The sequence below is a fragment of the Eriocheir sinensis genome, chromosome 46 (assembly GCF_024679095.1).
Source record: "Eriocheir sinensis breed Jianghai 21 chromosome 46, ASM2467909v1, whole genome shotgun sequence".
NCBI lineage: Eukaryota > Metazoa > Arthropoda > Malacostraca > Decapoda > Varunidae > Eriocheir > Eriocheir sinensis.
The window spans coordinates 12,560,960-12,633,048 of NC_066554.1; the positions used below are offsets into that span (position 1 = coordinate 12,560,960).

General features: G+C 42.2%; 1 protein-coding gene and 1 long non-coding RNA gene across 2 annotated transcripts; one reads left to right on the top strand and one right to left on the bottom strand.

Annotated features, from left to right (window-relative positions):
- The first annotated feature begins 11,646 nt into the window (after window positions 1-11,646).
- On the top strand, window positions 11,647-54,300 carry LOC126980940 (zinc finger MYM-type protein 1-like). The gene is made up of 5 exons (XM_050831398.1): window positions 11,647-12,146; window positions 26,206-26,299; window positions 36,284-36,419; window positions 51,094-51,292; window positions 53,611-54,300. The coding sequence occupies exons 2-5, from the start codon at window positions 26,212-26,214 to the stop codon at window positions 54,298-54,300; spliced, it is 1,113 nt and encodes a 370-aa protein (XP_050687355.1). The 5' UTR covers window positions 11,647-12,146; window positions 26,206-26,211.
- LOC126981140 (uncharacterized) lies at window positions 41,051-41,427 on the bottom strand. Its single transcript, XR_007733785.1, has 2 exons — window positions 41,268-41,427; window positions 41,051-41,225 (listed from the first exon to the last, which is right to left on the bottom strand). It is a non-coding gene; the product is annotated as an uncharacterized LOC126981140 (long non-coding RNA).
- Window positions 54,301-72,089: the final 17,789 nt, after the last annotated feature.

Consider the following 72,089-nt stretch of genomic DNA (forward strand, 5'->3'; position numbering starts at 1 on the left):
CAGCTTTTAACCTAGAGGCCTGCAATTCCTGTCTTCCCTTTTTCAGTACTGTCAACTTGTATGTGGAACATCAGTTTGAAAAAAATGCAGTCTGTGTGCTCTTCGGCTGTCTTGTCTAGAACACCTATATCATTGAACATAAAAGCTAAAGTTCTGAGGACAATGTTTGTGTGCATACTTGCAGTTATATACTCTTACCAGAACAACTTTCATGAACAGTTTATAAATGAGTATTGCTGAAATAGTCAATGAATTATTATAATATGGCTGAATAAAACATTCCTTTTGTCAGGATCAAAAACATAATTGTTTCTCCTTTGATCTTGTAGAATTCTGAACTGTGGCAATAATAGAATCCTGTGGATATGAGGAATATAATTCTTAAGAGGCTTTACATAATGAGTTTTTGTATTGTATTAAGGGAATCTGTTTAATGGGCGAAAACAGTGCATGGTTTACTAATCTCGATTGTCAAAGTATTTCATTGTGAAATTTTAAGTCTCACCAAGGTAAATGCTTTTAGGTAGCAAAGGAACTTTTTGTATTTAGTGTATGCTCGCCATGCAAGAAGCTGATACTACGTGTCACCGGACTACATGCTCTATTATGCTTCAATAAAGAATAATGTTTCCAGTGAATTCATTATTTAGATTTCGGAAACTGTCTTCCACATGCTAGCATATCCAATTTGTACCCCTTGTCGTTGGAAAAAGTCTGCAATCATCATTTTACAACTTCCCTCCCCACCCTAACTCCTCTACTTGCTAATGAATTTGGTAAGTGCACATTTTAGGTAGTTCTTTGAATAAACAGAATTTATCTTCATGGTTTCTGGACCTTGATTTTCTTACTCTTGAGTAGTTTGAATGTGGAGGTCAATTACTTATTCAACTCCAGCATATCTTACTCAAACATTTCAGCAAAACAAGAACCACCACAATTCTAAATACAATGGGTAAGTTGTCTAATATAGTGTTGATAGCAGGCATCCTTGCCAGATCAATCAGTTATAGAGTGAAGAAAAAGGTGTGGGTGGATGCCACCCTGAACTTTGACTTTCAAGGTCAAACAGCATGAACAGAGTTTTTTATCCAATTAAATCAAAGCATGCTTGGTAATTCTAGGCTTTAGGATTATATGTTGTTTGAAGTGCAATACACAAGCCATGCAATTATTCTACTTAAACAGTTAAATATATACATATAAAAAAAAAGTTTTGTCACAAATACGATAGTCACAAGCACGGTACTCTTTCCTTTTCAGTAATTACAATTAATACAAATATGTTATGCCTTTATGGACTGAATAAACTATACAAGTTCATATGAACCATTTACAACTTCTGGGGTTCAAAGCTAGCTGCATGATTGCCTCAGACAGGAACCTGGCAAGATCTGCCTTGTTCTCTTCCAAGACAATGAAACTACTCCAGACCTGAAGAAGTGGAACATCTGGGCCATCAGTGGTCTGGCGAATCAAGTTTCCTCTTACCCACTTGCTTTGATCGAGTAGCAGTTTTGATTGATTCCTCTCCAATACAGCGGTCAAACACTACGTCAACTCTCGTTATGTGTTCTCCAATTTGGTGTCACATTGTGTATAAAGACCTCGGCATAGTCACCAAATGTTTGGCACCCATGAGGCTTTCCTAGTGTCTGGATAAGTGCATGTTCATCAATCAGCACACAGGTCTTCATGTCAACAACTGAAACCTCTGTGGGTACACTTATTCGAGACATCAAAGGATACTGACAAGGTCTGCCTTTGGTGATGAGTTCATCTAACCTCCAGGCTTGGCCAAGGACAGGGGACAGCTCATGCTTGAGAATATAGATTCCATTTCCACTGATCGACCTGCAGTGACAACATTCAGTAATCGCTGCAACAGTTTTTTGTCAGCAATTGATAAATTTCTGCACACACTGCTGTGTGGAAATGGCTACTTTTTACATATCTGCAAAAAAAAAAAAAAAAAAAAAATGAGTGGTGCCTTCTGAGAGCAACATGGAACTGTAGCTACATATCCATCAATAAGTCGTTGTTTAGCATTAGCTATGATATATTGTTTGCCTCGATCCTCAGCAGTGAGGAAACCAGTGACCACATCAAATGGTGCAATGTCTTTGGTTGCTAATGAAACATGAGGGACACTTCTCACAATTTCCCCAGAATTATACAACACTGCTTTAAGTGTGCCAGCTCTTTTTACTTGTTATTCCTGCTACTATGTATCCTAAAATGAATAAAGTGTTTATATTTTTATAATGTAACTACCTAGAAACAATGAAATAAATATGTTTGCACAAAAATATAAATTTCTATTTCAACATATCAGTGACATATCTTTTAGCAAAACTATATACCAGATTAACCAGAATACTTTGAAAATATAGCAAATATTATGCCTATTTGGACACTATAGAGAAAGGACAGTACTATGATATATAGCAACAGCTTACAGATTATTCCTAAATTTTAAAAAGTGAGAAATATATAAAAACATTGTAATTAAACATTACCTAGGCATGAAATTATATAGTGTTTGATAATTTGGCATTATTCTTTGGCAAGAAAAAACTAAAACCCTGGCCTTATTTCCAATGACTATCATCTGCATCCATGACAGAATGGGTGTAACACATAGATTAACTATATGCTTTGGTAAGAAAAAAAATCCTGGCCTTATTTCCACTATCATCTTCATCCATTACTGAATGGGTGTAATACATAGATTAACTATACTTTGGTAGGAAAAAATAAAATATACCGGCCTTATTTCCACTGACTATCATCTGCATCCATGACAGAATGGGTGTAACACAGATTAACTATATGCTTTGGTAAGAAAAAATAAATAAAATCCTGGCCTTATTTCCACTATCATCTTCATCCATTACTGAATGGGTGTAATACATAGATTAACTATATATATGCTTTGGTAAGAAAAATAAGTAAAATACAGGCCTTATTTCCACTGACTATCATCATCATCATAGAATGGGTGTAGCCTACAGGTAGGTACATCAACCCTTAATTTATTGACTTGTAATGACAGTATGACACATTTTATATGTGTAACCCTGGATAATTTCATTGAGGAATGATTGGCCTAACTTGAAAGGCACTGACTGCTGTACTCCAAATCATATATTATCAACTATATTAAGACGAGGGGAATCCAAAGCAGTCAAAGGTAGGCCTACAGGAATAATATGGTGTGTATAGATCATAAAATATTTCGATTTTTTCTAATACGGATCCAAGATTTCCCCAAAGTACCACTTTCCCTAGATTTGTTACTAAAATAATTTTGGGGGGAAATTTCATCAATTATTGGTGAAATTTCCCAATCTAGTGTAATTTCCCCCCAAAATGGGAGCCCTAGCTGCTTCTCTGATACATCTTCCCCAACTTCTTCATTCAGTAAAAATATGTACATTTTTTGTTTAACTGTGGATTTCAACACTTTAAAACACTAAACCTTTAATTCACTTGCAATAGATAAAACAATGTCATTTTATAAGCTGCTTCAGTTACAGAATATGGGTCCTATCATAAAAAAAGTCAAAAAAACAAATTTTGAACCACAGTGACCTTGATGACCTTCAAAGTTAGTTTTAAATTCAATTTTTTAAATGGTATCCACCCACATCATTTTTACCTCCCCACACTGGATCCAAGTATTCCACATATAGATGCCTGCTATTAACATGCGATGCCCTAATATATATATATATATATATATATATATATATATATATATATATATATATATATATATATATATATATATATATATACACACACACACACACACAGAGAGAGAGAGAGAGAGAGAGAGAGAGAGTTTTCCAGGTTTGGTTGGTCGACAAATATATATATTGGTTACTGCTGGTATGCTCCAGTTCAGCTATCTCTGGTTAAGGTTACTTAATTATAGATGAGGTATATGCTATAATTAATGAAAAGTTCATACATATTTAAGCAAGTCAGTATGTACGTGTCATGCTAAAACATGGTTCAACTCGAAGAGAAGAGAAAGATCACAAGAACCTAAACAAATTATTCTCTCTCTCTCTCTCTCTCTCTCTCTCTCTCTCTCTCTCTCTCTCATAAGAACCTTAGAACGTAAAGAGTCTGCAAGAGGCCAGCTGGCCTACACAGTTAAGGTCCTGTAATCCTAACCCCACCTTAATTACCTCGGCACTATCTATGACTTTATCCAGTCCCTTCTTGAATATGTATGTATGGTATTGGCACCCACATAAGAATTAATTAACATGACTGCCAAGTCTATTCCATTAATCCACCACCCTATATTGGTAAACCAATTCTTGCCAATGTCTTTGTTGAATCTTAATATATCAAACTTAAATCCATTGCTACGTACATCCTTCCTGGTTCTTTAACACCCAAAACCCTATTGACATCCCCTTTAATTATTAAAGCCCTTCATCCATTTATAAACTTCGATCAAGTCTCCTCGTAACCTTTCTATAAAGAGTGTAGATTTCAAAACTTCAGTCTATCCATCTATCTATCTATATCTATCTATCTACATCTATCTATCTATACATCTATATCTATCTATCTATATCTATCCATCTACGTCTATCTATCCATCTATATCTATCTATATCTGTCTATCTACATATACCTATTTACATCTATCTATCTATCTATCTAACTCTCTCTCTATCTATCTATCTAACTCTCTCTCTCTCTCTCTCTCTCTCTCTCTCTCTCTCTCTCTCTCTCTCTCTCTCTGCATGTGCATATATATATATATATATATATATATATATATATATATATATATATATATCTATCTATATATGTATATAACACATGCCATGGAATTATTCCTTAATGAAGGCTGTTACGCTGCTGCTCTGCGGTAAATGTATCGGTGAGCTCGGTTATAACCCACCGCTCACAGCAGGGCAGGGACGGACGTCCGTCACGGTCGACGACTACTTTATAAATGACTTCTTTCACTCCGAAGGACTCCCCATGCATAGTTGTTGATGATTTTCGACTGCAAGTGACATATAGTTCCTCAAAATAGATATACTGAATGATATACTAGGCGATATAAGTTTTTAGGAAAGTAACGAGTGTCGGAGCATGTCCCCATTGGATAATGTATGGGGGGGAGAGATCCTCTCGCCGCGGACTCACTTGTCGTTCTGCCGGGGTGCGGTACGATATGCTGGGTCGGTCACTTGATTCAGACGTGATACAGATCTAGGCTCACAGTGACTGACCGATCGGCGAGGCTCGTTTCTTGTAGGTGCCTCTCTGCAGGCGCACGATTCATTCTTTCACAGACGATGCTGAGTAATTAAATTCTTTGACTGTTCAGGTGTTTATTAGACTGCTTAGAGTGCACGTGTAACTGACTTGTTCTCCGACTTTTCAGTTGCTCGCTATTGATTGCTTTGAGCGCAGCTTAAACTCCTCTACTTGGTAATGATTTGGTAAGTGCACATTGTAGGTAGTTCTTTGAATAAATCAAATTTGTCTTCATGGTTTTTGGGCCTTGACTTTCTTACTTTTCAATAGTTTGAATGTGGAGGTCAATTACTGATTCAAACGTTTCAACAAGACCTGAACCACCACTATTCCTAAAGGAGGGGCAGAACACTGATCAAAATTTGGAGCTAAAATGCAATGGACCACAATGGGTAAGTTGTCTAATAGTGGTTACTGCTGGTATATGCTCCAGTTCGATCAGCTATATATCTATTAAAAGTACCTACAAGATGAGGTATGCTGTAATGGAAAGTTCCTTAATTGTACTTCGCGTTATTGAGGGATTAGTCGATCTTGATTCTTGAATGAAAGGTGGGGCAATGGAGCAAGTTTTCCTCGTTTTGTTACTTTTCGTCAGCCACTTACCAGCTTAATTATTTCATACATATTCAAGCAAGTCAGATCGAAAGATCATAAGAATCTATACAAACTATTCTCTCTCTCTCTCTCTCTCTCTCTCTCTCTCTCTCTCTCTCTCTCTCTCTCTCTCTCTCTCTCTCTTAAGAAAGAACGTAAAGAGTCTGCAAGAGGCCCGTTGGCCCACACAATTAAGGCAGGTCCTGTAATCCTAACCCCACCTTAATTACCTCACTATACACGACTTTATCCAGCCCCTTCTTGAATATGTATCAATGGTAAAATTGGCACCCACAGCGTCATGACTGCCAAGTCTTTTCCATTAATCCACCACTCTATATTGGTAAACCAATTCTTGCCTATGTCTTTGTTGAATCTTAATGTATCAAACTTAAATCCATTGCTACGTACATCCTTCCTGGTTCTTTAACAACCAAAACCCTATTGACATCCCCTTTAATTATTAAAGCCCTTCATCCATTTATAAAGCTCGAGCAGGTCTCCCCTCATCCTTTCTATAGAGAATATATATTTCAATTAATACTTCAGTCTATCTATCTATCTATCTCTATATATCCATCTCTCTCTCTCTCTCTCTCTCTCTCTCTCTACATCAATCTTTCTACATATCTACATCTATCTATCTATCTATCTATCTATCTATCTATCTATCTATACATCTATATCTATCCATCTACATCTGTCTATCTCTATCTATCCATCTACATCTATCTATCTATCTATATATCTATATCTATCTATCTACAGCTATCTATCTATATCAGTCTATTTACATATATTGATCTACATCTATTTATCTATCAATCTGTCTATATCTATCTATCGAACTATATCAATATCTATCTATCTATCTATCTATCTATCTATCTATCTATCTATCTATCTATCTATCTATCTATATATATATATATATATATATATATATATATATATATATATATATATATATATATATATATATATATATATATTTATATCTATCTATCTATCTATCTATATCTCTCCTTGTATATATATATATATATATATATATATATATATATATATATATATATATATATATATATATATATACATACATAAATCACCCAAAGTTAAGAAGTCACATGTATATAACACATGCCTTGGAATTATTCCTTAATGAAGGCTGTTACGCTGCTGCTCTGCGGTAAATGTATCGGTGAGCTCGGTTATAACCCGCCGCTCACAGCAGGGCAGGGACGGACGTCCGTCACGGTCGACGACTACTTTATAAATGACTTCTTTCACTCCGAAGGACGCCCCATGCATAGTTGTTGGTGATTTTCGACTGCAAGTGACATATAGTTCCTCAAAATAGATATACTGAATGATATACTAGGCGATATAAGTTTTTAGGAAAGTAACGAGTGTCGGAGCATGTCCCCATTGGATAATGTATGGGGGGGAGAGATCCTCTCGCCGCGGACTCACTTGTCGTTCTGCCGGGGTGCGGTACGATATGTTGGATCGGTCACTTTTTCAGATCGGTCAAAATATCTCGCCACACCGGCTGCCTGGGATTGAACCCACGATCAGCGTGACGGGAGAGCCACTCCTTACCGAGTCGGCCGAAGAGTTACCCCACTGGCTAAGTGGGTTATGGGAGGCTCGTTCATCAGGCATAGTCGCCGCGCTACAGTAGTCCAACTCGTCCCATCGCAAAGTCGGCCCATTGTGACTACTAACTCGGTCCATTGCCAACTCGGCCCACTACCAGCTCGGCCCACTGTATACCAACTCGGCCCATGCCATACCCATCACATCCAAATTTAATTTGTTAAAGCTATTTAGAAGTTTGTGCATTGGGCTTTTTATTGTTGAAAGTGTTACATTGGGCTTCTTATTGTTGGAAGTTCAAGGCATAAGTTAAGGGCAAAATGCATGAAACTATTAAAGCATGCCATAATTCATAAAAAATAAAAACCTAATTCATAAAACTATAAAGTCATATCGTAAAATTCGTAGAACTATAAAAAAAAGTCATAATTCATAAAAATATAAAAGCATACGTCAAAATTCATAAAATCATTAAAACTTTAAAATTCCTAAAACAATAAGACATAATGATAAAAAGCAAAACACATTACTAAAAGCTTCTAAAAATAATAATGTACATATTAAGAAACATAGATGGCAATATGATGAGAAACTGCCTTCAGTAATTCTTTGGCCGATTCATCATTATTATATTCGTCCCATAGATTTACAAGTTGGCCGTGATGTTTATTATACTTATGTTGCTGCTTTCTCAAAACCTTCCCTTCTGACAGCAGCCGCACCTGTAAATTAACTATCTTTGCCTCATCATGTAGGAGCTTTAAAAGTAAATAAAAATTTAAGTTTCCTTTCCTTGCCCTTAAGTTTATTTTGTTTTGCCATCCCTCAACATCATTATTTGTTCTGATGCTCCGACCGAAGACGCACCACGTGTGAGGAGGCCATATTGCAGAATTGATCCACGTGTCTTTCACATAATTTAAAAGGCTTATGAGTTCTTTCACCCCTGCAGCTTTCCTATAAAACCTGATAAAAAGCTCTTCTATATGTTCCTGTGGCATGTATGGGAGCGACAACAACTGCCTTAAAAACTTGTGACTGCCGACATCGTTTGTGTAAGAACTTTGAAGGCCTAATTCTTGCACTTTCCTCCACACAGCCTGGCCCCAGTGGAAAGCACAACCACGGATCGTAACATTTGGTAAAATGTCGGGAATAGCACGCCATACACTGCCTTCAAAGTCAATCAAAACTTCTTCAACTTTAAGGGCATGCTCACCTATCGGCTCTCTTATTTCACAAAGAACTTGTTTGTGGTCTCTGCGCCTTTTTCCTGACATAAGCGCAAACAAAAGGGGAACTTGCTTCAATTGCCCGTCATATTTTACAAATGCATGGATGCTGAACAGTTGTGTAAATGGTTTGCGTACTATTTTGAAAGTAGCATCGGCATACCACTGCTTCGCTTTAGATAGTAACTTAAGTTGATCATCTGTGGCAAATATCAAATGTCGTCTCTCTCCGACAGTAATGTCCCGTTGTAAAAAGTGTTCAGGAATGTGGGCATCGCTAATTTCGAAATCGAGGTCTTGCGGTTCTCGTGGTCGATTTGCCTTCCGTTTACGATTTCCCTGCCTTGCAAGATTTAATGGAGCCGGTAGACATGAAACAGGAATGGTAGGATTTACTTGCTCCCGAAGTACCTCGTCAACAATATCAGAAGCAGGGCGAAAGACGTCTTCCATTGCCTTTTCCTTTACGAGTGTACACACCTTACTTTTTACAGCACAGCTGGTCTCGGGTGGATGGCAGTGTTCAGCATGCCCTCTAATAAAAGTGTCCCTCTAATAAAAGTGTTACCCACTTCTTTTACTGTCGCCATGCAGGCATGAGATTTTTTTGTTTCTTACCACACACCGCCAATGAATACTCACGTTAGTTTTTCTTTTTAGTGTGTAAGAGTAGCCGGTGCTGTCAATAAGTTTCGGATTTCCTCTTTGTGAAGATTCAATCTTTTCATATGTCAGTCTCCCTTGAGGGAGACATTTCCATTGGCGGCGTAGGATCCTCAATTGAAGAACCACTTTAATGACGAGATTTTCTATTCTCTTTTCTCTATTACTCTCTCGGTCCCACACGTCCTCCGCGTGTATCGAAACACGCGAGAAATTAATCACGAGGGTATTCCCCGGCTGCCTGGGATTGAACCCGCGACCAGCGCGACGGAAGAGCCACTCCTTACCGAGTCTGCCAAAGAGGTACCCCCCTGGCTAAGTGGGTTATGGGAGGCTCGTTCATCAGGCCGTCGCCGCACTACACGGCTTTCCCCCCTATGTAGATTAATTTCTGTGTGTTGACAATGTCCCTTTGAGACATAACTCCACAATGTCCCTTTGAGACATACCTCCAACTCTCCCATTTTCTATTATCCTCGGAGAGCATGGGCCATCCTACCTGGACAACAGAATCGCAGGATAGGATGCCCACCGCTATGCCACCAGTTTAATGACTAGATTTTCTATTCTCTTTTTTCTATTACTCTCTCGGTCCCCCACGTCATCTGCGTGTATCGAAACACACGAGAAATTAATCACAAGGAGAGGGTATTCCCCGGCTGCCTGGGATTGAACCCGCGACCAGCGTGACGGGAGAGCCACTCCTTACCGAGTCTGCCAAAGAGGTACCCCACTGGCTAAGTGGGTTATGGGAGGCTCGTTCATCAGGCCGTCGCCGCACTACACCACCACTGACATTTGACACTCCACCTTCAAAAGAATCCAAATTCTCGATATGCACATCACTCATTGCCACTGCATCCTCAAAATATTCCGTGTTTGCATTCGAAACTACACAAGTTTCCCCCGGACTTTGTTTTTCTTGAATACATGTGTGACACATCCAGTCAATATAACCTTTAACAGCAGCCCTGTATTGCGCCCGGGTGATCCCACTTCCGCAGGTCCGGTGCTGCCAGTAGCTACATCCATCACATTGCAGTGCTTCCTGTCATATGTAAAGAGCACGTTACAGTTTGAAACATACAAGACTATTTACTTTAAAGGTAAATCTTCTTACCTGGCGGGGACGGACAGTTTCACACCATATCGAGCACTGGTCAGCCATGTTGTCCTAGCTGCTTGAAGTCTAGCATTAGGTTCGTAACCATATCAATTATATAAGCTATGGTTCAGTCTCGAAAATTATTCAAAGCCTTGAACTCCATATACGAAACAACTATTACAATGAGACACTTAAGTGCTTGTATAAAGAAGGTTCCTAACCAGATTAAGTAAGCTATGGTTCAGGCTTAATGATGATTCGGTGCATTGAACTCCATATACGAAACACCTATTACAGTGAGACACTTGTGTGGTAGTGTCAAGATTATTCCGCCAGAATAATATAAATCCTAAACCACTTTTCATCACGATGCTGCATCACCACCGTGCAACGGTGCAAGGCATTTCACGTAGCTCGTCTCTCTCTCTCTCTCGTCTCGCGTTTATCTCCCCTCCATCCGGTCCCCTCTCTCTCAGCATTTCTTTCTTTTCAAACAATTATAACAACCAAATAATTTATAATGTTTAGGGAAACGATTTGTCCTATAATTGTTTCTAAATGCAGTTATTATAGTCATTAAATAATGTATGGAAAGGAATAATAAAACCTTTACACCTACCATTGCGTAATATTGCTGTGCGTGTGTTCTGCAGCATTTCAAATGTACATTTGAAGAAAGTAAAGATACAGAAAAGTACTAAGAACTTATTCAGTGTATATGTGGAAGAAAAGGAAGCAAGATTGACGAACAAATTCAGTGCTGTTGCAAAAGCTATACTGGACGAAAACATTATAATATTTGAGTCAAAAATGGGTCGAGTTGGCACAGGCAATGGGCCGAGTTGTCTATCACAAGTGGGCCGACTTGGCACAGGCGATGAGCGGAGTTGGTTACATCGAATGGGCCGAGATGGTTAGGGGCCGAGTTGGACCTATACCGTTAATTAATATCAGTGCTCGCTACCATTACCAACATGCAGTGATGAATTGTAAATAATAATGTTACTTAATTTCAACACGCTCGCTACCATTATATATCAACATAATGTGAATAAACCTCATAATTTAACATTTGTTGCGTCACCCTAACAACTAGGAAGCACACTTCTAGTAAAATATTAAAAACGGAGTTGAAGGCAAACAGGTGAGCCGATGAAAAGCGAGACAGGTCAAAAGAAGAAGAAGAAGGAGGTTTGTTATGGGAACGACTCCTGATAACAACTACCACTGACGGGGCTCTAGAGGCTGTGGGAACGACTCCTGATAACAACTACCACTGACGGGGCTCTAGAGGCTGTGGGAACGACTCCTGATAACAACTACCACTGACGGGGCTCTAGAGGCTGTGGGAACGACTCCTGATAACAACTACCACTGACGGGGCTCTAGAGGCTGTGGGAACGACTCCTGATAACAACTACCACTGACGGGGCTCTAGAGGCTGTGGGAACGACTCCTGATAACAACTACCACTGACGGGGCTCTAGAGGCTGTGGGAACGACTCCTGATAACAACTACCACTGACGGGGCTCTAGAGGCTGTGGGCCCACAGCCTAACTAGCCCCATAAAACACCCACGAAGAAGAAGAAGAAGGGCCCACAGCCTAACTAGCCCCATAAAACACCCACGAAGAAGTATAAATCTTCCTCCAAGGTATAATACATAATGAACAAGTAAAGCGTGTGTTCGTGATTTATTGATTGCTTTAGTGTATCAAGTGCCTAAAACTGATAGTACAGAAGTTTTTGTAGACCAAAAACAACGAACAACATGTAGATTCAGGCTGCTGTGCAACCGAAGTTTCATAATTTAATTTTTCATAATACCGCACGTGCCAAAGATTATTGACGAATAATTTAGAAACGGTAAGCAAGTTGGACCTCTCTGCGAGCTATTTTGTGGCTGTGGCCGCGGGATCAGTTCAGTTCAGTAGTAGGCGTGGGATAAGCCTTGGCATCGGCTCCTGCTAGGCTGTTTCTTTAGTTGTGCTGCAGTTCCTGTGTTTTTCTGTGTTTTGTGTAAAACTACAGAACAACTACTTCTCCCCCTCCACCATCCCAGCCCCCCCTACCCCCCAAGACAAGCCTGGGGAACTGTGGGGAACCGGGGTTTGGGGGAAGCCAAAATCACTGAAAAATGGGCTTTCAAAATATCCCTAGAAAAATCCCAAAATTAGGGAAAATTCCCTGTTCTCGAAAGTAAGGAAAATCCCTACCGTATACTCACATGCGTGAGCTAATCGCTAACCATCCCGAAACAGCCCTGAGCCATGACTCAAGGTCATCCGGGACTCGGGCTGAGCAGGCCCGGGCTATACCCGGCCCTCAGCACGGCAACCGTTGGGCTGCGTGTTCTAAAAAAAAATAACCACGCGTGGTGGACCTGGTCTCACATGCGTGGGTTAATCGCTAACCAAGCGTACCATCGCTAACCAAGCGTACCATCGCTAACCAAGCGTACCGTCGCTAACCAAGCGTACCGTCGCTAACCAAGCGTTCCATCGCTAACCAAGCGTACCGTCGCTAACCAAACGTTTGTAAAAAAAATATATGAAGACCTAGTGATGTTTCATATGGTAGGTAATGAATGCGAGTTATTTTGCGGCGGCGGCGTTAGCTCAATTAACCCCTTTAGGGAACTGTGGTTTTGGTGGTCGTTAGCTCGATTAATCCCTGTAGGGAAAAGTGGTTTTGGTGGTGGACGGCCAAATCACTGAAAAATGGGCTTTCAAAATGTCCCTACAAAAATCCCCAAAATCGGGAAAAATCCCTAGTCTCTAAAGAAAGGAAACTCCCTAACGCATACTCTTGTAATTTATTCCTATATAACGTAGCAGCCGCCGCAGCGGGTCTGTTGACGAGTGTCAGGCGTGTAATCGCACATTGAACAATATCCGTTTGTTTTCTGACACGTGCTTGTCACACCCTATGTGACACGTGACACGCCCGTGTCTTTGTTGGACCCGGTATTGGGATAGTAATCGGTCCTTTTGTTAACCTACATGCACACCAATAAAGAGGTTAAATACTCAGTTAACACTCACTGAAAGGTAAAGTAGATGGATATTTTGAGGGAGTGAGTGTCGGGCCTTCCATCCATTATGGCGGCTTGAAAACAACTGACTTCAGGAACCCCGGTTAGGTGCCGCCACTGAAACACCCTCGCGTAGTAACATTTTACGAATGTATTCCTTTAAAATTAGAAAATACAAATAGCTGCAGCATTAGTTGCTTTAATATAGAGAAAAAAATAACGTAAAACTCTTAAAAGACCGTTTTTTTGTCCGAAATCGTTATAATCCAGGCGCGTTTTTGGATATTACTGACTTAGGAACTAGTTTCTGTGGTGTAGTATAAGGCAGCAAAGAGGCTCAGTCTGCCCACAGAGCCCTCGTGTCATACAACAACACTGGACTTAGAAATTTTCCAGGCACCCCCAAATAATCAAGCCGTCTACGCAGTAAATTGGTACGACCGGGAACTAAAACCTTCGCAAATGTGAAGCAAAAGAAGTATCCTATGCAGTACCCATGCTATTTTTTCGGTATATCAGAAGCAGTTGTTAGCTAGATTAATCGTGTTTTGTTTTCCAGATAATTTTAATATATTCTTTTCTTTCTTGTATATCTTTGCTTCATTGTTCACCAAAAATTAGTGTTTCTGCTATTATTTTTTCTGTGTTGTGAGAAGTTAGCTGTAAGTTAAATTTGTTTCTTATATCTTCATATCCTGTTCATTCTAAAAGAAAATTTTCTAATGTTTCCTTGTCACATTCATCATATGGACATCGCTCACTCTTTCCTTGGTAGCCATTTCTCCAGTTTAAACTTAGCGTGTTGGTTTTTGCTCTCATCATTAATCTTGATTCTTCATGTTGTCTATCCAGCTTTCTTCTTCTATATTACTCTTGTATTTTCTGTATATACTTAGTGTAGGTTTCTGTTCTGCTTCCCTTCTCCACCTTGATGTATCCCATTCTTTGATTTTTGTTAGAATACTTTCCTTCTTTACATCTTTTATTTCTCTAAGTGTCAAGTTCATGTTTTGCATACTTTCAGGTTCTTTATCCATGTAGTCTTTCCCTTCTCATATTCCTGCATGAAGATCTCTTTCATCAACTCATTTCTATTCTCTTTTAGTATGTGTTTAGTAAACATGATTTTATTTTTGCATCTCGGGCTACTGTTGATGTTGCTCCTACTTCTGATCTCAAGACGCAGCTTGCTGTATATGTTGGGACCTGTAAAATGCATCTGTAAACTTTGTTTTCTGTGCACTGGAGTTTGTCTAGTTCTTTTTTCGTGTAGTAAAGTATTTCTGCTCCATATGCTATGGTAGCCAATCCGACGCCTTTCCAGTATCCTTTTCCAACTAACAACCTGTTACAACTCCTTTCCGTGATGCTATATGCCATGTTTGCTAGTTGATTGGCTTTGTTCATTTTCTCTTATGTTCCTTAAAGCAGTCCTTCTTGTTTTCTATTGTTATTCCAAGATACTTTATTTTATTACATGTAGGTACTAATGCCTGCAATTGTTTCTGGTTGTTCTTGTTGATTATATATTAATATTACTTTTTTCTTTGTTTGTTTGGAGCCCACATTGCATAGCTATGTTCTGTATAAGGTTGATGCTGTACTTTGCTTCATCTATTGTTCTTGACAGTAGTAGTCCATCGTCAGCATAATATAAAATAGGAATATTTAACTTATCATTTTTTAATCCAATTTGTTCGTCTCCTAGTTTCTGTATGATTTTGTAACGGCTGCCGGTCTTGGTTGTGTGTAGCTCAGACAGGGTCTTGAGGGGACGAACAAGGCGTGAAGGAAAACACTCCGCTGCTTTAGGTGAATATATTCTTAACCTAAGTACAGGGGCGTTGGAGAGAGCCGAGACTGTAGGTCTGAGTGAGTCGGGCTCTCGGGAAGGAGTCCAGATTAGAGGCTTGGAAAATAATGAAGTTACAACCGGTCACGTACGTCAAGGTGACCTCTAAGTTGACGAAATGCTTGTTACACATACTGAGACGAACGTACGATCAACACTGACAAGTGACATTCCTACAGACGGTGGCGTGATCTATCTGAAGTGGGTATTTTCCACTGATACATGCATTCCTAATCCATGGTGACATATAATAATAATAATAATACACTGATATAACTACAACTACTTTAACAATATCGTATGTTATTAGCAGAAAAAGGATTGTGGAACCATTACACCCTTGTCGTACTGCATTTGTTATGTTGATTGTTGACTGTTTTTCATTGTTCAAATGTAAATGTGTTCGATCATTATGATATATATGTGCTATGATATTTATCAGCCTTGAGTCTATTTTGTTGTTCATAAGTGTCTTTATTAAATTTCCTCCGTCAATTGAATCAAAAGCTTTCTTGAAGTCCAATGATGTTACTATTAGTGTGTTTTTGTTTTGTATGTTTCAGAGATACAGTACTTTAATATGTATAAGTTGTCTGTGACTCTTCTTTCCTCTGTGAAGCCTGCCTGCAGATCACTCCTTAGTCCAACTTCTCTAAAATGATCTTCAATCTTTTGCCTCACAATGCCCATAAATAGTTTATATGATGAATTGGCCAGTGCTATTGGTCTTAAATCGGCTGCTGTAGGTTTGTTCTTCTTGGGTATTAGGGTAGTGTTAGTCTTTTTCCAACTTTCTTTTATATTCTCTTCCGTAATAATTTTGTTTAAACATTCCACAAGTTTGTCGACACATATTTCACTTGGGCTTAGTGCCTTATACAGGTCTGGTTTCAATTTATCTGCCCCAATGCTTTACCTTTCTTTGTTCTTTTAAGTTGTGTCTGCACGTCTTCCTTCGTCACTGTTACTCTATCTTTCTTCATTGGTCTAGGTCCTTGTATATTACACTGGTAGGCTATATCTAAATGTTCTCTCTGTGTTATTTTGTCCTTAAGTTGATTGGATTCCCTTTTTCGCCTTCTAACAGGTTGTGCTGTTCTTCCTCCATCTCTCTCTCGAGTTTGTTCATATATTCTTCTGGTGTTTTCGTTCCATACTTCGTATATTTTATTTTCTCCTTGTCTGTAAACTGTATTCCAAAAGGAATTTAGGTTCTCTGGTATATATGGTTCTTCTTCAATTTTATCTAATATGTTGTTTATCTCAACTTCGATAACTCTATTCCTTGCTTGGTCACTGCTAGACATGTACACGTAAGAAACTAAAACTGTGTTTTTCCACTACACATTTCACATGCAATATATCACTGTGCTTGGTATTCACTTTTTCTGTAACTAAAAAGTCATTTTTTCTATGCATAACACATAAACCACCTCCTGTCTTGTCTTTCTCATCTCTGTTTGAGTGTATGTACTTTAAATCATCCAAAGCGTTAACTTTCATATTTTTGTGTTTCTGTAAGGCACAAAATTGTGTTTTCCGATACTAGTTTTTCTATCTCACATTGTTTCACCTGTGTAAGTCCTTGCACATTGAGCAAACTTATTTCTAGCTTAGCACTGCATTTCTTATTTACAAAAAACTCCTGTGTAGTTTATTCCTTCTGATAAACCATCCTTCCTCACCGGCATCCCTCTTTTCTTGCAGCTCCCTTCTAAGTTCTCTGTCTAGTTCTCTTTCTTTCTTCGTTAGATCTGGGACTATCCATATTCTCTTAAAAGCGTCAATCCACAAAATCTTTATCTTCATCTTGATTCATAATGCGCAGCTCACCCATTCAGGTGCATAACACGCATATTTGTGTTGGCTGTTGGGGGGACAGGGGAGCTGGGTGTGCAGGGGAGGGAAGTGAATCTAGTATAATTGTTAGTGTTGGTGTGTTGTGGTGACAAGTGAGTGTGTATTTGTTTTCTGAATGAGTCTATTGTACCGCAGTCTGGTGAGGGAGGCTGTTCCAGTCACGTATGGTGCGTGGAAAGTATGAGTGCTTGTATGCGTCAGTGTTAGTGTGACATGTTTGGTATTTATGGATGTGTGTTACGAGTACGTTGACTGTTGACGTTGTGTAAGTATGTATGTGGATCAATGTCGGTGTGAGTGTTTGTGATCTTGTACATAAGTGTAAGTCTGTGTGCTTGTCTGCGTAAGTGAAGAGGTTCCATGATTATTTGTTGTTTGATCCGTGTTGTGATGCCAGGCGTTCGAGTGTAATTGTTTGTAATGAACCTAGCCGCCTTGGTGTTGATTTGTTCTAACCTATGAATGTTTCTGTGTGTGTAGAAGGATCCCACACCGTGGAGCAGTATTCCAGTGTTGGTCTCACAAGTTTGTCATAAGCTATGTGTTTTATGTCAGGTGTGCAGTTATGTAAATTCCTCCTCAGGAACCCCAGAGCTCGGTTGGCTGTGGCTGTGATGCGGTCTATGTGGGTGTTGAACTTAAGGTTAGTGGAGAGGTGGACACAAAGATACTTGTGTGTGTGGACTGATTCTAGTTCTGAATTATGGAGAGTGTAAATGTGATGGATGGGGTTGTGAGCTCTGGTGAAGCTTAATAGTTTGCATTTATCTGGTCAGAAGTGCATTTGCCAAGTGCGCTCCCACCGCTGGAGGCAAATAGTCTAGTGGAAGAGTTAGGCGTTGAGAGTGGAAGATCGTTAATGTACAGGAGGAAAAGAAGGGGGCCTAGAACGGTGCCTTGTGGGACACCTGAAGAAACAGGGACAGTGTCAGATGAAGATCCGTCAAGAAGAACACGTTGAGTCTGGTTAGTAAGAAATGCAGTGATCCAGTGTAGAATAGGTCCTGAAATACCGTAGTATTTCAATTTTAATGTCAGTCTTTTGTGTGAGACTTTGTTGATGGCTTTGGCAAAATCTAAAATAATAGCGTCAACTTGTTTGATGTCACTTCGGTCAAGTAGCCTCGTAATGTCGTAAAATATAGTAATGAGTTACGATTCACATCAGCGTTTGGGTCGAAAGCCGTGTTGTGAGTCAGTAAGGATGTTGTTTGTGTCAAGGTGATTCATTATGTGTTTGTGTATTATACATCATCATTTCATCGACGCCTGCTCCTAGGAGCTCCCACCAGGGGATGGCCACGGCAGAAGAGCTTCCAACTTTCTCTATCCAGACACTCCCTCCTTGCCTGCTCAAAGTTTCTCAAAGATCTTTCCCCCCTCTCCCTAACGTACTCCTGCACCCTATCCCTCCATTTCACTGGAGGTCGTCCTCTAGCATTCCCTCCCTCTATCTCACTCACATACACCCTTCTGGTCATCTTACTCTCCTCCATTCGCTCCATGTGGCCAAACCACTTGAAAGTCTGTCGGTTCACTTCTTCCACCACTCCACACTTCTTCCTGTGACACATTCCAAAACGCTCGTACACACTTTCATTACTCATTCCATCCATTCTACTCGCACCACAAGCACTCCTCAAATAACTCATTTCCACTGCCTGCACTCTAGACCTCTGACTGTCATTCCAGGCCCACGTTTCACTTGCATATGTGAGGGTTGGTACTATTATTGTATTTCTCAAATCCCTCTTTACCTCCATGCTCACACTTCTGCCATTCATGATTCATCTCAAGGACCCAACCACCCTTCTTCCTTGCAATGCCCTTTCTCTTACATCTCCCTCCATACCACCATGCTTACACATAACTGATCCAAGGTACTTAAACTCATTGACCTCCTCCATTTCTTCACCATTCAAAATTATTTTGCATTCTTTTTCAAATTCAATTCCCACTCTATATGGGCATACAAAATCTACAACCTCACTTCTACTTTGCTCACAAACCATCACTGTACTTTTGTTGACATTTACTTTCAGCTTTCTCCTGTCACAGACACTATCAAAAACACTGACCAAATTTTGTAGGTCACTTTCATTTTCTGCAATGAGCACCGTGTCATCAGCAGACAGTATCGAGTTCAGTACCCACTTCCTTCCCTCATCGAACAGTCTTACTCCAACTTCTCCAACTTTGCCCTTAATTTCTCTAATAACGCCATCCAAATAAATATTGAATAACCATGGTGACATGACGCACCCTTGTCTTAAGCCCACTTTTATCTCAAAATGTTCACTTGTTTCTCCAGTAATTTTGACACATGCAGATGCATCCTCATAGAAAGACTTTATTGCACTAAGCAGTTTTCCTCCCACACCAAAAATCTTTAAAATATCCACCAATCCAATCCAATCGACTCTGTCATAAGCTTTTTCCAAATCCATGAAGGCAGCGTATAGTTTCTTTCCTTTTGCTATTATTTTTTCTACTACCATCCTGAAGGCAAATATCTGATCCACACATCCCCTTCCCTTCCTGAAGCCTCCTTGTTCTTCACAGATTTTCTCTTCTGTAAGTCTTTGCACCCTCTCTATTATGACTTTTCCATATAGTACCTTTCCGGGTATACTCAGGAGACTTATACCTCTATAGCTCCCACATTCCCCCTCCTGCCCTTCCCCTTGTAAACTGGGACAATGATGGCTTTCGTCCAGTCTGCTGGCCCCCCCCCTTCCCATGCTACTTCACATATCTTGACCATCCATCTAACAACTACATCTCCTCCACACTTCAACATTTCTGCTGTGATTCCATCAATTCCTGCTGCATTTCCATTTTTTTAATCTTTTTATTGACTGATTTACTTCTTCCTATGTTATACTTCTTTCTTTATACACTCCTCCTCTACCTCTGCTCAAAACTGCTGCTGGACGTCCATTCTCAAAATTCATTAAGTTTTTGAAATATTCTCTCCATCTCTCTTTCACAGCTTCCCTGTCTTTCAACATCTTTCCATTCTCATCCTTAACTTCATTTATTTTACTTGAGGAGATATTTTCTGCATTTCTTTCGTTTTTTACTTCTTTCCAATATGATTTCCTGTTCCTCTATATTTTTCACTTTGTCATTTTCCAAAGTCTTCATCAACTTTCTTCTTACTTTCTTTTATTGCTTGTTTCAATTTCATTTTGCATTCTCTATATTTCTTTTTCCTTTCCCTTTTTACTTGTTCAGCCACATTTCTTTCTTGAGTTTTCTTAAAAAGTTCCTTTTCTCTTGACTATCCTCCTTATCTCTTCTGTCCACCATGAATTTCCTTTTCTTTTTCCATCTCTCACCACTTTCATCCCTAACACTTTTTTTGTTGTAGTTACCATTATTTCTTTAAATGTTCCAAAAACTTTTTCAGTATTTGTATCATCTTTTACACTTTCCCATTTTTCACTTAAGGCCTCTGCCATTTCACGGTTATACTCATCTTTTATTTCTTTTCCTGTAACTTTTCTATCCTCAGTATTTACATTTTACTTCACCTTTCTTTTCAAACACCCACTTTTCTTTCAGCTTTAACTTTGCCAGCACTGCAAGATGGTCAGATCCATCTTACTACCTTCGCATCACAATTTTTTTTTTCTAAGCCTTCCATCTACTGCCACATTATTATATGTTCGAAAATTTTACATGGAATCGATGTTCGTGAGATGGGGCGATAATTGGCTGGGTCAGTCCGGTCACCTGTCTTGAACAATGGATTGATGTTTGCCAAAAGCCAGTCGGAGGGTAATGAGGTGGATGATAGGGATTGGGTGAATATGGCCTGAAGGATGGAGGCAAGGATGGGGGCAAAGGATTTAAGGCTGAAGACAGGAATGTTGTCGGGGCCAGTGGATTTAGTTGTCAAGTCCTTCCAGTAATATCTGTATTCCGTTAGTCGTGATGTCAAGGGGGGCTATGAGGGGGAAGGGGCTGTGTGGCATGTTTGGTGTCAGGTTGTGTTCTTGTGTGTATACCGATTGGAACTGTGTGTTGAGTATTTGTGCTTTGTGTTGTGGGCTGGCTACAAATGTGTTAGTGTTGTCTTTTAGTGATGTAATCGTGTTGGTGTCATGTTTGCGCACCTTAAAGAATTTGAAAAAGTTTCTTTTCTTATTTCTTACGTTGTCTGTGAGGTAAGTTGCTATGTGTTTGCGTTCCGCTACTTTTATGATTTTGGCAAATGTGTTTTGGTGTTTTTTGTAGGCAGTCCAATCAATTATCTGTTGTGTTGTATGTCTGCGCGCGTCTGTAGAGTCTTTGTTTCTTGCGATGTTGTCTGCGTAGATCCCTGGAAAACCAGGGAAGTGTGTACCTACTAGAAAGTGTTTTGTGTTATGTGTCTGTTCATAGAGTTATGTATGGTGTGTTTCAGGTTGTTCCACTTGGCGGAAGAAGGTCTTGTGTGTGGGTCTGTCATAAAAAAGTCAGTGCTGAAGGCAGTTAGGTCTTGTTTGATCATGTCTAAGTCAGACCTTGAATAAAGGAATATCTGTCTGGGTCTCTGTTTATGTCTAATCGGTCAGAGGTCAGCGTCAAAGATGAGTATGTCGTGGTCACTAAGTCCTGGAACAACCTGAGTGTTTGTTATGTTAAGAATGTTGTTGGTGAGAAAAAGGTCAAGTGTGTGTCCTAGCTATGGTCAAAGGGACACTGTGGCCAGCGGGGAGTGGTACAGTATGTGTTCGTGTTGGCTGGAGTACTGTTTGTGAGAGTGAAAATGTTTGAATGATGTCAACGAATGTGTCGTGTAGTTGGCGTCTGTTTGTGTGGGGAATAATGGGGTTGGGGGCGTCAGCATCGGGAGGATCTAAAGGGGAAATTGCAGTCTCGTCGATGTCGGGGAGGTTGAAATCACCTGTGATCCAGATGTTTGTCTAACTGTATGTGTGAAAGAGAAATTTGAAGATTGTGTAAATAGTCTGTATTGGTAGAAGGCAGTCTGTAGAAAGCAGCAATAAGAAGAGATTTACAGTTGAAGGTTTGTAACTGGACCCAGATGATTTTGCAGTCTGTGTCAAGGTCAGGCCTCTACTTAACACAAAGACCCTGCTTGGTGGCGATGATAACACTGCCACCTTTGCCGAGGTCTGTTGGGCAGTCTTCTGGTAAACGGTCATACTAAAAGGGGGAGGGAAAATCTCACTACTGTCTATGTCAGGAGTCAACCAAGTCTCAGTCCCTACTATTATGTCGGGGTTGTGTGTAGTGATTAGATGGTGTAACTGGGCTATTTTATTTTTAATACTGCGAAAGTTAATTGTTAATAGTCGGAGCCAACGAAAAGTCAATGATTTTGTGATTTCCGGAGAAAAATACTATCTCCATAAAAAAGCAGCATCATATTTTGTCCAGAAATAAGCAGTCAGCATCTCAAAATTAGTAGGCTACCCTCTTGTAAGTAATCCCTGCAGGCGTTGTCCATGTATTGAAAGAAAAGCTGGACAAATATAGATTGGGAGACAGGACTGTCTGAGCTTGAGCTCAGGCCCTGAATACTATAAATAGGTAAATACACTCACATATAGGGGGTTGAGAGGTCACAGTAAAAAGCTAAAAAAGGGAACATGTCTGAAGGATAAAAAGAAGTATATACAGTTTCCTATACAGAAGTGTAGATGAGTGGAACGGTCTAAGGGAGGAGATTGTGGAGGCGAGGAGTGTCCATCAAATGAAGGAGAGGTTGGATAGATATTGACATGGGGACAAGACTATCCGAGCTTAGCTCAGGCCCTGTGTAGTAAATGCTAACAGTATTATCATATTTGCGTATAAATGCCTATAAATCGCGTATTTCAACTTGAAATATAACTTTGCGAGTAGAGGAAGCCCATTTCTTTATAAAATGATGAGATATACACACTTTGAGAGGTATATGATAAGTGTGGGCGGTATGGCAACACCCGGCAGGGGAAAAGGGGAAAAGAAAACAGGTCGTGTTGAAGCCGCAGTTGAAGGCGGCTGCCTTACGATTGGCTGACAGTTCTGAAAACACGCTTGTGATTCGCTGGGAGTCCGATGACGTCATCGCCGATGCCCACCCTATCAGCGGCTTCACTGCCTGAAGGCAGTGTCACAATGGCCGTTTTCGTCCAACCGTTGGGGCTACGGGCAACGCCTGTGCGCCCAACTGGGAGCGAGTTCACGGTTATCCGTAAGCTGGTGTCACCCAGTGCTTTTTTCTTCCCGCCGCATTGGCGCCACCTAGGGCAACCAGCAACTCCAACTTTTCCTGGTGTGTGTCACACACGGCCAAGGTCGGTTGCCTGTATCCACATCCACAACGTAAACAAAGAACTTGCCCTGTATCAACATGGCGTCGTCTGCTAAAGTAAGGGCTGTCGCGGCTTGTGCTGCCATAACCCAAGTTATGGACTTGTTGCTGCAGTTAAATGGAAGGAAGAAACAGTTGTGGGTGTGGCGTGCCTGTGGTTCCTCCATGCCAGTTCTCATTGTCACCACTGCGCGTGCGCGGCCAACCCACCCATCTTGACTCAACCACATAAACACATGGATCGAATAACAACACACACACACACACACACACACACACACACACACAGACTCATTAGGAAGCATTGCAGATGTTTCTGACAAACAATAATGACTTCACCATTTCTTGAGTGTTAGAATTGTATTTGGTGAGTGGCTCACATGAACCAAACCTAGCTCTTGGCAAGAAGAGAGCAGTCGTCTTTAACACTGCTCTCTTCTTGCCACTGGGTATGTTTGGTTTGTATGAACCACTCACCAAATAAGTTCTAACACACACTAGGAAATGGCATAGCCATTTTTGTTTGTGAGAAATATCTGCCATGGTTCATGATGAGTCTGATGTGTGCGTGTGTGTGTGTGTGTGTCTTTGTTAATTGTTACTCGATCCACGTGTTTATGTGGTCGGAGTCAAGATGGGTGGGTTGGCCGCTCACGCACAATGGTGACAATGAGAACTGGCACGGAGGACCCACAGACACACCACACCCACAACAGCTTCTTCCTGCCATTTAACTGCAGCAACAAGTCCATAACTTGGGTAATGGCAGCACAAGCTGTGACAGCCCTTACTTTAGCAGACGACGCCATGTTGATACAGGGCAAGTGCTTTGTTTACGTTGTGGATACGGGCAACCGATCTTGGCCTGGAAAAGTTGGATTTGCCGGTTGTCCAAGCTGCCGCCAACGCTGTGGGAAGAAAATGGCCCAGTGTGACACCAGCAGGCTACGGGCAACCGACAACTCGCTCCCAGTAGCCACAACGGTTAGAAGAAAACGGCCAGTGTGACACTGCCCCAAGGCAGCGAGGCCGCTGACCGGGTGAGCGCCAGCGATAATGTCATCAGACTCCCAGCGAATCACAAGCGTGTTTTCAGAGCTCAGCCAATCGTAAGGCTTCATCTGTGGCTTTAAAACGACCCGTTCCCTCTTCCTGTTTTCTTCCTTTTTCCAAGGTACGTATTTTGAGATAACAAGGCAGTAAAGGAGGAAAAAAAAGTGAGCTTCGGGGGGCAGCATGAGCCAGTTATAATGGCGCCACTATAAACAGTTGCCTGCGCCATGACGGGCTCAGGGCAAACCATCAGGCCCAGATGGATAGTCTACCGGCGCCATAGCCCACATGAAAAAAAATAAAAAAATAAAAATCCACGGGACAGAACAGATAAGCGCTTTTTTAGTGTTTCCAATACCTCGAGTTTCGCGATCCTCGAGTTTAGTGCTAAACCTTCGGAACGAAGCGTGCTAAACTAGAGAGGGTACTGTAGGTCAATACAACTAGGTTAATACACACACACACAGGATAATAAAGATGTGCCTTGCCCAGTAGCAGGGCTTTGCCATTTACTGAAGCAGACAGCACTTCTTGCCCCATCCCATCAATAAAAAATAAATGAGGCTTTTCCTTGTCCTCATTTCCTCCTGAGTGATAAAACTGGTGGTGAACACTTACTAATCGACTATATCCATGTAGGATACACGAGGTCACCTAAATGTATCATTGCCAAAATGGATATTTTCCAATGTATATGGGTATATATTTTTCAATACAGATATATTTTCCTTATATCTCCTTGCTGCATCCTCCAGTAGCTGGTAATAATAGGTAGAGTAACCTTGAAATGTAGCCTTCTCCAGCTTTGCCTCCACGTGTTGGTCCTCCAGAGCCAAATGTAAACAAAGTAACCTTGTTGTGATGTGTGAACAGTTACTTTTGCTCACGGCTCCTATACGGAACATCTAGGATTTAATTAAAATAATTCCCATTAATTCTATTGTTTGGCTATCACAATTTTCTATAGCACGTGGGCTTGGCCCCAATTAGGTGCGATATATGAAGGATAGGTGTATACATCAATAAAAATATAGAAAAATGGTAGATAAACTTTCAAATGATATACAATGCAATAATGAATGATTTTTTTTATAAAAGTATTGGTTTTATTATATTTAGTTGTATATTTATTTATTTTTTCCGGCCATTAGCTCCAGTAGGCTTTTTTTTAGAGGCCTGGTGGTTGTCCCAAGCCCGTAATGGCTCAGGCAAGTGGATAGTCTTAGGCCATTCGGCAGTGACTGAAAAATCCCAGGTGGTAGCAATGGATTCAAACCCACATTGTTCAGAACATGGCGAATGCGGACTTGCTCACAAACCACTCAGCCACCGCCTCCTCAAGTTAGTTTCAACATATGAATTTCTCACGCGTGGGTACCCTGTACACTGTACCAGGCTCATGAGTGAGACTTCGAAGTGAAGTGGTTAAACACAAGTTTCATTGGTACCTAATGTTTTACATGTGGCTTTGAACCTGTGCAATTTGGACTGACAGTTTTGGTGTTGGACATCTGTCCAGCAGCACCATATAGTGGCTCCCATAGCTTAGTAACTTTATTGTCTTTGAAGGATGTTCTTTGATATGTATGAATTTTCTTCCTCAGAACATCATGGCAGCAATGTTTACTTCTCCATGCAGAGTGCTCTCTTCCATCAGACTTGCAAGATGCATTTGTAACACCTCTGTTTCTTTCACAGGTAAGCAAGACTAAAGTATGTATAAAGGCCATATACCAGAATTCTTTTGTAATAAACTTTTCATGTAAGTGGTTTAATTTGTATGATGTTGATTAGGGTCCCTAACTAGGAGTATGTGGGAGTATGAGATAAGTTCTAGGAGTGGAATGCTGTTATAACCAAAGTTGGGTTACTTTTAATAAGTAGCATATGAAATTTTGCTCAGAATTGCTTATACTGGAAACAACAGAGAGGAATGATATGAAGTTACTTAACACAAATTACGTATGTGTGAAAAATTAAATTGGCTTCACAGGACAAATTATGAATGGATTGGATACTGATAAACTGACATGCCTCAGGACCAAACTAAGCACTCCCTATCACCAACCATAACTGTGTTACTTATGTGGTCCAGATGTGATGCACCGCATAGATCCGTACATAAATTAATTTCCAAAGTACCATGGATCAGTAATACTTACAGGGAATCCGATGATGCTTTAATCACCCGGAAACCACGAGAAATCAATTTAAGTGTACTTAGCTCAGGTTAGATGTGATGGGCAAGGCGTGAAGATGGCAGGCCAGATGTTGTTGGGAGTCCCCTGGAGACCCAGTTGAGTCATGGACAGTGTATATCTTATGCTATGCTGAGCATTACACTGGAGACTATGTACATATGTACAGTGAAAAGTTTAACCCAGTAAGATGGTGGAAGATGAGACGGTAACAATCAGCCCGTTGATGTTTATGGGTCAGAGTCTGATGAGGAGAGCCATTTCTTGCGTCACAGGGTACCTGGAGTCGCCTTCGGAGAGGCTTTTGCTCACGAGCCCCAACGCCGTGACGTCGCTTCCTGCCAAGACGGTGATATGTGCGGGTATTAAATTACCTCTGTTGTTTGATTTACTGTCCCAAATTTGAATTATAATAGTCTTATTTAGCTAATTTCACAAAGTGCAATTTCTCCAAATTGAATAAATTTCTCCCTAATGGTACATAATATAACAGGAGGTAAATTTTGCATACAAATTTCCGACATTATGCTTTGTTTGGAAATTTAAATGCTAAATGCTGATGCTGGGTGCAACCTTCCTTATAACCCCACCTTATATATACTATGTGGGAAAATTTAACAAGTAGACGAGACTTACCTTGTGTCAGTTGAAGTATGCTTGTAATTTTACAAAGCAAGCCGCCTCTGCTAGAGGGGAGCCTTCACATGAGATACACTTCTCCGCGCCACCACCAGACTTCGAAATATACGACCACCCACATGCCGTAAGATAAGCATAACCGTATAGGATGGTGAATGAGTCCTAATCATGCAAGCATGGGAGGGAGTGGAGGGCATGTGAAGGCTCCCCTTCTAGAGGCGGCTGCTTTGTAAATTACAAGCATACTTCAACTGACACAAGGTAAGTCTCGTCTACTTGTTCAATTTACATCATCAAGCCGCCTCTGCTGAGAGGAGCCTCCACATGAGGCTTTGAAGCCATGTGGGTGTCGTATCTGATATTAGTTATGAATTTGGGTCAGTAAATATTCGTGGACACCGATGATCTACTGATATGTTCATATACATACACGTGCACATAAGTATGACAAAATTTCCCTTTGAGCTGTATAATTCATTTGACAAGAACATGTTATGAGCACCCAGCTAATCTGAACAACTGCTCATCCATTGTGAAATGCTGATCTACTGCTGTGTAAACTTAGTGTATAACTAATAATAAACCAAATGCCTGGGCTGCGCACCACACTTTGATACCCAGACATGGTAATGTAAATGTTCACAAAATACAAAATAACATTTAATCAGTTGCCTGAGCCCTATACGTAACCCGTAAAGTCCACCCATATGTTGTAGTAAGATACCCAACTCATTCTAATATGGCTTCCTGGAATGGGTCTGATTCGGCAATAATATGCTTGTCATAATATTTTGCAAAAGTGGTTTGTCTTGACCACTCCGCTTTCACCATAATACATGTTGCTGGGACAGCTATAGCCTTGGCTTTCGACGCCGCGGCTGGCCGAACACTGCCAGCTGTAATTTGGCAGTGTCTACCCCTGACATGTGAAGCATGTTCTTGATCCAACGTGTGATGGTGTCTTTTGAGACAGGTTTGTGTGGTTTGATATAGCTGATGAGTAGGTTATCCACCTTGTGTTTGGTGATCTGTCTGAGTTCCTCTGTCTGTTTGATGTAGGTTAGCAAAGTTTTACATACACACAAGCTGGCATCTCTAGAATAAGCCTGAAACTTCACTCTTTCAATGTTATAGTTAGGTCTGCATTGTTTAATGTTTCCCCCAACTGAACAGAAATGTAATCATCCCCTGTGCTAATGCCTGTTAGCACCAACAAGTGTAAAGTTTGGACTCTCGCCACTTGTGTAAGTGCCATCAACATCACAAGCTTCAGGGTTAGTTCTTTGAGGGACAAGTTTTGTAATATGTACTTAGATCTAAGTTCCTGTAGTACTGGTGTAACATCCCAGGTTTCCCTGTACCTGGGTTTAGTTGGTCTTAGGTTGAACACCCCTCTCATGAATCTGTTAACCAGCAGGTGATTCCCCGCTCTACAGCCATTCACCACAATGCCTAGGGAAGAGAGAGCACCCCTGGCTGTGTTGAGGCATTCATACCCCACTCTCCCGTGGAAGGTTTCCGTCAAAAAGTTGATGTTGGATACAGTGGGATCAAGGGGATTGATGTCCCACCTATCACAAAATTGCATCCATCTTCTGATGTGTGGCCTGTATTGTTTCACTGTCCCGGGTTTCCAGGAGGCCAGGATGATGTCTGCACCCTCTGCAGATATGCTCCGTTCTCCGAGTGTCTCCCGGACAGTAGGCATGCCATAAGTCGCGTGTGCTTCATTATTGGGTGCATCTCCGCTGAGGAAGGGTGCGTCAGTACGTCCTTCCTTCTCATAATTATGCGGGAGTGATCGACCAACATCCTGAGTATCATGCCCATCCATGGCTGCGACAGCCACAGGGGTACAACCATCCACCCCTTGGCCCTTTCTGCACGCGTCTTTTGCAGGCACCTAGTGATTAAAGAGAATGGGGGAAAAATGTAACAGAGGTCAAATATCATCCATTTAATTGAAAAAGCATCGAAGTAAGCTGCCTCTGGGTCTGGCTTCCATGAACAGAAATAGGCCACTTGGTTGTTAAGTCTTTAAGTCTAGATGCAAACAGATCAGTGGAAGGGGTGCCAAAATCTGACATAGGTCTTGGAAAATGAGTTCATTCAGCTTCCATTCGTGCCTGTCGTTGACTCTACGAGATGCAATGTCCGCCATAACGTTGTCTTTTCCTGGTATGTGTGAACACGTGACCCATGCATTATTAGCTACACACCATTCCCAAATTGAAGTAGATATCATTACAAATTAGTGACTTTGTACCTCCCATTTCATTTATATATGTCATGGCCGTAGTATTGTCGCAGAAAACTTTGATGTGCTTCCCACAGAGCTCAAGTCTGAAAGTCAGTATTGTTAGGAGGATTGCTTTGAGCTCAAGAGCATTGATGTGTAATTGTTTCTCCTCTGTTGACCAAAAACCACTAGTGGTCTGCTGATTTAAGTGACCGCCCCAGCCTGTACCAGATGCATCCGTGTACGTACAGGTCAATATCTGTGCCTGCTCTGCATAGTTGCCTGTCCTGTGTTGAAATATTATTTAAACACCAAGTTAGATCAGCTTTCATCTCATTAGTGATAGTCATCCTCCTGCTAAAGTTTCCTTTCTCCTTCTGCAAAGCTGCAATCTTCGCAGTTTCCAACTTCCTGTAGTGCAGTTTTCCCAACTCCACTGCTGGGGTGGCAGCCACCAGGAGGCCAGTGACCCTAGCCACTTCCCTGATTTTGACTCTCTGCTTGCCCAGGAGTTCCTTACAGCTTTGAGTTATCTTCTCTACCCTGCGTTCCGGCAAGGAAATTCTCATACTGTTGGTATCAATGATATTGCCCAAGTACTCAAGGCGTTGTGTTGGGGCCAGGACTGACTTGTCTTCATTAATGCAGAAACCCAGTTTCCTCAACAAATTGATTGTATCTTGTATGCAAGCCAAGCATCCCTGCATGTATCATCTATAAAGCTGGTAATACTGTAACCCTTCTCAGAGTTGCAAAACAGGGTTCATCAGTTTTGTGAAAAGTCTTGGACCCTCTGAAATACCATTTGGAAGACAAGTGAGCTGGTAAACTGTACCTTGCCATTTAAAACAAAAGAATCTCTGTTGTTCCTCTGCAATCTTTACCGAGCAATATGCACGTCTCAGATCTACTGAAGCCAAATAGTCTCCTGCATTGATAAGGTTAATGGCTTGCTCAAAATTCTCCATTTTAAAGTGTATGTATGGGATATGGATGTTTAATTCTTTCAAATTGAGCACCAACCTAAATTCACCGTTCTTCTTCTCCCTTAAAAAAAATGGGAGAAATAATTTGATCCGCCTTCCTCTGCATAACCTTAATCACCCTGAGCCTTAAGAGTTTGGTAATCTCACAAATAATTTGTTTTCCTACCTTATTAAATTGATATTCTAATTCACTTAAGAATAAATGGTCAATGTCCTCAACTTTGATATCAAGGTGGCAATGTTGTACAATATCCAAAATAATTGGGTCAGTAGTAATGCTACGCCACTCATGTGCAAAGTAATGCAGTCTACCCGCTTTGAAGCTGTTACTGGCCTCTGCTATTGCCTGGGCCTGTAGTGTGTGCGGCCCCTGGCGTTTTTTGAGTCAGTGTCATGACGTGCAGAGGTTGGTCGTTGACTACCCCTGGAGGCCGACTTGTGCAGTCCACAAGGCTGGAATCTGGAGGAGAACCCCCTGTGCGAGGTCCTTCCCCAAAAACCTCTCGTCCTTCCTCCAGCGTATCTCCACGTAGCAGGTGGTTTCTTGGCTGTGATTTTGTGTTTCAGTTTCTCTGACTCTTCAATGTGCTTAGCGGACTGTGAGACGTCATCCCCAAACAAGAATTGGGTCATTGGCACCTTGTCTGAACAGAGGTGCGAGTACTTTTTGTTGATCTCCCGCTTCATCACTAAATGCCGTGGTGGTGGCATGGGGAAGTGTATCTCATGTGGAGGCTCCTCTCAGCAGAGGGCAGCTTGAAGATGTAAAATTTACAGTTTGATGACTAGGAGATACCACTTGAATCAAAGTAAGTGAGTTAGTTACCTGCTAAGCTCCTGAGTCATTATGAGAATAACTAAACTGAAGGTGAGGGTATGAAGATGTTCTCACTATGAAGTGTGGCATCAGAGAGAGAGAGCATGCTAGTGAGCTACGTCAGCAGGTGCCACGCCATCAGTTGAACCACTGATAATATTCAAAACACTCTTCATTACACTTCTAATTATTCTGTGGTATTGAATTACTACCACTTTTTTCTAATTCTAAATGAATATCACTAAATTAATGATAATAAAAGGTAATATGCAATATATACAAAGTGGAATAATTTCCACAGCTAGGGCCTGGCAAAATATGAGGCATTGCCTCAAGTGATCTCACAACCCCCTGGATTAGATTTCTTCAGGGTGACATAGTGCTTGGTGAGTGTGGTGGTGGAGGTGCTTGGTGAGTATGCAGTTGGGGGCTTGGAGTTGATGGAGTGATAGGATTTCCTTCCCCCTGCTTTCACTTGTTCAATTCTATTTTCACCTTAACTTAAAGCAGCTGACATGGTGGAGGTAGTGGTGGTAGTGGTAGAAGAGCCTAAGATAGGGTTTATAAAATTGTCCTTCCCTGCACCTGCCTCTCCACTTCGCTCATTTCTTTCTTCTCCTCTGAGTAATACAATCAGTAACTCCATCGCTAAATGAGAGCCTCCTTTTGCTACGGAAAATACCTCCTCTCTGGCAGGAGGGGCATGTGTGTCAATCCCATCATCTGAAAAGGATGCACTGTTTCCATTAAGCCCCTCGCACACATTCATGGTCACGGTCCTGATCATCCCCAATTTTCTGCCAGTGGCAGAAAATTGGCCTGATCGGTGGTAAGATCAGGGATGGTTGGCGGCAAGCTGCCATGCATCACTGGTTTATTTTGATGACCGTAGATGCCATTGACCACCACCAGTCAAATTAAAAATGTTAAAAAATATCAGGGATGCTCCCGGTTGACTGGCAGTCTCAGAAAAAAACTGATTGATCGGTGGTACACCTGCGATTGCTGGCAGACATCCGGCAGCAACTGGGGGTAAACCACAGGCAGGTGGCAGTAGGCCAGCTGTGGACCACTGGAAAGCTACGTCAACACCTTTGTGTGACCTAGAGATCAGCAAGGTGTGACCTGTGATTAGACAGATTAACCCTTTCAGTACGTTGACACCGACGTTGGCGTCACCGTATGGAAAGGGTTAGTCCTCTTCTAAACCTCTTTATCCTTTTCCATTTCCTCTTAATCCTCTTCTAAACCTCTTAGGATCAAATGGAAGAGGATTAAGAGGTTTAGAAGATGATTAATCCTCTTCCATTTCCTCTTAACCCTTTCAATACTGTGACGCCAACGTCTGCATCACCGTATTGAAAGGGTTAAGTGATTAGGCCCCGTAAAAATTATGTAATGTGACTGTTCAATATATCCTGGAACATGCCCCTGTCCATGTGCTTGCCTGCTGGATCCTCAGCCTCTTATTTCTTCATGAGGGTATCTAGCATACCAACATGACCTCTTCTCTGCATCCATATTCTCACCCACGTTGCCTTATGTCGCTTCTATATTCTTTCAATTGTCATTTTCCAGTAGGTATACAAGCAACAACAAAATCTGGATTCTGTCCACGTCCAATTTAACCCTTGGAGTATGGGTGGCAATATATTTCTCTGGATGGTGTGCATGGGGAAAATTTAGACATTTAAAAGAGGTGGAAATGGTGTCTTTCTTCTTTGCAATAATTGTATATTCATCTAGTATATGTGGTGGTGTAATAAAACTTCTCTCCTAATAATAAAATAGTTATGACAGCCGAAAATATTGCGCATTTTCTCGTGGCCGTGACGTGTTGCGTTGAAGCACCACACACACACACACACACACACACACACACACACACACACACACACACACACACACACACACACACACACACACACACACACACTCTCTCTCTCTCTCTCTCTCTCTCTCTCTCTCTCTCTCCCCCTACTTGCTCCTCCCTCCTCTGTCAATGTCACTACCATAGCAGTCATCAGAGTCACTGTCACTTTGATTCGCCCGCGCTCTACTTCCGCCCGGAGCAGAGGAACTGCTTGATGCGTCACGAGACATGCCAGATGTATTCCGAACAAAAGTGGAAAATGATCTGTGGCCTTTGGTATGGCGCGCGCTGAGACAAATGAGAGTGTGTACAGATGCCAGATGCCTCCACCATTCTTCTGAGTCAAGAACTGGCGGTATATTTGAAACGTAGGGAGCGTAGAGTGTGGTAGCGCACTTATATATACGATCGCCGTAATGTAAGGGTTAAGGAGTTCAATCCCACGTTCACGAGAGCTGAGGAAAGTAATGGCGATGTCAAACACAGGAATGATTGAAAACACCTGAGGGACATTTATTATACATACCCTATCCACCAGGTGTAGTAACAACCGTGTTTGATTGCCAATGTGTCGCAGGCATTTTGCACTGCATAATGTCACCTGTTTACTGCACCTGTTTACTGCAGGCAGATAGGAGGCAGAGCTGCATAATATGCAGGTCTGCCGCCTATCTGACCTACCGCAGACTGACCTGCAGTTGTCGTAGATCAGTCGCCGGTCATAGGAGGTGAAATTGAAAGTTGTACATGGTCGTTGGATTTTAGGTGGTGAGCAGCTGGTCCACCTGCGGTGCACAGGCGGAAAACTGCAGGTGCAATGCCGGTCAAATGACCAATCGTGAATATTACTGATCTTGCCGGCAGGCTGGCCACTATTTGCAGATTGGGGATGATTGGGACCGTGACCGTGAATGTGTGAGAGGGCTTTACTGACCGATGACTGATGATGAGCATTGCTCATCATCAGTCATCGATTGAGCAACTGCTTGGGAACCTGTGCGAGGCAGTGTTGCCAGTGCCAGAGCAGGGCTACCTTACTACTGCTTCTGAATTCCTATTCTATCTATATATCTCTACCACCCTGCTCTCTCACAGGAACTTTCCTCCAGGGGGTGGCCATGGCAGAAGTGTCTCCATCTCTCCCTGTTCTGGCACTCCCTCTTAGCACACTCAATCCTGCTACTTCCAACTCTCTCACTTCAATACTCTTTCACCCTATCCATTATCCATTTCACCGGTGGTGTTCCCTCATACACTTTCTCCACAAATTCATTTTCTTCATTCCCATCACTTGTCCAAACTATCTCAGCGCACCACGCTTCACCCATTTGACCACTCCACAGTCCACTCCTATCGCTGTCACACCCATACCAAACCTCTCATACACGCTTTCATTACTTTCTCCATCCCATCCTGAAATACCATGTGCACCATGTGTTATATAACTCATTTCCACTGCACATATTCTCAATTGGTGTGCTGCATTACATGCCTATGTCTCTGATGCATACCACAGAGTTGGCATTCCCCTCTTTACCTCCACGCTCACACTTCTTCCTCTCGTAACTTTATCTAACGTACCTACCACAGTACCTGTCTGGCCTCACTGCTCTTTCCCTTACTTCACCTTCCATACTTCCATGCTTACATAAAACTGTCCCTAGATATTTAAACTCAGTCACCTTCTCCATTCTTTCTTCCCCCAGCCTTATCCTACATTTCATTGTTCTCTCTACTTTAACTCTGTACGGCTTTGCAAAATCAATGGTCTGCTCTCTTGCCCTCTCAAATACCATAACCTTACTCTTTCCAGCATTCATTTTCAGCTTTCTCCTCTTACACATACTGTCAAGTTCATTCACTATCCTCGGCAGTACCCCCTCATTCTCTGCCAACAAGAAGTCCTAACACAGTTTATTCACTTTCTCGCTTCTTTTGCTTATTTTTCTGTCAGAACTTTTTTTTTTTTTTTTACGTCTTGGCCTATTGCGCCGGTAGGCTTCTTCCCGGTGGATCCTGATGGTTGGTCCAAGGCTTCTTCCCGGCGGGGCCTGATGGTCGGCCCAGCCCGTTCTGGCGCAGGCGAGTGTTTATAGTGGCGCCATCTTGCATTGGCTCATGCTGCCCTCCCGGAGCTCATCTTTAATCCTAGAATCTAGAGTCCGGGTTGATGGTGGTCTTCTGGACAGCTTGGGAGTAGTTTTAAGCCACTCGGCGGCAGCTGAAAAATCCCAGCTTGGTGGCACCGGTCGGGGATTGAACCCGCGTCCTCCTGAACGCGGGGCCGTCTCGCTATCTGTTCAGCCACCGCCTCCCCATACACTGCCAATATGTTTATGAATATATTTCATATATGATAGAAGCCGTCTTATATGTCGGGGTATTGGAGAAGACTAGCAGGAGCATCATTTCTGTTACCCAATAGGCTTGTAATACCAGATGCTATATTCAACATGAGACTATGCTAGCTACTTACAAAAAATTAAAGGTATACAAGCCTTGACAAATTTCTGGTAGCTATGTGAAATGAAAAGGTTTAGGGCTACAGCAGTCACCAAAGCTGGCGCCTGAAAGATGTAGAGCAGTTTATGGGTTGATAACAATTTTCAAAATCAACAGGCCATTTCTCTCAAGGGAGAGTTAGTAATGTGAAAGATATGAGTTTCCAATAGTTTTTGTTTATTTCAAAATAATTTGTGTATCCCACCACCACGTGGTTCTTATTGTTTTTATGATTTTCATATATCACATGGTGCATTGCAGGCTGGCAGCTATTCACCACACTGAATCAACACTGGTTATTATTTTAGTTAAAAGTTATTGTTTAATTTTGGGCACTATGAAGACATCAAATGGATTTAGTAATATTCAGGTTTTGAACAAAATGGAAGATATTAGAAAAGAATATGATATTCTCTGTGCCTCAACAGGTAAAGGAATTCGAGGTTCTGTAAAGGGCCTTGGCTTACGAGAGAAGGAACTGCAGGAGCTGGAAGCAGAAGACTTGGAGAACATGACTGAGGCCTCTCTTGACAGCTTCAATCAGGAGGCTGCCAACATTGAAGGGTAAGATAGGAAAACATTATCCTACTGCTGAATGGACTTGAAGTCGAATAAAAATGGCAGATGTGGACGGTAGCAGTCTTTCCATAGTTTGAATTGGATCATTTCTTACATTTATTCATTCTTTCATCTATGATGCCTGCTCCTAGGAGCTCCCGCTAGGGGATGGCCATGACAGAAGAGTTTCCATCTCTCTCTATCCAGACACTCTCCTTGCCCACTCAAAGTTTCTCAAGGATCTTTTCCCCCCTCTCCCTGACATACTCCTGCACCCTATCCCTCCATTTCACTGGAGGTCGTCCTCTAGCATTCCCTCCCTCTATCTCACTCACATACATCCTCCTGGTCATCTTACTCTCCTCCATTCGCTCCTTGTGGCCAAACCACTTTAAAGTCTGTCGCTGCACTTCTTCCACCACTCCACACTTCTTCCCTTCACCCCTGTGACACATTCCAAAACGCTCGTACACACTTTCATTACTCATTCCATCCATTCTACTCACACCACAAGCACTCCTCAAATAACTCATTTCCACTGCCTGCACTCTAGACCTCTGACTGTCATTCCAGGCCCACGTTTCACTTGCATATGTGAGGGTTGGTACTATTATTGTATTTCTCAAATCCCTCTTTACCTCCATGCTCACACTTCTGCCATTCATGATTCGTCCCAAAGACCCAACCACCCTTCTTCCTTGCAATGCCCTTTCTCTTATCTCTCCTTCTGTACCACCATGCTTACATATAACTGATCCAAGGTACTCAAACTCATTAACCTTCTCCATTTCTTCACCATTCAAAATTTCTTGCATGGGGTCCCTAAAGTTTGGTAGTGATTCATTCCGGAGTCAAACAGTTTTCTCATCACCTTGACTTGCATAACTTTAAGACATCTTACTATCTGCTTCATTGATTTAACCCATTCGTGGTTACCTTTGTTACAATGTGTGTAGGGTGATGTGGGGGTATACCGACCTAGGGGTGTAGCGAACAGGTGTCATAATATCCCCTAAATAATAATAAAATAGTTAGCCCAATAATTTAAAAGAAGAAAATGGAAGCCTCAAGATGACGGCAGACTTTTGTTAACCACGCAGTCGTCAGACCGTCAGGTGAATTTTAGATTTTTCGATGCTTGATGTTATACTTCACGTTTCTCATATATAGTGTTTCATGACTGCGAAAGTGTGCTGATTCCAGTGGTATGACTGTTATTAGTGACAACTATGTATCTACCATGATATCTGCTGAAAAATTATGCAGTCCAGCCATTTCTTGGTTCCTCGTGGCTGGCTACATTACGTAAGTACATCGAGGGTATCTGGAACAGGGGTATATCGAACAGTTCGGTATACTCCCTATTTAAATCCCATTTAAATGCCCACTCATCCCAAACAAAAACCATGTATCCAAACACTATAAAATGTACTTGGTTTTATACAAGCCTCCAATACATACTACCTGGTATGCAATATGAAATTGTTTGTGAATTCATTACAATCTAGTTTAATTTGTTGTGATTGAATATTCTTAGTTCATTTGCTTTCAATATTTTATTTGAGGATAACATTTAAAACAATATTCTGATTCATTATATTAGTAAAAATGGTGGTGTTTGGATCACCCCTTTACCAAGTTTGGAACACCCCCTATAGTGGGGGTGATCCGGACAGTCGTACCCCTCTGAAAAAACCTTAACTGTCAACCGTGTATATTTCTTACAGTTTTGAAAAAAATCACCAAGATAGCCTTGTACCAGAGGTATATTTTCCTACCAATGTTTTTCAATAGAGTTGTTTTTCTGATTTTTAATAAATATTTTTCCCTTAGTAGTTCGGATTACCCCCACCTCACCCTACTCCCCCTGGTCACGAAAAATGGAAAACAAAATTTTCGGCCTAATGAACCCAAAAATATCTCCACATAAAGAAAATAACATGGAAATTTCCTCCTTACCTTTTCTTAAATGCCCCGCCGGCATTTAACTGTCACCTGTGGTGCGGTGTGCCAGACACCACTGAGATATTATTTTCAACTCTTCCTCTAACAATTGTTTCTCTTTTGCACAACACTACATTCTTATGATATTGTATCACTATAAGAACACAACTAGTCTCAAAATAGTAATTATGAACGGGAAACATAAAAAAGGAAATGTGGCATAACAATTGTTTCCTTTTGTACAACACTACATTCTTATGATAGTGTATGACTAGGCTATAAGAACACAGTTTGTCTCAAAATAGGCTAGTTATTCTGAGCAGGAAACATAAAAAGGAAATGTGGCATAACACGTGACCTTCAGGATCGGCGGGAAGGCGTCTGTCTGGCTGGAGTGAGACCACGGGCGGGTGGGGGAGTCACTCTTGGACGAGGCGCATTGCTTTCATCTTCGCTTGATGAACTCCAGCGTCTTGCCATCTTCGTTCTGCCACCACGTGGTGGATATAACCACCTAGAGGTGGAAGGAGGTGGAGAGGATAGTTGAGTAGGTGATGGTCCAGAGCATATGTTTGAGGAGTAGTCAGCTGCTGCTGTGTCTGCTGGATAATATTCAGATCCACTTGCTGATTGGGTTTTTTCACTTTCTTGAAAAACATAATCTTCATCTTTATCACTATCATCTATTGTAGATTCACTGTCAGTATCACCCTCCTCTTCATTGAAATGAAGCTGAATTTGCTCATCAGTGAGAGCGCCGAGTCGACGTCTACGTGCCATACTGTATAAGCATGCTCTGAACCAATAAAACTGCCGCGCATAAAGTCATCACTTGAGAAAAGATGCCTGACACTTCAATAAACCTAATTATAAACCGCTAGAGGCATTTAATTCACGTGGAAAAAACTAATAATAAAACGTCATATGATGTGGTTGACCAGAGGGAGTAACAACATTAACACGTCAGGTGACGTGGTTGACCATGAACGGGTTAAATATCACCATTCCCAAGGACAGGTGAATACTGGTCTGAGTAAATATGCATTTTTCTTCAGGCAAACCTCTGAAGTGCCTCTTTTTATCCTTAATTTTTTAATGAAAAAATTTCTTAAGAGATCTGTGCAGGGAAAATAATGCCTTAAACTGAAAAAGGCATCTAATATTCAGTGAAAAATATAAAACTTATCTTGAAAATGAGCCCCACCTGCCTCTCACTGAACCCTAATGATTATCAGTCAAAAAGATGAATATAACACAAGTCACCCATAGACTACTTCATGCCAAACCATTATCCCAAAACAGCCCGACATGAAAAATATATGTATTATATTTTGAGACACCTCCTCTGCAATAATTAACTCAGCAGATGGGCCCCCCTAAAAAAACATTACATTGGCAACCCGTGAGAACTTGCCTTGGGTCAGGTTCTCACTATGGCCGTCAATGTTAATGATGTCACCAAGATCCCAGGACAGGTGAATACTGGTCTGAGTAAATATGCATTTTCTTCAGGCAAACCTCTGAAGTGCCTCTTTTATCCTTAATTTTTAATGAAAAATTTCTTAAGAGATCTGTGCAGGAAAATAATGCCTTAAACTGAAAAGGCATCTAATATTCAGTGAAAAATATAAAACTTATCTTGAAAATGAGCCCCACCTGCCTCTCACTGAACCCTAATGATTATCAGTCAAAAAGATGAATATAACACAAGTCACCCATAGACTACTTCATGCCAAACCATTATCCCAAAACAGCCCGACATGAAAAATATATGTATTATATTTTGAGACACCTCCTCTGCAATAATTAACTCAGCAGATGGGCCCCCCTAAAAACATTACATTGAGAACTTGCCTTGGGTCAGGTTCTCACTATGGCCGTCAATGTTAATGATGTCACGAAGATCCCCGTATGAGCGACGACAGTGGGACTCGTGCGTCATTTCATCCTCCGTTGACTGTGATGTCGAACGGCGAGAGCTGAAATCAAGTTAACTTTTTCGTCGGTGATGGCGGTGGTGGTAACCATCCAGCAATGTTGGATATTCTAGATATCATGATAATGTGAAATGGAAATACAGTGGAACTTTGGTTCACAAACAAATTGGTTCACAAACGAATTTTCCGAACAAAAGCCTTAAGCCTTGAACGAATGGTGTCTCGAGCTATGAACATGCAAGCCGGCAACATCGTGGGGCGACGGAGCTGGAACATCGGCGCGAGATATTTTCATGTTGCCAGATTTTAGCTATTTCTGGCTAGATTTAAGCAAATTTAGCTGACTTCCCAGATAGCCGAGATGGAAACCCACAATGTTTAGTCACTTTTCAGCCGATGTTTGGCAATAAAGAAAACACGGGGAGGTAGTGGCTGAGTGGTTAGTGTGCCAGTGTGGCGTCAAGTCTCGTCCCTTGATTTAGTATATCTGCTTTGTTTACATACACAGGGGTGGGTGAATTTCGGCACAGTACCATGTCTGTTGTCGACTGCTTGCCATACAAGGGGTGCAGGTTATCTCAGTCATCACATTTACTGACATACAAGGGGTGTAGGTTATCTCATTTATCACATTTACTTGCATGCAAGGGGTGCAGGAACAAACTTTCATATTTCAAGCATTTTTATAAATCAAAACATGTCATCATTTACTTTTATAAAAAAACTTGGGTGGGACAATGTGGGTAAATGTGATAAATAAAACCTGCACCCCTTGTATGTCGGTACATCTGATAAATGAGACAACCTGCACCACTTGTATGTCGGTACATCTGATAAATGAGACAACCTGCACCACTTGTATGTCGGTACATCTGATAAATGAGACAACCTGCACCACTTGTATGTCGGTACATCTGATAAATGAGACAACCTGCACCACTTGTATGTTGGTACATCTGATAAATGAGACAACCTGCACCACTTGTATGTCGGTACATCTGATAAATGAGACAACCTGCACCACTTGTATGTTGGTACATCTGATAAATGAGACAACCTGCACCACTTGTATGTTGGTACATCTGATAAATGAGACAACCTGCACCACTTGTATGTTGGTACATCTGATAAATGAGACAACCTGCACCACTTGTATGTTGGTACATCTGATAAATGAGACAACCTGCACCACTTGTATGTTGGTACATCTGATAAATGAGACAACCTGCACCACTTGTATGTTGGTACATCTGATAAATGAGACAACCTGCACCACTTGTATGTTGGTACATCTGATAAATGAGACAACCTGCACCACTTGTATGTTGGTACATCTGATAAATGAGACAACCTGCACCACTTGTATGTTGGTACATCTGATAAATGAGACAACCTGCACCACTTGTATGTTGGTACATCTGATAAATGAGACAACCTGCACCACTTGTATGTTGGTACATCTGATAAATGAGACAACCTGCACCACTTGTATGTTGGTACATCTGATAAATGAGACAACCTGCACCACTTGTATGACAAGCAGTCGACAATAGACACGATACCATGCCGAAATTCACCCACCCCTGTGTGTGTGTAAACAAAGTGGACGGACTAAAACAAGGGGCTGAGACTTGACACCACACCGGCACGCTAACCATTCAGCCACTGCCTCCCCGTATTTTCTTTATTGCCAAACATCGGCTAAAAAATGACTAAACATTGTGGGTTTCTGGCTGCATTTTTAAAATTCAAAGCATATGTCATCATTTACAGTCACCTCTCGATTAACGCGAGGGTTACGTTCCTGGAGATGTCGCGTTATTAAAAATTGTGTTATTTAAACATAATTTCCCCATAGGAAACAATGGTAATAGGGGGGTTACATTCCTGGACACTGGGAAAGTCTGCCTATTTTGGGGATTTTGTTACTCTAACCTTAAAAAAAACATTATTAATACATTAGTAGGTCACGGAAACAACAAAACACATGTTCTCATTTTATTCAAATTTGTTCTTCACCTGCGTCGGCCACCGTCCCTCCTCACCCCGCGCTGATTAAATCACTGATACCGATTGACTGATTGAGTCCGATTCACTGTAAAAAAAAAACTTTTCTGTGAGCATGCTGCGCTGCAAATGTGTTCGATAGTTTTCTAAGTATACATAAAAAATACCGCAGGATTTTTTAGTACGGTCCGCGGTAGTGTGGTATTTTCAGAAAGTTTGCGGTGGTGTGGTACCTTTTTTGTGATGCGGTACTACCGCACTAAGTGCCGCACTTGCCCACCTCTGCCTTCAATACATGTTTTTTGATGGTTTCTACTTTGTGAATTTGCACTCTGTGATGCTATCTGTCCACCATATTCTTGCAAAGTAGGAAAACCAGTTCTCATGCAGTGGATCAGTATATTTACTGACTACTGAGCTGTCAGCAAGTTGAGCAGACTCGGTGCAGCCAGTTGATATGTGTAACACTTATCCCACAGGTGCTACAGGGAAAAAAAAGGTAAATTTGGGCCCCATATTTTTGCCATCATTTTGAGGGTGCCGTTGTTTTGAATGCCGGTAAATGAGGTTCTACTGTAATAACTTCAGTAATATGCGGGGCACACACAGGATTCTCTGTCATGGAAGCAGTAACTATTCCACGGGAAATCGGAAAAGTACAACCGTAGGTCGTCCCATTGAGCTGAAGTGAAATGACCAAATCACTCCCTCTTCGGTGGGTCCAGAGGCTGTTCAGGAGAGATGGGACAGAATGCGGAGATAGGTTATGATTGGAGGAGTGGAATGGAGAGAACAGTTTAATAGAATAAACTGAAGGATTGGAGGTCATGAAGAGGTCTAGAATGTTGGTTGTGTCTTCAAGGTGATGGGAATACATGTTGGGTGCTGAACCAACTGCTATAGATCGTTGAGGAGAGCAAAGCTCTAGGCTTGTTCACCAGGCTGGTCAGTGAAAGAGGATGAAAGCCAAAGCTGGTGGTGAACATTGAAATCTAAGAAGAAAATTTCAGTGAAGAGAGAGTGAGTCAAGATGTGTTCCACTTTAGAGTTGAAATAGCCAAAGAATTTTACATAGTTGCAGCTGTTTCCTTGTTAGATTTATTATCTCTAACTAGTGCACATATGGCTTCAATCTGGGGTTCTTTGAGAAGCTTTCTTGGCCCCATAGTAGTGTATGTGAAGGGGGTGGAATGGTGAGGGGGGTGGTCAAAAGGAGCTCTATATGGGGTGATTGATGAGCATACATCTACCCTCTGGGACAGGCTGATAGACACTGGCCTTGAGGTGGCTTTGGACTGAGTGAGGGCTCTCATCAGATTATAGGAAGATAGAGGGGTTAAAATGAATTTGGTGGAGGTGGATGGCGCACTGCTTTCAGCACCATTCACCACTGTCAGCAGCATATATGGTCAGAATATAAGACACTTGCCAAAAATCCAAGGAGATGCAATTATATAAAACTTTTTTTTTTTTTCTCAAATACTATTGGCTAGATCTGAATAAAACTTATGGCTTGGTCTTTTTATTTCCCTAAGTAAAGCCCATAAAATTTGTAGCAAAGATTCACCAGTAATTTAGATTTGAGGTATGTGGTTCCTTTAAAGAGAAAGAAAGGTACACATAGGGATGATACCAATGTGTGGTAAGGTGGATTTCTTAAAATCTAGCCTTGCAAACATTTCAGAGAGAGAGAGAGAGAGAGAGAGATAGATAGAGAGAGAGAGAGAGAGAGAGAGAGAGAGAGAGAAATTTATACATATATGACATAATTTACAAATAAATTGAGCAAAAAATCAGCGAAGTTAACCCCTTAACGACGCCACTGCCGCTGGCGTCATATATTTTTTTCTGACGTGGGCGACGAGCATGACGTTAGCGCCGGAGAGCAAGAAGCTCTCTGGAAATTGCATGGTGTGCGTAACTATGTATATGTTAATGCTAAGTGACTAACTGGCACCTGTTTTGCCCCTTAGACGACTCCATGCTAAAAATAGCCTACAGTTCCTGCCTACGCATCATGGCGTCTGCGCAGCGATTATGTTCCCTCAGCCGATCTGTTTCAGTGGTCTTCCTGTAGTTTCTGCTTGTCGTGTGTGTGCTGGTACTCTTGACACCTCCATTGATATACATGATGTTCTAGATGAACCAATATCTTGTTTACAGGAGTGTTCAGGGAAGTGGGAAGCAAAAGTTGGAATTTGGGGAATCATGGAATTCCAGGTCAGTCCAAATCATAATCTGATTTCACAGTTGAGTTATACAGATGTTTTTCTACAACTTTTATTCAGTGAGATTCATTCCAGAATAAAAAACTACAACAATTATTTTTTTGAGTTTCACTGCAACTTTGGCTCTCTGTGGGCAGTAAATTTCCAGGTCAAAGATTATAAACTATATTTTTCAGACGCCACCGCGATAAAATGAGCGACTTTTATTCAATAAATTTTCCTGTACGTCGCACCAGTAAAAAGGAATTTTGGGGAATCATGGAATTCCAGGTCAGTCCAAATCATAATCTGATTTCACAGTTGAGTTATACAGATAATTTTCTACAACTTTTATTCAATGAGATTCATTTCAGAATGAAAAACTACAAAAATTTACCAAAATTATTAATTGAGTTTCACCACAACTTTGGCTCTCTGCAGGGAGTAAATTTCCTGGTCAAAGATTATAAACCATATTTTTCAGACTCCATTATGATAAGATGAGCAACTTTTCTTCAATAATTTTTTCTGTACATCGCACCAGTAAAAAGTTGTAATTTTTCAGGAATCTTGGAACGGCAGCCAGATGCGACAACCTAGAAAGAAACATATTTCACTGCAGGGTGCACCAGAATATTTTCTATAAAACATCTCTTATGACTTTTTCTGTTTCAAAGTGTATTTTTCGATGACTTTTGCGTTATAGGGGATCACTCAAGAAAAACTTTTGCGCTTCTGAGGGGTTGACCCTTGCAGTCTGCTAGGGGTCATTTTTGACCCATTGCTAATCTACCGGGGCTTATTATTCTTATCGTTGTGGACAGAGCCTTCATAATTCATGACTTTTCCTGACTTTATGTGAATGTTTCTTATATTCAGCTGATAAATGAAAATTCCCATTAGTTTTTTTGTAGTAGAAAAAGTAACATCCAGTCTGCTCGGGTCAACTTTGACCCTATATATTACGAGCATGTAATCATGGGAAATATCGCACACGAGGCAACAATGAATACAACAACAATAGGCAATGTGATAATGTCAATAATAATAATAATGGTAACAGTAATAAAAATAATAATAATAATAGTAATAATGATAATTATAATAATAATAATAATAATAATAATCAAAGAAATAATAATAATAATAATAATAATAATAATAATGATAATTATAATAATAATAATAATAATAATAATAATAATAATAATCAAAGAAATAATAATAATAATAATAATAATAATAATAGTAATAATTATACTAACAATAATAGTAATAATAATAATAATAATAATAATTATACTAACAATAATAATAATAATAATAATAATGATAATAATAATGATAATAATAATGATAAAGGTGTTGGTTGTATTACTGGTAGTAGTGGTGGTAGTTGTAGTGGTAGAAGCTGAAATAGTAGTAGTAGTAGTAGTAGTAGTAGTAGTAGTAGCATTGATAGTAGTAGTAGTACAGGTAACTCTCGATTTACGCGAGTATTGTGTCCTTGAAGAGGTCGCGTAAATCAAAAACAATGTAAATCAAACAAGAGGTAGGTTTCTATCGAAAAATAGATATTCACTTCATTCAGTGGAGAGAGAGAGAGAGAGAGAGAGAGAGAGAGAGAGAGAGAGAATACCCATATCACAGAGATATCCACTCAGGCACTCAGTCTCAGCCTCACTTGTGTGAGGAAGAAATGATCGAGGGACACCATGAGCGACTGGCTAGTATTGGTACCGGCAGGGCCCGTGAGAGGGGGGTGAAGCTGGTATCTTTACACCAGGGCCCGGTCTCAAAGGGGGCCCGGCCTCAAAGGGGGCCAGTCACCCGACCAGGAGGGAAAAAAATGGGAGAGTAAATGGAGAGAGAGAGAGAGAGAGAGAGAGAGAGAGAGAGAGAGAGAGAGAGAGAGAATACTAATATGCAAAACACACCATAAACATGATATGTATATATATAATAGAAGTTTCTACAGTTTATTATTACGAAATGTAATAACAAAATAAGTTGTTAACTGCAAGTCATAAATAAAGCTTCAATACGGCAAGATGAACAGAATTTACATCCTACCAGTGAACATTTATGGCTTTAAATTGGCTCTTAAAATTGGTCAAATTCTAAAATCCTGATCCCCCCAGCTGGATGGGCTCACTTCGCTCGCCAAATGGTAGGGGCCCAATGACACTCATAGTACCAGGGCCCAGTGATGGCTCTCCCTGGCCCTGGGTACCGGTACCGGTACCGTACCATATAGCTGGTACCGTACCATATAGCTGGTACCGTTAGTACCGGTACTGGTACCGGTACCTGCCCACCCTTATTGTTGAGTAGCGTGGCAGCGTGGGTACTGTATTGTTGTTCAAGTGGCGCGCGGGAAGAACTGAGCTCAGCTGTGTGGCCGCGGCGCCGTGTGAGTCCAGTTGCATGAGACATCTGGTGGCCACTCCATAAAATATTGTGTATAAGTGAAAAAAAACCTGTAAATTAAATATTTATTTGGATTTTGGACCCTGCGTTATTTAAAAAATGCGTAAACCAAACTCGTGTAAATCGAGAGTTACCTGTATTGGTAGTAGTAGTAGTGGTAGTAGTATTGATAGTAGTAGTAATAGTAGAATTAGTAGTAGTATTGGTAGTATAGTCTGGTAAATCTTAAGTGGCAGCTCTGACGTAGACAGCCCGCTAGACACTGGTGCTGTCTCCAACTGACCTCGCGTACCGTGCCTCTCACACCCTTCTCTCTCTCTCTCTCTCTCTCTCTCTCTCTCTCTCTCTCTCTCTCTCTCTCTCTCTCTCTCTCTCTCTCTCTCTCTCTCTATCACTCGATGCCAATCTTGAAATGTACAGCGTCTTAGGGCAGTCATTTAATAACAGCGACTCACTGATACTTGGAGACTTTAACCTCCCCCATATCGACTGGGCGACACTGTCGGGTACAGAAGGTGAGTCCCATAGAATGATCGAATTTCTAGAGAAAAATTATCTAAGCCAAATGGTTTCTGAACCAACTCGACAAAATAACATACTTGACCTTGTTATAGCGACCCAAGATAACCTAGTCAGTAATGTCTCGGTAGGAGAACACCTCGGTTCCTGCGATCACAAACTAGTGCGCGTTGACATTAGAGCTCAAACATCGGTGACTGAAAATAAAGTAAAGGTGCCCAATTTCAAAAGAGCCAACTTCGTAGCAATCCGACGAAAACTAATAGATATGCAACTATCAGATGACGGCAATGTAGAGGACGCCTGGCTAAGCTTTAAAAGTCACTTACTCACTCAGCAGGACACATTTGTCTCCTTGTGCGAGAAGCGAATTAACACTAATAAAAGTCCACCTTGGTTTAATAGCGAAATTAAACACTCAGTCAAGGAGAAAATTGTCTTACAGGTTAAAGAAAGAGCAAAGCACACCCGAAAACATTAGACTTTACAATGATGCCAGGCGACGAGTAAACAGATTAGTGCTTCAGGCAAAACGTAGATATGAAGAAAATATTGCAGCCAACTGTAAAAATAATCCGAAATCCTTCTTCAGTTACATAAACAACAGAAAGGCGATCAGAAGTGGAATTGAACCTTTAACAAACAGCGACGGTGCACTAGTGACTGACAGCCAACACGTTGCAAACCTATTAAACAATTACTTTTCCTCGGTGTTTAATAATAACAGTCCTCCCACCACCAACAACAACACCAGTACTAATGTAAATCCCGAGCATGCATTGTCTAACTTTTAAATAAAACCCGATGAAGCCCTTAAAGCCCTCAAATCACTTAAAACAAATAAAAGTCCTGGACCTGACAAAGTATATCCAACTCTGCTGAAAGAAACAAAGAGCAAAATACTCTCCCCCCTCACAACCGTATTCAATATGTCCTTGCGACAAGGCATCGTCCCTTCAGATTGGAAAAAGGCTAACGTGACACCGATTTTTAAGAAAGGAGACAAAAAAGTACCAGGTAATTACAGGCCCATTAGTCTAACTTCGGTTGTAGGTAAGCTACTTGAGGGCATAATTAGAGACAAAATTGTGAGTTACCTTGAAAGCCACTCATTAATTGGGGACTCACAACATGGCTTCCGGAATAAAAGATCCTGCCTATCAAATCTATTAACCTTTTATAACGACCTCTTCACTGTTTATGACGTAACCAAATCACTGGACGTAGTCTATCTTGATTTCCAGAAAGCGTTTGATAAAGTCCCGCATCATAAATTACTTTACAAATTAAAGCAAATAGGTATTGATGGTCAAGTAAACCAATGGATCGCGAATTGATTGAGCAACAGACAACAAAGAGTAGTGATTGACGGATTTAACTCAGAGTGGGCGCCGGTCACTAGTGGCGTCCCTCAGGGCTCGGTTCTTTTGCCCAGTGCTCTTCATTATTTACATCAACGACGTGGATGTTGGACTCAATAACCGCATTAGTAAATTTGCAGACGACACAAAGATTGGTAACTCGGTTCTCACTGACGAAGATAGGCAAAGCCTCCAAGAGGATTTGCACAAAATTTCAGCTTGGTCGGATAGATGGGAGATGCCCTTTAACGTAGACAAGTGCCAGGTCCTTCAAGTTGGAACGAGGAATAAGAAGTTCGATTACGAAATGCGCGGCGTTAAACTCAAAAGCGTTCAGTGCGTCAAGGACTTGGGGGTCAAAATCGCGTCAAACCTCAAATTCTCACAGCAATGCATCGATGCAGCAAATAAAGCGAACAGAATGTTGGGCTTCATTAAAAGAAACTTTTTATATAAGAATAAAGATGTAATACTCCCGCTCTACAACAGTTTAGTCAGACCCCTCTTGGAATATGCAGTACAGTTTTGGTCTCTCCACCATGCAAAGGATGTTGCTAAATTAGAAGGTGTTCAGCGTCGGGCAACGAAAATTATCCCTTCATGCGCAACAAATCCTCTGAAGAAAGGCTTTCCACCCTTAACATGTTCTCTCTTGAGAAACGTCGCCTCCGAGGAAAACTGATCGAATGTTTTAAAATACTTAATGGTTTCACGAATGTAGACAGATCAACATTGTTTATGATCGATGACACTTTGCGCACGAGGAACAATGGCGTAAAACTCAGATGTAGACAAGTAAATTCAGACTGCACCAAATTTTTCTTCACCAACGTTGTAGTGCGAGAATGGAATAAGCTTCCACCATCAGTGGTCCAGTGTAACACGATTGACTCCTTTAAAAATAAGCTTGACCGTCACTTCCTTCAACTTAATATCAACTAGAGTAGAAATGCAACGTTTTGGAGTCTTCTGATTAATCTAAAATCACTTAGGTTTAAGGACAGACCACCAAGTCTGGACCATGGGGTCTGTGTGGTCTGATTTTCTATGTAAATCTATGTAAATCTCTCTCTCTCTCTCTCTCTCTCTCTCTCTCTCTCTCTCTCTCTCTCTCTGTCTCTCTCTCTCTCTCACTCTAGTATAAAAACAAATATGGTTTTTATGATTGACTCTCTATCTGTGAGTGAATACAAAGAAATTTGTACAACACTTGGCAGAGTTGCCTCCGCGGCGTTGTCAGCTCAAGTCTGAGCCATGAGTCGTGCTCCTCTCAACCCAACGCATCGCAGTTGCCAGTTGCTCTGCCTGCTTTACTTATCGCATTTCTGCCATTTTTTAGTGTGTGTCTGCCATCTGCCATACAGTGTCAGCCATATGGCATAATTATGATAAAATATGGAGACTGTACCTATATATGGAATGCCAGGACCGTCAAGCAAATTCTGATGTGAGTCATACGCAGGTGAATGGTGAGGCTCCGCTGGGGATGGCCAGGGAGTGGGGAAGGAGTGGTCGCTAAGAACATTAAAATATTACACTTTGACCTTATTTCCACACCACCCAAGGGGTAAAGAGTCTTGGTGTGATTTTTTTAAAGAGGTTTATTATTAATATTAATATTATTATTATTATTATTATTATTATTATTATTATTATTACTATTATTATTATTATTATTATTATTATTATTATTATTACTATTATGCATTGTCGTGCACCATACTACCCGAATGAGAGTACACCCCCACTTTTCTCGCACACACACACACACACACACACACACACACACACACACACACAGACAGACAGACAGACAGACAGACAGAGAGAGAGAGGCACAGTGTGCGAGGTCAGTTTGAGACGTGGCAACAGGGTCTAGTGGGCTGTCTACGTCAGAGCCGCCACTTAAGATTTGCTGGACTATAGTATTAGTGGTAGTACTATGTATGGCGAAGAAGTGTCAATTTCTAAGCGCGAGTCAAATTTGACCCAAACAGACTGGATGTTGGTATAATCTAGGCAGACTGCAAGGGTTAAGAGATATCAAGATCATATAATGTGCTATAATGTTAATGCAAATTGTTTCAATAACACTCCTTGGAAATTTATGTATTTTTCAGGATAATTATTTAAAGAGAATGTGTGGCATGATATATTTCTTAAAATGTATCGAGAGAGAGAGAGAGAGAGAGAGAGAGAGAGAGAGAGAGAGAGAGAGAGAGAGAGAGAGAGTTTATATTTTACAGAATTTACAAAGAGATTGAACAAATTTCAGAGATGTCAAGAGATATCAAAATCATGTACGTCAAAAAACTATTCAACGCAAGTATTTCAAATCTCGGGGTCTTGAGGAGGAGAACCTGTTGACGTGGTCCATGAAGGAACAACTTAAATACCTCCATTCCACTGATCCTGATCGGTGGACACCTGAAGTTCTCTCAGATTCCTTTCCCATTTCTCCTGAAGGTGTTGCGGTGAGTTTAAAATAGTTTATGATACATCTAGCATTTTCTTCCTCGCGGAAAAACTGACCTGTTTAAAATTGTTAAGGCGCTGTTACACTAGCACATTTTCCGGCGATGTCTATGATTTCCGTCGTCGATTGTATGTTCCATCTTCCTTTTCCGACGTCCTGAGTCAGACGATCATGACCGTCTTCAAATGGAAAGTTGTCAACAACCTTTTTTAATCAAATCAGAATCCATATTGGGTGATGAGGAAATATTCAAAGTAAACCACTGTTTTTCATGAAAAGCAAGAATTCAACTATTTAATATAGGTAAAAATATTCAATAAAGCAATTACACATGTAGGTACCATTTATAATATAGTGTCATAAAAACATACAGTGTCTCATGTGACTAGACCTTGTTTACATGTGATACACTCCGTGTGTTTCTCTCACTTTGAAGACCCTGCAATAAATTATGGCTCACCCTCAGTGGACAAGACTCTCAGAAGAATTGCTTATTGAGAGCATAAGATATTTTATTAGTGAAAAAAAAAATCTGGAGTATATTTGTACAAATGTGCATTAGTACAGTTGCAATTCATAGAAAATTATTACTTACATTTGAGGAATGCAGTCAAGGCACTGAAGGAGGATGTGGCATCTGCAGAGAGCCTTCTTATACAACTAAAGAACACATTGCGGCTTTTCCTAACATCTTTCCGTGGACACTTCCTGCACCGTGCCATGTGAGAGCTGATATTGAACAACACCGCCTGCTCCATTGCTCCATTAGGACGCTGAACATCAATGGGGATGTTACAGACGGTGGATATGTAGGATTGCAAGGGGAACTGAGGTGAACCAGTTGTCCACAGGTACGTTCCTGTTGGTGTTGTGATAATTATGGTCTACGTAGTCAGCTCCTTCATCAGGCAGTGTCCCAGGCCGAGGTTTCCTTGAGCTGGTGGATCTCCCTGCCCCAAATACGGTTTTGGCCCCAATAGGTACTCCCTTGTGTTGTCACTTAAGGTGGACACACACTATACGATGCGGCCTGTCCGGCGGCCGAAAAGTGGGTGGAGCTAGAGGCTTTAAGGCAGTGTGTGTGTGTGTGTGTTTAATTTGTGCGGCGCGGCCTCACGACACGGCCAGATGGCCGTTGGCTGTTTGAAATTCCGTCCGGCGTGGCCCGCCGCCTCACAGTGAGTGTCACCTTGCGGAGCGGCCATGAGGTGGGAATTGCAGGTAACTCTCGATTTACGCGAGTATTGTGTCCTTGAAGAGGTCGCATAAAACAAAAACAATGTAAATCAAACAAGAGGTAGGTTTCTATCAAAAAATAGATATTCACTTCATTCAGTGGAGAGAGAGAGAGAGAGAGAGAGAGAGAGAGAGAGAGAGAGAGAGAATATCCATATCACCGAGATATCCGATCAGGCACTCAGCCTCACTTGTGTGCAGTGGCGTCACCAGGGGGGGGCTATGGGGGCTAAGCCCCCCCAAACCAAGGACTCAGCCCCCCCAAAAATACTTCTACCCTCAAAAATTAATATTTCTCTAGTTTTAGCCCACTTGGGCCACTTTACATGTCAAAGCATAACCTTATTTTCGGGTTTAAAAAAAATTGGTTTCACTTAGATATTGAAATATGTTTCCTGACAGATCTCCATATTTGTATGCTCTATTATACAGATATTCTATTTTATTCATTATTCTATAGAATCATCGGTACCTCTGCTGAACCATCCCTGCATCAGAGCATTAAATAAACAAAATAGTTACCTCTCATTTTTTATTAGTAAGACTCGTTTTCTTTTATGGCATGCAGTCGTCAGTCGAGTCCATGCTTCGCTTCAGTGTTGACGTGTTTATCACAGGAAGGGGATAGTCTCCCGGATAGATGGACAGTCATCTCGAACTTTAAGGTAAAAGACGTATTTAACTTTTTGTTTCTAACGTTAGGTAATAGGCCTACAAGAGAAAAACTGCCGCTGTCTGTAATATGGCTAAAAAACAAGCAGGCTTGCAATGACATGCCACTGTCAGCTCGATCCTAGGTTAAGCGAATAAGTTTTCAGTATTCTGTAGGCAGGGGCGGATCCAGGGGGGGGGGGCCAGTGCCACGGGGCCATGGCCCCCCCCAAACGCTCTGAGAGTATGTTTTGAGCGCCATATACTCCTCGAGGGTTGGTGCATGAATAAATTCAATTTCAATTATTTATTTTAAATGGGAATTGGGACTGTTGGAACCAGAAATTCGACCTTCAAAATATTATTTATGACTATAACTTTTTTTTTTTTTTCTGGTACAGTTTAACATATTTCATACATCTTTTTTAGGTACAACCCAGTACAAGTGATAATCCTGACAATGCTGACATACTAACACCTGTTAAAGAGCAGGTGCAGGATCTAGCCACAAAGCCAGAAGAGGGACCCACACAGCCGAGACTTAAAGTGTATCCTAAATTACAGTCCGGTTCTCAGACCAGGTCTTTCCAATATGAGTGGTATAAAAGGTATGAGTGGCTGGAATACTCTGTGACTAATGACCGAGTTTATTGTTTTCCATGTAGACTTTTTGGCGGTAGTGTTGGTCACAAAGAAGTAACATTCACCAACGATGGCTTTAGAGTCTGGAAAAAGATGCATGAAAAAGCATTAAAGCATGGAGAATCCACGTATCATATAAATGCAATGCAAAAGTGGATCAACTTCAAGAGTTCACAGCAGCATGGTAACATTCATCAGAAACTTGATAGCCAACACAAACAGCAGGTTCTGGATAACAGAGACTATGTTAAAACACTCTTAAACATTGTCATTACAGCAGCTAAATCTAATATGGCATTCAGGGGTCATGATGAATCTGAAAATTCATTAAATAAGGGTATCTTTCTAGAGATATTTGATTTGTTAAAAAGGGAGTCAGAAAAGTTTCAAAAATTGGTAAAAAGATTCCAAACAATGCCAAATATACTTCAGGGGTCAGCCAGAATTCTCTTTTGCAAGCTGTTGCTGAGTGTGTAAGTGACATTATAGCCAAAGAAGCCATATCAGCACCTTTTTTTGCTGTAATAGCTGATGAAACTAGGGATGTCAGTGTTACTGAGCAACTCAGTGTGTATCAGGTACGTGTTGGATGAAACTGTGCGAGAGATTCTTAGGATTTATTGCTTTAAAGGAACTTGATGCTGATTCTCTGGCTACTGTTTTGTTGGAGAAACTTAGGGAGCTAGGATTAAATGTCAATAAACTCATAGCACAGTGTTATGACACTACATCAGTAATGAGCGGCAGCATCAGGGTGTGCAGGCTCTGATTAGAGAATCTGCCAAAAATCCATGTTATTATGTTCCATGCTCTGCACACAGATTACAGCTGGTGATAACCCACACTGCTGGTTGCTTACCAGAGGTAGCCGAGTTTTTTAACTTTATTTCAGCCCTGATAAATTTCATCCGTAGTTCAACCTTGCGCCATGACATCTTTATAGATATCCAAAGGGACAAGAAATTACCAGTTGTTGAGCTTCCCAAAGTGTGCCAGCACAAATGGGAATATAACCATAAGGCCCTTAGGGCAATTTTCCAACGGTATGGGATCCTGACAGAAACTCTAGAAGATTTGTCTGTCCATGGACGCTCTGGTGATGAAAAGGCCTTAGCTTTTGGACTTCAACAGTCCTTGAATAAATTTGAGACCGTTTTCTTACTGATTAATTTTATTGAAGTATTTGACATTACAACCCCACTTTCAAAGGTTTGGCAGAGTGAGGATATGGATCTTGCTGCGCAGTTAACATGTCACAGGAAACAATAAAATCCTGAATGAGAGAAGAACTTCAGATGATCATTTCAATGCCATTTGGGAAAAGGCAGTTGAATTTGCTACAAGACACATAACTGTAACTCAACAAGAACCTTCAAGTTCAAAATGGCAAAGGAAGCCATCATCACGGGTGTTAGGATCCATTGTAACTGACACCAGAGGCCAACGAGACCCCGCTGAAAGAGCTAAAGATCCCAAATCTCACTGCAAAAGATGTATTTACTATCCCATCCTAGACAAGGTACTCGTTGAATTTGGGCACAGGTTTGATGAGCCAAAGCATATTCTACTTGGTGTATCTGCATGTCATCCTTCATCCCCAAACTTTCTAAATGAAAATGACTTGAAATATCTTGCTGACCAATATGAAATTGAAAGTGAGAACCTCCATGCAGAAGTTCTTGTTGCTCAGAGAACACTACATGATGCTAAATCCATATCTAATGCTTTAGATAAACTAAAGCCTCTAAAGCAAGGTTTCAGTACACTCTGGAATTTACTGCATTTGGCTCTCACTTTCCCAGTAAGTAATGCTAAATGTGAACGATCATTCTCTGTATTGAAGCTTGTTAAAACATACATTAGGGCAACAATGGGTCAGAAACGGCTGACCAGTCTGGGTACAATTTCAATTGAAAAAGGTGTGGTAGATTCACTTGATCTTGATGTAGTAGTGGACAAATTTGCTTCCCTTCCAATACAATCTCAATCAAATTTGGGAAAATCCACCATACGGCGCATGTCACTAACCCATACTTAACATGGAGCATAGGCGGTCAAGCTTAAGTTACTTTTCATATTAATGATCTTATTCTGTTTAACTACCAGTATCCCATGTACCTATTTACGTTCAATAAGGAAAGTACCTGAGTATATATTATAATTTTACATTTATTCTTTTTTTATCATCTTTTTTTTTTATTATCAAGTAATAAAGATTAATTCTACTTTCATCTCTTTTTTGGGCCTCAAAATAACCCTAGAATGGGTCCAGCTGGTTGGGCTCGCTGCGCTCGCCCGACGCCCATCATTACCTAGGGGCTAAAGCCCCCCCAAATTTTTTTCCCTGGTGACGCCACTGGTTGCGCATACGTGCGCAACGACATCACTTGCTCTCGTGCCCACGACCTTGACTCTTCAGAATTTTCCACCATCTGGCTAAGACTTCATTGTCATGCTATTACTAAATACATATGTGTTGTTTATCTCTCACCTAACTCTACTAACTATGTAAAATTCTTTGACTACTTGAACTCTGAAGTGGAGCACATCTTGACCCACTCTCCCTTTGCTGAAATCTCCATTTTGGGATATTTCAATGTTCACCACCAGCTTTGGCTTTCATCCTCTTTCACTGACCATCCTGGTGAACAAGCCTACAACTTTGCTCTCCTCAACGACCTAGAGCAGTTGTTTCAGGGCCCTACACGTATTCCCGACCGCCTTGGAGACCGGCCCAACATACTAGACCTCTTCCTTACCTCAAACCCTTCTGCTTACTCTGTCAAACTGTTCTCTCCGTTGGGCTCCTCCGATCTCAACCTTATTTCTGCATTCTGTCCAATCGGTCCTGTTCATCGTCTGGACCCACCGAAGAGGCGATCGATGCTTCTAGCATTTTGCTTCAGCTCGGTGGGATGACCTGAGGATGTTTTTTTTCCGATTTCCCGTGGAATGATTACTGCTTCCAGGATAGAGACCCCTCTGTGTGTGCTCAGTGCATTACAGAGGTGATTGTCTCTGGAATGGAGGCATACATTCCATGTACGTTCTCTACTCCTCATGCTAAAAAGCCTTGGTTTAATCATGCTTGTTCTCGTGCTGTCAAAGATAGAGAGGCAGCTCACGAAAGGTACCAGAGCCTTCGCACTCCTGCTAACCATGACCTTTATATTTCAGCCCAGAATCGTGCCAAATCTATTCTTCGACTTACCAAAACATCTTTCATAAATATAAAATGTCAAAACCTTGCTTTTTCTAATTCTTCCCGTGACTTCTGGCACCTAGCCAAAATATTTCCTCCAATTTCACTTCTTCATCTTTCCCTCCTCTCCTTAACTCTGACGGCAGCACTGCTGTCTCATCTGTCTCTAAGGCTAAACTCTTCTCTCAAATTCTCTGTAACAACTCCACTCTGGACGATTTTTGGCATATTCCTCCTACTCATCCCCCCTCTGACTCCTTTATGCCGGTTATTAAGATTCTTAAGAGTGATGTTTTCTATGCCCTCTCTGGCCTCAACTCTCAGAAGGCTTATAGACCTGAAGGAGTGCCTCCTATTGTCCTTAAAAACTGTGCCTCCGTGCTGACACCCTGTCTGGTCAAACTCTTTAGCCTCTGCCTGTCAACATCTACCTTTTCTTCCTGCTGGAAGTATGCCTTCATACAGCCTGTGCCTAAGAAGGGTGACCGATACAATTCCTCAAACTACCGCCCTATAGCTTTACTTTCCTCCTATCTAAAGCTTTTGAATCAATCCTTAACCGGAAGATTCAAAAGCACCTATCCACTTCTGACCTTCTATCTGATCCCCAGTATGGGTTCCACAAGAGGCGTTCTACTGGCCATCTTCTTGCTCTCTTAACCTGTGGGCTTCGGCTATGGGAAAGCCAAGAAGTGGCCGAGAAACGGCAAAATTACACTGCATTTTGAGACTAAGAAAAAAGCATGGAACATACATCAGAGTACTCCTCTCATAACCATAAAACCATTAAAAACATTTACTTTTACTCAAACTCCATTCTTTTTGGGTGGTGTTTGTTACAAAATAAACAGTCGTGACGTGTGGCATCTAGTCTACTATGGAGAATTTGACAAGTGATTACTGTATGGATAGCTAATTGAGTATGCCATGATCTTACAGCACCACCTATGACAAAAAAGCCCACCTCAAGATCACTCACCCACCACAATGACCTAGGGCGTTCATAGTGGGTTGTGCTATGCCACCACCGCCTACAATTAGCTCGACTTAGGTGTTTTATGGCGAGCCCTATTTAGGGTCCACCGTTCCACAGCCATGACTCATGAAAGCCCTAAAAAGGGTCTGCTGACGTTCTCGGGTTGACTGACTTTTGGTTATCCTCTCTTAGCTCTTTCGGTGAAACTTTCTCAGTTGCGCTAGACATATCAAAAGCTTACGATAGAGTCTGGCACAAGTCTTTGCTTTCTAAACTGCCCTCTTTCGGATTCTATCCCTCTCTTTGTTCCTTTATCTCCAGTTTCCTTTCCAGCTGTTCTATCTCTGCTGTGGTAGACGGTCACTGTTCTTCCCCTAAAGCAGGGGTTCCCAATCTTTTTCTTCCTCTGTACTCCTTGGGCATTTTTTTAGGTTCCCGTGTAGCCCTAAAATTTTAGGATAAAAAACAATGAAACTGTAATATTTTTATATTATTTTATAATGAAATCTGTATATGTAGACTGATGATATAATTTAAACAGTTTTGCTTACTAAAATGAGGAAAAAAAAAACGAAAAAAAAAAAACGACAGTGCATTTTGAATGCAGATTACATGTATTGTACAGTAGCAGTTATTCTCTTGGACCCAATGTACCCCCTGAGAAGTGCAAATGGACCACTTGGGGTACATGTACCTCTGGTTGGGAACCCCTGTCCTAAAGCTATCAGTGGTGTTTCACAGGGCTCTGTCCTTTCACCCACTCTCTTCCTGTTATTCATCAATGATCTTCTTTCCACAACAAACTGTCCTGTCCACTCATACGCTGATGACTCCACTCTGCATTATTCAACTTCTTTCAACAGAAGACCCTCTCAATAGGAATTACAAGACTCCAGACTGGAGGCTGCAGAACACTTAACCTCAGACTTTGATATCATTTCCGATTGAGGTAAAAGGAACCTTGTGTCCTTCAATGCCTCTAAAACCCAGTTTCTCCACCTATCAACTTGACACAACCATCCAAACACCGACAACACCCAGCTGTCACCTCCTTCACCACCAAATATCCTCGGTCTATCCTTAGCTCAAAATCTCAACTGGAAACTTCACATCTCCTCTCTTACTAAATCAGCTTCCTCGAGGTTGGGCGTTCTGTATCGTCTCCACCATTTCTTCTCCCCCGCACAGATGCTTTTCATATATAGGGGCCTTGTCCGCCCTTGTATGGAGTATGCATCTCACATGTGGGAGGGCTCCACTCACACAGCTCTTCTGGACAGAGTGGAGTCCAAGGCTCTTCGTCTCATCAACTCTTCTCTTACTGACAGCCTTCTACCTCTTAAATTCTGCCATCACATTGCTTCTCTTTCTATCTTCGATCGATATTTTCATGCTGACTGCTCTTCTGAACTTGCTAACTGCATGGCTCCCCCCTTCCTGCGGCCCCGCTGCACACAACTTTCTGCTCATGCTCATCCCTATACTGACCAAACCCCTGGTAAACTCTGGAACAGTCTTTCTTCATCTGTATTTCCTCCTGCCTATGACTTGACCTCTTTCAAGAAGAGTGTATCAAGACACCTCTCCACCAAAAATTGACCTCTCTTTTGGGTACTCTTTACTTTTTACTTTTGTGGAAGCGACGAGTGGCAGGCTTTTTTTTTTTTTTGTGTGTGTGTGTGTACTCTTTTTGTTGCCCTTGAGCCACATCCTTTAATGGAAAAAAAAAAAAAAAAAAAAAAAAAAGATCATCTGAAAAGTTCGAGTGTTTTTATTGTTTTGCCTTTTAGAGTTTACCCCCAAACTAACAGTTTCAGAACTAGTGACATTTTTTTCAGTTTCTTCTTATCGCTAGACACAGGGCCTCACTATAGGTAAAAGACTATTAGTAAGAGAAGGGAAGCTGAAACAAAAGCTTTTGATTTTAACTTTATTTCATACTCCATATGAAGGCAGACAGGGCACTTGTATGTGATTGGTATCTAGGAGGTGAAAAAAACGATCAGAGAAGATACTGACTGCCTAACTTTGAGGAAAATGATTTGGCAAGAGATGTGATTGATGCATCAGCATGATGTTGATTATGATGTATCTGTGGAACATGGCTCACCATTGCCTTTCTTCATTCCTGTAATGAAGCTCAAGCAAACCCATTAAGAAAAATAATCGACGAGATGTTTGTCCTATCATTGAGGATTCAACCTGTCCCTTATCTCTGCTGTGCCATACAACTTTAATCTTAAATGCTGCTTCATAGTATATTGTTAAGTCTAGATTGGGGCTTTGTGCACAGTTCAGATCTTACATGAAAGGATAAGCATTTTGTTAGCTTGCCTTGCTCCATGGTTATAGTGCCTGGCTATGACTTCGCAGGCCCGGGTTCAAATCCTGGCTGAGGCAGTTGGTGTGCAGCTCACTCAGCTGTTCATCCTCCTTTTCAAGCTGGTCAATAAATGGGTACCTGGGTAAAACTGGGGAAGGTAAGCTGTGGCTATCCCGTATTTTACATTGGCCTGTGTGACAGGGTAATTGGTTCGTACCTACCACAGGCTTAAAGGACCAACTGTTCGGAGATGAGCACTGCAGCCACACACAGCTATAGCGTATATACACCCACCTTTGCCTACCTTGCATATAGTTTGGGGTACTATGTAAATTTTACATAGCTTTATAAATAACTTAATATTATAATTTGTTCCTATTTGTTGCTGCAACAGAAGCCATAGCTGTTGTTTAATGACAAATTTGCCAAGTTCCCAATAGTTAATACAGTAGGAGGCTAAACAGTCAGTACAGAAAATTATTTTATTGGAAGGTACATGTATACAACTTTTACTGAAGGAACTGAGATGTTAATGTTGATAAGAGCACACTATACTTTTTCCTTCATAAATTCAGTGAAAGTTATCCCTTCACTTTCTCTGCATGAATATCTGTCCCTCTTCACTGTCCTAGCACCCCCAATGACCTTGGAATATAAGCCTTCATAATGTGGTGTGCCAAAGATCATGGCCAAGCTGTTGATGCTGTTACTCTCTTCAGGCTGCCTTTTTCCTGCAGAAGTTGGACTCTTGAAATCTTCAACTATACTATAAAAAGACTTGCCTTTCATCTTTGCTTGCTGAGGAAGCTTATTTTTTCTTTTCAGTTCTTTAGCAACTGTAAAATAAAATGTAAGTGCTAACATTTATTTTATATCTTTATTTTAATACTGTAATATTTTCTTACCCAAAAATAAGAACCCTATGGAACTCACTTTAAAATTTCCTCTTAATTTTTAATACAAATTTCACATAACAACAAACTTGTGTCCTTGGCACAACAGGGTAGGACAAGACATAATTATTTTAGTTATCAAATCAAGAGCAGTCACAAATAGTAATGACGAGTTCATTGCAAGTTAAAGCTTCAAAATCATTGGTTAAAATGGTAATTTTCTATTTCAAAAGTGAATCTCTCTCTCTCTCTCTCTCTCTCTCTCTCTCTCTCTCTCTCTCTCTCTCTCCCCTTGGAATTCTTTGACTCTTTCTATCATTTCTATGACCAGGGTGGACTGTTTCAAAGGGATGGACTGCACCTGGCCTCTGTTGGAGCAGCTAGATTTGAAAGGCATCTAAATGAAGCAGTGCAGAATTGCTCAATCAAAAAACTGCTCTCAAATGTGTTTCCTCATCCTGGCCATATAAATGCATATCATGCAGCACCCTTGATCAATCAATCAATGGGGGCATAAACTGGCGGGGGGCTTGTTGTCTCGCCCGCCCTATGGCGCCAAGACTGGGAGTTCCTCCGGCCAAGTCTCCATGTGGGCCCCCTTCTCATCTATGCAAGGCAAGGTAATATATGTCACATCAGTCTCAAGGAGTAGTCACTGGCATGACACAAAGTCATTACAGCAATATCTCATGATTCTGCACAGATACTTATCACCAAAGGCATCAATCTGCCTCTTCAAGTAACCATTTAGTGTCTATATCTCACAGCCATAGAGTAAGACAGGGAGCACAAGTGACTTGAAGATCCAGATCTTTGTCCTTCTGCACAAGAATCAAAGCCATATATTCGTGCTGAGTGAGTCCATAATACTGTGGGCCAAGCCAATTCACCATAAGACTTTCTGGTGAGACCCACCATTATTCTGAATTATGCTACCAATGTAGGTGAAATTTTCCAAGCACCACTGATGCCTAATTGTAAAAACGAGAGTAACACCACATGCACAACTAACTTTAAACCTAAGCTAAAAGTTTTAAGTTTAGATGCTCATAACCTAAGAAATTTGATTGGAGAATTGAGATACCTTGTTTCAAAAGAAAATTTTGATGAAATTGCTAAGTGGAAGACTTATTTACACCTCATGTACTGATTCAATTTCACTCTTCAACAAAGACTGCAGCAACTCTAGAGTGGAGGTGATGCTCTTTATGTTAAAAGTTATTTGCAACCCATTGATAGAACACACAACGACAATAATGTGGCACATCTGTGCATGCAAGTAAATACTGAAAAGAATGAATAAAATATGTCACCTACAGCCCTCCAGGACAATCACCTGGTGATGATACTGAAATGTATAGTGTTTTGTGACAATTACACGTAGTCCTCAAGTTATGACAGGGCTCGGAACAGACAGTTTGGTCGTAAGTCGAAATTTACATAAAAAATAAAATAGAATATTATTCAAATGTCTCGCTGTGGATAGATCACCATTCCCGCGCCTCGTATACTCTCCCCCCTACTCCGCCAGAGTTCTTATTTGCTCACCTCACTCTAGGCTCTGTTTGGTTGATCCTCTAGCCCTGCAGTGTTGTGCATTGTTACAAAATTGAGCTACCAATTTTTGTTAAGATGATAGCAATTGCCAAATGCCCACCTGGTCTTTATGTGGGGGTTGTGTTGGCTGGGGGAGGGGAGGGGGAATGTTTGTTAACAAAGGACACATCATAGTTATTTGAGTGGCCGGTGTAATCTCTGCTGCATCTTCTTACCTTCTGTGAGTGTTTCATTTTACTATGATTGTTGTATCCAGTAAATGGTCACCATTTTGATTGCGAACAGCTGATCAACTTTCTGATTTGGCTCACCTTCCCCCCAACTGAGGGAACTTTTGGGGACTAATAAGTAAACCAGATGCAGCTGATACTTGTAAACAGTGGAAATAACTGGGCAGACTCACTCCACCCTTGCTCAGCTCATGTACTAGCAAACTGGCAGTATGTTTTTATAGTAGACTGTAGGCCAATAAGTTGGTAGAGTAGCAACTACTGACTGTAGCGTGAGTAGTACTTACATCTTGAGGTCCAAGGACAACTGAGGGGGAAGGGTAGGTGGGCTGGTCCAGCACACCTACCCTTCCCCTCCTCCTGCCAGTGTGTGAAGACTTTAGTCTACTTTTTTATCAAGGTGAAAATGAATTTGCCCACAAAGGTGCCCTTTTTCTGAGGAATGTTTCCTGATAGCTGATCAGTTGAATATATGATGTACGAATACACCATTTAAATTTTTTAATAATTAATAGGTACTGTGAGCCAACACTTATTTCCTAACTCAGGTCTTTCCTTCTAATATATGTTAAATCAATTAATGAATGATATCAAATAAAGAGATTATGAAGTAATGTGCTGGTAAGTATTAACCCTTTCCTTGCTAAGCGCTCGCAACGAGGCTATCCCCCCAGGCGCGCTCAGGCACCCCAGCGGGGAAAGGGGATCTCTTTTAACCGATGTAAAAACAGTTCATCACAGCTACAAAACAAAAACACCACTGGAAAGAGGAGGCCAAGATCTATGAGATTCGGTTATGTAAGCCTCTCCTGCGAATGTACAGGCACATTCAGGGTGTGTTTTTTGCTGTGAGTGCGACTGGTGCTCGCAGCGAGCTTTTAGCACCACCAGCAAGGGACGCTAGTGCTCGCTCTTTTGACCTCTGTATCTCATAAACTATTCATCACAGCTAAAAAACAAAAACAGAGAGAGAGAGAGAGAGAGAATTACATATTACATAGATAACCAGACCACACAAGCCCTAAGGCCCAAACTAGGTGGTCTGTCCTAAACCTAAGTGACAGTTATTATGCGGCCACCATGGCGTTGAAACTGACCTAGTGAACATTGAGATGGAGGAGATAGCGGTCAAGATTATTCTTAAACGATGCAATCGAGTTACACTGCACTACTGATGGTGGTGATCTGTTCCAATCTCGAACGACAGCATTAGTGAAGAAGAATTTTGTGCAATCTGAATGAACTTGTCTACATTTGAGTTTAGCGCCATTATTTCTTGTTTGTGTCGAATCATCCATCACAAACAGCTTGATCGGATCCACGTTGGTAAAACCGTTAAGTATTTTAAAGCACTCGATCAGTTTTCCTCTGAGGAGGCGTTTTTCAAGAGAAAACGGGTTTAGATGTGACAGCCTTTCCTTGTAGGGTTTGTTTCGTAATGAAGGAATCATCTTGGTTGCTCTACGCTGAACACCTTCTAATTTAGCAATGTCTTTTGCATGGTGGGGAGACCAAAACTGCACGGCATACTCCAAATGAGGTCTGACGAAACTATTATACAAAGGTAGTATAACATCTTTATTCTTGAATGAAAAATTTCTCCTAATCAAACCCATCATCCTGTTTGCTTTTTTAATGGACTCATTGCACTGCTGGGAAACCTTGAGGTTAGACGCGACTGTGACGCCAAGATCTTTGACCGAGTGAACCCCTCAATAAATGTTTCAGTTATGGCAATGACATCAAAGTCCTCTGTTTTAGTGAGGCACTGCAATTCATCGATCTTATTTCTTAAGCTTCCACAGAGAGAGAGAGAGAGAGAGAGAGAGAGAGAGAGAGAGAGAGAGAGAGAGAGAGAGAGAGAGACAGACAGACAGACAGACAGACAGACAGACAGACAGACAGACAGACAGACAGAGAGAGAGAGAGAGAGAGAGAGAGAGAGAGAGAGAGAGACAGACAGACAGACAGACAGACAGACAGACAGACAGACAGACAGACAGACAGACAGAGAGAGAGAGAGAGAGAGAGAGAGAGAGAGAGAGAGAGAGAGAGAGAGAGAGAGACAGACAGACAGACAGAGAGAGAGAGAGAGAGAGAGAGAGAGAGAGACAGACAGACAGACAGACAGACAGAGAGACAGACAGACAGACAGACAGACAGACAGACAGACAGACAGACAGACAGACAGAGAGAGAGAGAGAGAGAGAGAGAGAGAGAAAGTCAGACAGACAGACAGACAGACAGACAGACAGACAGAGACAGAGAGACAGACAGACAGAGAGAGAGAGTGTTGCTAATTAACCCTTTCCTTGTGCGCGGTGCATACGCGACTATCCCCTCAGGCGCAGTCAGGCAGCCCAATGGGGGGGGGGGGGTGTCTTTTAACCTCTGTATCTCAAAAACTATTCATCACAGCTAAAAACCAAAAACACCACTGGAAAGAGGAGATCCAGATCTATAGGAGTTGGTTATGTATGCCTCTCTTGTGAATGTACATGCACGTTCAGGGAGTGTTGAATGTTAACACTTACGTCGGTGCGTGCGGGATGATCAGCCATATTGAGGTAACTGCGGACATCTCTCCTTCAGATTCTGGCAAGGGAGTATTGCCAACTGCATTATTTACAACTATTTGCTCAAAGAATCAGTCTGGTGATAAGTGAAGCTATGCAAATATGCCGCTATATTGGGCAAGAACATCCACCAGTTACTCGTCCATAGATTTGCCGCGCTGGGTTGATATGATTTTCCACCAAATTTAGTGAAGAACCCACTCAATTGGCAATCCTGTGTTGTGAGAATTAGTGTTGGAACACTCTCATACATGAGGAAATTTGAGTCTTGGTGGAGCTACGATGAGCGTTTAGCACCACTAGCAAATACGCCTAACGCTCGCTGCGAGCATTTAGCAATGAAACGGTTAAGAGCAACACATTGAGACCGATCTCACATATGGTCAACTCACCTCTTTGTTATAGGTAGATCACCCTGCTAAGCACCCACTAACAATTAAATCCCCACAATAGGGCCCCAGCAGAGAATTAACCTGTGAGTCACTTAGCTTAGGATGTTGAGGGATTTCAGAGTCAGTAGTCCGAAATCGGTCAGCGCTGTGTGAGGCCGATCCCTTCTTGTACCAAGTTGTAGTTATAAGCGAGGTATTGTGGAGACAAGACGGGAGGTCTGAACTGGCCGCCAGTTGCAGAGACTGACCGCGTGGCTTACAAGTTGCCAACTCATAATTTCCAGAACGACCCCAGAATCTCTTTCCAAGCTCGCTTTCTTTGTCAGTAATATTCTTTTTAGCTATTGAACTACCCTGCGACTTCTAAACAACCCTTAATTCCTAACACGCTCCCCACAAAAGATTGCAATTCTAAAATTGCAATGAACAATTAGAGGAATAAAAATTTTCAATGAGTGCTTAAGTCTGAGAAGTAAATAAGGACTACTTAAAGTTTAGCTAAAGGTACTAGGGTCTCCTTTATTGTGGAGAATGGTACCTTTATCCAATGCATTTTTATGGAGTTGCTTTAAATGAGTCCACATCTCTATTTTTAAAGGGAAGTGAAGCTTCCTCACCTTTTATTTTAAAGGAAATTGAAGCTTTAATTTGGTAATCCTCACTCTGACTATGATAGGTCACGAGTGTAGCATGTATAGGGCAAGTCCTCACTGAGTTTATTTTGTCATAATGTGGTATATTGACTTTACCTCTATTCAGTTTAACCCTTACCCTGCCTTTTATTTTAAAGGAAGGGTGTAGCATAATTATTTTAGATCCTCCCTCTGAATATGGTATTCAGAGTGTAGCATTTTATAAGTGAAGAAGATTTATTTAGGAGGAGAGAGAGAATAGAAGCAGCTCGGGGAGGTAGAGGTCGCTGCATGCCTCTTCCAGATAGATTAGCCCCTGACCCTGTCACAGTAGCCAGACGTATGTGAAGCCACTAAGGCAAAACCGCTAACTGGGTGGTTACACCGGCTTTATCTGTATGTTCAAGTGTTCATGAGGAGAGCAACTTCTACAAATCACTGAGATTGTCCCTGAGCATCCTTTTGAATCTCTCCGTGCCTTCCTTTTGGGCCTTACGGACTGACTAGATTCTTGTTCACTATTTAAGCTGGCCTCTGCATCCCCATTTTCTGTGCCCCTTATAGGATGAGTCACTGATAATTCAAAAAGTTAGTGTGAGATGTATTACCTAAGACGTGGCAACATTGTACTGTCCGGCGCCAGCTCGCGCCTCGCACCACTACCAACACAAAGGCAGTCACGGCCTCCCCTTTGTCATGCGAGGCTGTATCACGTCTACTCCAGTAAACAAGGACAAGGAAGCTGGTGTTTCTTTGGACCTCTCACATGGCGCAGTGAGCAGGATCCTGCCGTGACACAACTGTAACCACCAAAGCAGCAGCGAGATGGCAGCCCAGAGGCCCAGACTCAGCACTCCTCGCGGTGGACGCCGGTGTGTGTACCATCAAAGCCCACCCACGCAGCAAGCTCAGCAGCAGTTCCTGCAAGACATGGTGGTCGGGATTTCCAATTTAGTCAGCAGCGCCAGGGCGCCAGGAAGCACTAGGCCACCTGCTACGGTCACCCCTGAGAAGTGTGAGGGGGAGAGGACCGCGGCGGCGTTCCGCTCCTGGAGGAGGTCAATGGAGTCCTGGGTATTGCTTAATGGTTGGGCGGACAGAACCGCCACCCTGCACATACGCCTCAACTGTGTGCCCCCCACTCCAACACACCATCGACACGAGGTACCCTGGTGATGAGTGGGAGCAGCTGACGGCGAAGGAGGCACTGGATGCCATCGCCGGCATAGTTTTGCAGGCTGCGAACCAGGTTGTCACTTGGGAGGATTTCTTCACCAGCAAGCAAGCAGCGGGAGAACCCATGAAAAAGTTCTTCCAACTTTGTGCCGCGGAAGCTATTGAATGCGAGTTCAATTGCCCTGCGTGTGAACAAGACATCTCAGAGTATATGCTGCTACGTAAGCTCATGGTGGGTTTGCATGCTCCAGTGTTATAACGTGAGGTGTTCCAAAGTTGTACCAGCATATCGAGTGTGAAGGAGCTTAGGAGCAAGTGAGGCGGCAGTGAGAGACGCAGCGGTGCGCTGCTGCTTGCGCGGTGGCCCCTGGCTCAGAGGGGCCCAAGCTGATTCAGTTGAATAGACTTGGGGAGGAGCCGGAGCCAGCTGACAGCAAGGGGGAAGAGCCAGCAGAAGCAGAAACAGCAGCAGCACGCGCTGGTCTGAAAGGCTCCAAGTCTGGAGGCCGCCGTGCCCCCTGCGGTTACTGTGTGGGGCGCCATCCCCCGGAAAAAGCCCAATGCCCCGCACGCACAGCAATCTGCCTCAGCTCCTCCATGGTGGGTCACTTCCAGAAGTGCTGTAGAAGCAAGCCCACCGCTGTGTCTGGCGTAGTGGTGGATGCAGTGAAGGGGCTGTCCCGCCACCCTACGCTGCAAGTGACTGTGACGTGTCGGAGCGGCGCCTCACCAGCGTCGGTAGCTGCTGTCGTCGACACCGGCGCCATGGTGTGTGTGGCAGGCCCCGGCCTGCTTCACGCCCTCAAGGTGCCACGCTGCCAGCTGCAACCCGTGAGCGGATTAAGAGATGTTGCAGACAAGCCTCTCAAGTGCATGGGGGCCGCTATGTGTACCTTCAGCGCAAGTGGAACATCAACAACGCAGCCTATCTACTTCCTGAGTTCGGCGAAGACCCTCTACCTCTCTTACGATGCATGCAAGGGTCTAGGCCTCCTCCCACCAGACTTCGCACACCACACAGGCGTCGCAGCTGCTACAAGCGCCATTGGAGGAACTGTGATGGCGCAGCAAGAGCAAGCGAGGCCTGAAGGTGACTGCACCCCTCCTAGGCCTGATGCCACGCCCTTTGCACCCCTCGAAGAGAATGTCGGCAAGCTGGAGGAGTGGCTTCTCAGGCACTTCTCAGAAACCACGTTCAACGCAGCAAAATCTCCTCTACCTGTGATGGCTGGAGCCCCACACCACATCGTTGGCTTCCGAGTGGACCGGGAAACTTACCAGCCCACCACTGATCGCCTGTCTGCCATTAAGGAGTTCACAATGCCCGACCAACCTGCTATCAAGGACATCAGGTCATGGTATGGGCTGGTCAATCAGCTCGCTCCCTTCCTGGCAGCCGCACCATTGATGGAACCCTTCGGAGAGCTGCTCAAGAAACCAACAGGCAAGAAGGTGTACTGGGATGACCAGCTGCAACTCAGGTTCCATCAAGCACAGGAGACCATCTGCAAGCTTGCCAGCAATGGCTTTGTTTATTATGACAAGTCGGGGACAACGGCTGCGGTAACAGACTGGAGCAGAGACGGTATCGGCTTCATGGTGCTTCAACATTGCAGCTGCACCTCACCGGAAACCCCCTTCTGCTGTAGGGGGGGCTGGAAGCTGGCACTGTGTGGCAGTCGTCACTTAACGGCAGCTGAAGCCAGCTATGCAGCAGTGGAGGGCGAAGCACTGGCAGTGGTGTGGTGCCTCCGCAAGGCCAGGCTGTTCCTGCTAGGCTGCCCAAACCTCTTCATCGTGACTGATCACCGTCCCCTGGTGGGTCTCTTCAAAGACAGGGCACTGGGAGACATCACCAACCCACACCTATTCCGCCTAAAGGAGAAGACATTACAGTTCCGCTTCACCATCAAGTACTTGCCTGGGAAGAAAAACTCAGCTGCAGACCTTCTCTCACGCTTCCCTAGCATTAAAGCAAGACCAGAGGAGGAAGACTGCAAACAAGAAGAAGAGTTGCGTGTGGTGGTGTGTGCTGCAACGCTCGCTGCTCTGAGCCCTGACGGCTGCATCATCCTCGACGAAGGCGAGGTGAGAGAAGCAGCTAGAGACGACCCTGTTTATCAGAGCCTGCTAGCAAAGGTGTAATCGGACGACTGGCACACGCACAAGGCACAGGAACCCCGCTGCATGCCTCCATTCTTCAAAGTGCAAGATCAACTGTCTATGGTGGAGGACATCGTCACCTACACATTTGACCAGGGACATGTGCGCTTGGTCATCTCAGAGTCCTTGCAGCACAAAGTGGCAGCACACCTGCACTCAGGACACCAGGGACTAGGCTCCATGCTGCGGCGGGCCAGGCAGTCTGTTTACTGGCCTGGCATGGAAGGGGATCTGCAGTACCAGGGGTCATTGTGCACAGGGTGTGAAAGACACGCGCCCTCCCTTCCCCCGGAGTCACTGGTCCTTATGCTGCCCCCAGATTACCCATTCCAGTCAGTGGTTGCAGACCTGTTCCAGCTGGACGATGGCTGAGTGGTAGCGTGCTGGGCCCACATTCACCGCGTAATGGACGACGCGAGTTCGAATCCCCACGCTACCACCTCAGATTTTTCAGTCACCGCCGAGTGGCTTAAAACTACCCACATGCTGTCCTGAAGATCACCCATCATCCCGGACTCTAGAGGAAACCGTCCAAGTTAATCAAGAATGAGTTCTGGGGGGCAGGATGAGCCAAGAGAAGATGGCGCCACTATAAACACTTGCCTGCGCCATGACGGGCTGGGGCTGACTACCATCCAGGCCCCTCAAGCAAGTCTACCGGCGCTATAGGCGTAGACGTAAAAAAAATAAAAAAATAATAATAAATAAATAAATAGATACATACATAAATAAATAAAACATACATGGCGTATGCTGACTGCCTCACTGGCTGGCTCGAAGTGGCACACTTCCCCGGGGACGCCTCATCCAGCAGAGTAATCACGCACCCACGACAATTCTTCACGAGGTGGGGAGCGCCTGAGCAGCTGTCAACGGATGGAGGCACAAACCTGTTTAGTGGCGAGGTGGCTGACTTCCTTGGTAAATGGGGTGTGAGAGCAAGGGTGTCCTCAGCACACTACCCACAGTCGAACGGAAGGGCTGAGGTGGCAGTGAAGGTGGCGAAACGCGTGTTGAGAGGCAACACTGGAGCTGGCGGTAGCTTATACTGCGACAAGGCGACTCAAGCTCTTCTCCAGTACCGAACACCCCACTGCAAGACATTGACAAGTCTCCAGCACAGCTGGCCACTGGTCGGCAGCTTCGTGACAGCGTCCCAGTTGCCCGTCAGCATTGCAAGGTGGACCAGCACTGGAAACGAACTCTTAGGGACCATGAGTTGTGCATGGCTCAATCCCAGGTTGATCTTCCAGCGTCACAGGGCGAGGCACCTAGGCAGCTCCCGGCACTGAACGTGGGCGACAGGGTCTGCATCCAGGACGCGACCACAGGCGTGCGGGATAGGTCTGGCGTGGTCATGGAAGTTAGACCTCACAGGCAGTATGCAGTCAGGTTGTCAGGCAGCGGCAGAGTGTCTTTGCAACCGTTGGTACCTCAAGGTCAGCACACCACCATTGCAGCCCACGCCTGCTGACGTACAGACACCCCCTATGCAGCAGAGGACGCTGGCAACTTCACCTTCATCCAGAACATCATGGGATGCTGTACGACCTGCGAGACAGCGGAGACAGCCAGCATGGATGGCAGATTATGTTCAGCCACATTAGTGTACGTAGTGTCTTCGGGAGTTAGTTATTAAGTTGAGGAAGTCTGTTCTGTCTTGTTATGTTCTACAGATTTGATTTCGTTCACACAGTATTAATTGTTGCTACACACACACATACACATAACTTTGTATGTAGGACAATTATTTATGCAAATGTATTTCCCTTACATGTCAGTGTCATGGTTCAAGGATGTACTATTTACTTGGGGGGGGAGATGTGAGATGTATTACCTAAGACGTGGCAACATTGTACCGCACGGCGCCAGCTCACGCCTCGCGCCACTACCAACACAAAGGCAGTCACGGCCTCCCCTTTGTCACGAGAGGATGTATCACTACTCCAGTAAACAAGGACGAGGAAGCTGGTGTTTCTTTGGACCTCTCACAGGTAGAGATTGCAGACAGAGTGGTATTCAATAGGCCCATTACTTTGCTTAAGCTTGACAGTCCTTATACTGCCATCATTACTTGCAATTAATTCCAAAACCTTGCCCATCATCCAAAAGGGTCTAGGTTTGTTCAGGGCCTTAACTAATACTG

Bases quoted from the DNA above. Each gene is read 5' to 3' on its own strand.
- LOC126980940 (XM_050831398.1), top strand. From the start codon at position 26,212: ATGGCAGCAATGTTTACTTCTCCATGCAGAGTGCTCTCTTCCATCAGA. The intron at 36,420-51,093 runs GTAAGATAGGAA...AACAAATTTCAG, and splicing joins GAGGCTGCCAACATTGAAGG to AGATGTCAAGAGATATCAAA. The intron at 51,293-53,610 runs GTGAGTTTAAAA...CATCTTTTTTAG, and splicing joins TTTCTCCTGAAGGTGTTGCG to GTACAACCCAGTACAAGTGA.